The sequence below is a fragment of the Anas acuta genome, chromosome 1 (genome assembly GCF_963932015.1).
Source record: "Anas acuta chromosome 1, bAnaAcu1.1, whole genome shotgun sequence".
In the NCBI taxonomy this organism is placed as follows: domain Eukaryota; kingdom Metazoa; phylum Chordata; class Aves; order Anseriformes; family Anatidae; genus Anas; species Anas acuta.
Genome location: NC_088979.1, coordinates 129,022,846 through 129,094,934, shown reverse-complemented (window position 1 = coordinate 129,094,934; position 72,089 = coordinate 129,022,846). Strand labels below are relative to the sequence as shown.

The 72,089-nt window shown below is 39.2% G+C and overlaps 1 protein-coding gene across 1 annotated transcript; it reads left to right on the top strand.

Annotated features, from left to right (window-relative positions):
- Window positions 1-17,486: 17,486 nt before the first annotated feature.
- Window positions 17,487-52,312, top strand: ETNK1 (ethanolamine kinase 1). Its single transcript, XM_068655162.1, has 8 exons — window positions 17,487-17,792; window positions 28,071-28,330; window positions 29,132-29,272; window positions 33,803-33,945; window positions 40,006-40,089; window positions 42,328-42,488; window positions 43,803-43,876; window positions 45,433-52,312. The coding sequence occupies exons 1-8, from the start codon at window positions 17,637-17,639 to the stop codon at window positions 45,503-45,505; spliced, it is 1,092 nt and encodes a 363-aa protein (XP_068511263.1). The 5' UTR covers window positions 17,487-17,636; the 3' UTR covers window positions 45,506-52,312.
- The last annotated feature ends 19,777 nt before the right edge of the window (window positions 52,313-72,089 follow it).

Genomic DNA, 72,089 nt, shown 5'->3' with positions numbered 1-72,089 from the left:
AAGATTGTCAAGAATTTTAAACGCTGTACTACTGATAGAACAGATAGTAAGATCCAGATAAATGTGCTAAAAATATGTATGAAAAAAGCCTACCCAACAAAAACTTTTCTCCAATTCCAGTGACATTCTAAAATATTGTTCTTATACTGAGGTAGTGAATTGAGTAAAACCTGAGAGTCCTTTGAGGGAAAAACAGAAGCCTAGAGTTATTCTCAAGGCTTACATTTAGGGGATAAAAATAAGTACAATTATGTCTCAGACCTAAAACTGTATTTCTGAGTTATTTATGTACACCTGTTTCCTGGATATCAAATTAAAGTATTTCTTTTGGAAGAAAGATCTCAACATTTTATTCTTTTGAATACGACATATTTCCAACAGTCCACTTTAGTCAATAACAATCTTCTGTTGAATTTAGCAGTTTGGGATTTGGTCCATATCAAGCAGTTTGTAAGAACAGAGACCCATTAAAATATTCCATTTCATGCTATTATTGCTGCAAGAAGGTCTCAATTTCCATATAGACTTGAAATAAATTGGATAAGATAAATAGCCACTAACACAGGAATGTACGCTATTACCTACTGGGGGAATCAAACAACTGGATCTGATGTCATGTTCTCAGCTAGTAATTGGATATCATTTATCTTTCTTACAGTTCTCTAAGAGAAGTAACATTGCATACAGCTTTGTGCATTTTACGAGCAATGAGTGGCAATGGCATAATTGGGATATCAGTTCACAGAGATTGCAGCAGAATCCTGTGTACACAATGCTCTAAGAAAGATATTTAGTTACAAGCAGTACAATAATAACAGCTATTCAGAGTGCTTCAAACTTACAAAGCCTTAGTTAATTAGTCAACACCTAGTTAATAATTTAATTAAATGTAATTGTTAGCAGGAGTATTTATATCATTAGAAGATGATTAGTCCTTCAGTGACTTCCTCCTTCTAAGGGTTGAGTCAAACGAAACATTTAACTTTTGCAAGATGTATTAGATTTGCACAGTTATTAAAATGGCTATATTTGCTGGGTTTTCTTCTTCTGCATGACATTGTTGGTATTTTGTCTTCCCTTTTCCTGTACAAATATAATAAATAGATCATTTATTCAAGTCCCACCCCAAAATATAGCAATATTAATGAACATGCATATTCATACATTCAAACTGCTGTCAGGATCAAAGATGACAGTCCTGAATTTCAAGGTAAGTTAATACTTATCAAAGCTATGGTCCTTGCAGTTTGTCTTGTCAACAGCTAGGCAGCAAGAGTACATATATCCCTTGCAAATCAGTTTGTCATAGAGGAGGCTGTTTTAGGGAGAGTAAGTCTGCATAAACTATCTATGGAGTAGTCTTCAAGATCCTTCACAAGATATGCATGCTATTTCCTGGTGCATTAAAGAGATTAAAATGGATTACAAGCAAAACAATAAATCTTTGTATTCTAAAACTTGGAGTGTGTGCAGTTCTTAAAAAACATGTGATGCTTTTGCTTCTTGTGTTTCACTTGGAATAGACATAATGTTGTGAGCTATTAAATGTTCAAAGTTTTTAATGCATAAACAAAAAAAATCATGAAGCAAACTCATTGAATTTTTGTTTTCAGCAGTATGTAATATTCAGCTTCTTGCAGAAGTGGAACACTGCCTTGTGTCTACACCGTGATGATACTCATTCGCTGTGAAAACATCTGACAGGCATTCACCTTGTTTATTTTAAGAATTTAAATTTCATGCCAAGCCAGAGGAGACAGGGAGGCTACTGATTTGAGCTCTCTCTCCCCCATTAGTACAAAAGCATAAAAACTAGGTTCCCAATTCAGGCTGGTAAAGTCATAAACTGTAAGCCTAAAGTAATCATAGAATATCCCAAGTTGAAAGGGACTCATCCTAATAATTCACTTTCTATGACTATCTAGTTTGTTGTGAAAAATATGTTCTACTGCTGCAGAAATTGTCATTCAAGCTCAGTTTAACAAAGTGGTCATGACACATCATGTAAACGAAGAAGTAACTGTGACTGCAAAGAGATGAAGCACTTCACAAGACAGAAGACCTCTCACTTCAGGTTCACAGTGGCAGGGGAGAAGGATGAACAAAGAGAAGAAGCTGTCTCTTTTTTATTCAGAGCTCTCAGGGAGTGGGGGTGGGCAGGAAGCCCCAACTAGAAGTTCCAAGTTCATTTTGTATTTTCTGCTGAGCATATGCATTGTGTCTTGTGGTGTGGCAAGAGAACCATGCTGCTGGTTCAGGGAGCAGAGCTAGGTGGGTTTAATGGCAAAATGTTATGCTGTATGTTATGTTACACAGAAGTCCAAACCAGAAGGGATTGTTATCCATAGTTGATGGCTTTCTGGAGTGATCAAAAGGACTACTTCTATAAAAGCAATATTCTGATTTATGAGAGCCTTGTCATGACTCCTATATACGTTCCTGCGTGCCCTGGGGTGAGAAGGAAATCTCCCTTCACAGAGAAAGCATAGAAGTTCAAGACTTGCAGGATGATTGAGGCACCACCTTTCTCCAAAAAAAAAATCTGACATGTATATCCTTGCTGCATGTACCTGTGTTATATAGTTTGGAAAGGAGAGCAGATGGATGGTCTCAGTACTGGCTCTTTCTGTATAACTGTGAATTAATCCAGTTCATTCTCGTGATTACTAGCCATTAAAGCAAACTCTTTATATTTGCTACTTACCACCTAACTTCTTAAGTAAAAATCTCTTGTAGAGTAAAATGTGGCTAACTGATGCTCTCTGACATCTGTACTTGTTCTGAGTACTACCTTAATTCATTCCTGACAGAGTTGTGCTCATTGCTGCATTTGACCCTGTTAGCAGCAATTTATGGAGCTTTTGAACTATGAAGGCTGTATCTTGAAACTGCTTTCAAAGTACGCAAATTCACATTTATCAGGCTTGGTCTGCGCTTTTTCTACTTTTATGTATGGAAGAATTATGATCATCACCTTGAACTGTGTTGATAGCAGCTGGGGGGGGTACTGCTTTGATTTTATTAACAAAGATGATTATGAACAGCAGAAGTTAAGAAACATAAATACATAGTTATATATAATGATTTTGTAAAGCAACCAAGCATCTTCTGATACAAGCATGTTAAACACAGACCCTACTTAGGCAAGCCAGGAGTTACCATCTGGTGATGGTAACAGAGTTCAGTCTATGGCCCAATAATTAGCAGTCAAACCTCCAGTAACTCAGCAGGTCAAAAGTCAAGAAAAGCCAGCTGAGCAAGGTCATGATCTGTGTATAGCAAGCTTGGATGCAACCAACCTTCCACAGCTCAGAATAAAGGTCTAAGGGCAGGGGCCAAAGCCTAATCCCAGCTTCTAGCCCATGGGCAGAAGCTGTGGAGACACGCGCACTCACGTGTGCACACACCCCCCCCCCTCCGGTTACAAATTTTCACAGCTCTTTCTCCCCCAAACTGTTTTCAAAGAAGCCCCATCCAAGGTTACACAGCTGTGTTATATTAGTGTTCATCTTGAGGATAGGCAGCTAAAGCCTGGAGAAGATGGGAAGTAACTACTTTGTTGGAGGGAGTCTTCATAATCACCTTAGGGAGGGAGGTGGTTGCAGGATGGTGGGGGCAGCTTGGTTTGTTTTAACTGTATTAATGCATTCAGTGCTCCAGCAAGACTGTGCTACTGAAGTTGGAAAGTAAGGCAAGTAGACTTAGGTAGAACTAAGATGTTTAGCAGCTGAAGGAGCTCTGCTGAAATTAAAAGTAAGCTTGTATTTCCCATAAAATAATAAGACAGTAATATATTTCTAAAAAGTAACAAAAATTATTTTCCACATTTGCCCGGAAGGCTCTTCGTGTATGCAAGTATGTCCTTATCATCCTATAAGAACTGCATCCTACAGTTAGGGCTCTTGGAGTAAGAAAGATCTCTACTGTCTTGCCACTTCTGAATTTAAAGACTACAAAAAAACCCAAAAACCTTCCTTGGTTAATCTTTTCCCTCTGAAAGAGGCAAGGAGAAATAAAAATACTTTAGTATGCCCATCTGCAATTTTAGAAATGTTCACTAATTTTGTCTTAATCTTATATTGACAGTGCTGAGATGTCCCACAAATGACTTGTGATAGCATGAAAATCTACTGGTTTTCCTGATGTTATTATTGTGAATCTTGAATACTATATATATATATATATATATATATATATATAAAAGCCATAAGATTAATATAATAAATTTTCAAAGACAAGCATCCTCATAACTTTTGCAAAGATCAAAGAATTCAAGAGTCTTTGCCAAGTATAGCTGTGATTTGTGTGAAGGTGAGGCCTTGAGTTGTTGAAGTCCTAGTTCTAGCACAGCTTCTGAAGGCAAAGAGTTAACTGCTATCACCTTTGTATCATGTTTTATCTGTGGCCTTCCCTTCCAGTGATTTTCCACTTTTTTTCTGAGATTATCTCAATACACTATGTTTAAAGTTTCAGTGCTTTAAGTCAACAAATTAATCATTGCAGCCTTCTTCATTTTGGAGGATTGTTTTGAAATTAAGAGCTAATGTTATTTTAACCTTGTTATTGTTTGGATGTGTGGGGAAGGAGCATAATAGCATTGATCTTTCAAGTTTTAAAAAGTGCAAACTGTCTCAGATAACATTTGAAACATTTTTCTTAGGATATCTGCCCTCAAAGATCTTATGTTATAAAAATGTGTGGGTAGAGCCTTTTTTTGTTTGTTTGTTCTTTCTTTCTTTTTTTTTAGGTGTCATTGAAACAAGGCAACACACAAACTATTGCAGTAGATTAGTCACGCCACGGATCATTTATTACAGCCCTGATATGGTGTTAGAAGTTGGTGTGGGTAGACTACTTGTAGTCCAAAAGCACAGTCAGCGGCCTGGGGTGAAACTGTTAAAAGTATGCTGTTTAATCTCTGCAGGCAGCAATTCTGATGCATGCATCATTGTTTGAGAAGCACACGTGCTGTTTGATGTGCTCTGATACTCACCCGAGCAATACAGTGCTCTCGAATTCTTAGCTTGGGGTCTTGGTCTTGCATGTGGGTGAGAACTAAAAGGCTGAGGCAAAAAATTGAGTGAAGAGTGATGCTACTAAGCTAGGGGAACTAATAAAACATTGTGGGAAGGATGATGACTCCACCTGTGATTTTAGATAATTGCCAATCCTTTGTAATTCACTTCATACAAGGCTTTTGAATCACTGGTGATTCAAAAAGCATACAAAGCTTTTTATAAGCATTCAAAATTGTGCTTATTGACATCTTTTGTCATCTGCATGCAGCAAAGAAATACCAGCTGTCTTTCAGGTGCACCCTTTATAGCTATGAGCTTTTCCAACCTCAAAATGAGGCTTTGTTGTCACAGCCTGCTGTTACAGAAGTTTTATTTCAAATCTATCTGCCATATTGAATAGCTTCCAGAGGAGAGGGAGCCTTCAGCTTATAAACAAGATATGCCTCAGTTTCACTTTCTATTCTTGGTGGCAATATGCATTTTTTCCACAAGAGTCACAGAAGAGAACTTTGACTGGTAACATGCAGTCCTCACTCACAGCTTTGTTAACTGCTGAAACCTACGTTGTGATGAATGAAATCAGATGGTTGAAGTTGGTGCAGCTGAGAAGTAAGCTGGAAAAAGAATAACTTTGTTTTAGCCACCTCAGATGATGGCATGCCCCCACTTCTGCTCAGATGTGCAGAAGTAACAAAATGCATAACTAGAAGCGGGCTGGATCTAGAGTGGTTTATGCTTCTGCACATCTTTTCTCACTCCAAACTGCCACGACTGCAAACATTAGGTCATTGAATTCAAAGTACAGCTAACTAGCTGTTGTTCTCCACTTCCCTATCTGATCAGAATAAATAAGCAGCGAAGTGTCTGGTATTTCTTAGAGATAATATGCTAACCTATATTAAAGAAAAATAACTTTGATTCAGTGTTTGAGACAATAGAGGCATCAAGGTTCTTGTGATTTAACTGTGCCTATTTTTTGGGGTAGTTTTCAGATATGTAACTAGTTAACTTGTAGATTAAATACTTTTTTTTTTTTCCTTCTGGGTAAGGAAGTTACACTTAGCTGTATGTATAAAATGTACTAAAGCTTCAGAAAGCTACTGCTATGAAATATCCCTCTTGCTTAGATTCAGGGAGAAAAAACAAACAAACAAACAAAAAAAAACCATACTTTGTCTTAAGACTAAGCCTGACTTTGTTATTAACTTCAAGACATTTCTTGTCCCCATTACTCATATTTGAAGGGTGTTTCAGAGCATCAATGCATGATTAGAAATTTCTAGTTAGAATCCCAGTGGCAGTTTATGCCCATTTTGTGCACACCAATATTGTCTTCTAGCCTAAACAGAAAAGACTTCTGCCCAAAAACTTTTCTAGAGGATGATTCTATCCACACAGTTTTTCCTGTGCTAGACAGAACTAGCAAAGCTCTAGACTCCTTGTACAAGAGAGTGAGGGTCTCTATTTACTTAGTTGTGTTGTTATTTCTTATCCATACCTGTTTCATTTTTTAACATGTGAGACTATACATGGTACTTCAGATGAAGTCTGAACAGCACTTTGTACCACAATCCCTCTGATTCTGTATCCCACGCACCTCTGTATTTGTAAGCGGTCCCTGCTGGAACTGTTTTGCCTGATACACCGTAGGATTTCTTTCACCTTTTTGACAACCTTATTGTATCTGTACAACAACCATGGTTACAGAAATAAAATAATGCTCTATTAGGGTGCAATTATAAAAATAGATGTATAGGAATTCAAAGTTGGCTTTTAGTTTCTGTGTTTCACATGCTAATATGTGTTCTACACATGCAGCACTAGTTGATACACTGCTGGGCTTGTCTATGGAAAAAAAAAAAAAAAACACTGGGAATTATGCAGAACCCTCTAAGGACCTGGATTTTCTCAGCAGTCTGTGAACGGCTGGAAGGCTCATTAGGGGAGAAGAAAAGTGGGAGTTCTGCCACCGAGTCTTTCTCCCAGATCTCCGTGCTGACATGCAAAAGCATGTGGCCTGAATACTCAATGTAGAAATAGTGTCTAATTCTTGCAATGAAACAGGCTAAGAAATTCAAAACTTACTAAAGCACTTATACAAGACTGCGGATGCTTTAATACATTTGGTATATATTTCTATGTACTTTTGAACATAAACATAATTCATTGCTCTCAGTATCAATGTTAGCTTGTGTGTTTGCAGGCCCTGTGGGTTTCCACCAAGGACACAAAAAAATAATCTGATGCCAGATGATATCAGTAATCCACTCCCCTATAATCAGTGGTATTCAAGCACCAGAGGCTTCCAAAAAAAAGGTGAATGTATTTCTAATATTCCATTAAAAATGCACAGTGTTGTACATAATAAGATTTGTAAGAAAAAAAAAACACCCTCCTGACAATTTAGTTTATCCCCTACAAGAGTAAGATTTAATTACTCTTATCTTTACTATCATAATTTGCAATGTGCAGTAACTGCAGATATTATTATCAGCCATAAAATTATTCAGCCAAAAAACTTAGGTGAGGTGCCTAAAGTGCTGTTTTCCATATGTCTGTGGCAGTTAAAAATGCTTTGCTTTTAGTCTAAATTCACTGGACATAAGTTTTATGGGAGTGAATTTGATGTTTTCCCGATAAGGGACATAAAGGTTACAATTAGTTTTTCAGAAAGGCTTACATAGTCTATGTCTTACATAGTCTATGTCAATGGAAACCTTTTATCGTATTTTTGAAAAGTTTGTACTGCTTTTACTCACCTTGTGTCCAGATGGAAACATCTTTTGCTCACATAAAACTGTAATTGACTTCAGAGTTTCATAAAACAGGGTCAAAGATATAATCTCTCTCCACAGGTACTTCTGTGGCTGTTTCAGCTGGTTCTTGAACTTTGAGCTTAAGCTTCTCTATCGTGCAGCTTTTCTATTATTATTATTTTTTAATTTTAAGATTATTTCTTGATACAGTATTAAAAAAAGAAAAGAAAAAAATATTAGTTTTCTAACATTTCTGTGACTTTCAGTAACTGCACCAAAAATGTACTTTGTTCTTGTTTTGCTCTGTGATCCTGCCCTTATTAATTTCAGACTTTGCCAGACACTTTTGCCAGATACAACCTCCTATTTGTGAGCTTTTCTTTGCAAAAGAAACCTTCCTATTCTTATGAAAACATCTAGTGAATTCTTATGATCAGATTTGGACAGCTAGCTGAGGAAAGAATGCTGAGAAACACCACAGATGTTCTTTTCTGGGAGAAAAGTAAAGTTAAAATACATCCAGTGAATAGAAACACTGTATTTCTGGAAACAATTAGATTTTGCTTTATAAAAAAAGTAAGCAAAGGAGATATTACTGTAGGAAAAACTATTCTGCCAGAAGTTTGGTTTCTGGCAGAAACTTTCATGTACACATGATTCAGAAGAACTTTTCCTTAAATACTATAAAAGGTATGGTGGATGAAAAGTAAATCTCTGACTTTCAGAAAGTGCACTAAAATAAGTTGTGACCTCAGACCTCAAATTCATCAGTGTTTTAAAGGTGATTGTTTTTAATGGTTCTGAAGGTTCAGATGCCTGGGTTTATTCTACTTCTCTCATCACGGGTCCATGTGTGGTACAGGCTTTAAGGTAGGAGCTGGCTGGGGCAGAGCTGTTCTAGAGACACTTAAGGATTGCACAGAAATTGACCTTGAGTCAATGACTACGTAACTAAACTGAGCAAAGCAAGACAATCATTTACTGAACTAGAACTGACCGTCACAGAACAGCTGTCTCATAAGTTCCGCTTGTCCACTGCTAAGGATCAATAAAATAACATTGCAGGTGTTCTGATATATAATTCTGGGCTATTAATCCATGCAATTGTAGGACTGATCAACCTACCTTTCAAACATTCCTTCAGTATTTCTGCTTGTGTATACTTGTGTTTTTCTTTAGACTGAAGCTTTCTGTTCCCACAGATAGCAGGGAAACAAATGCTTATAACCAGGGACTTCAGTATTCATGGTAGAATAATATTTTAGAAATGTTTTTGTAATTTACTTATTGTTAAAATAACTCAAAGTGTTATGTTTGATTAAATGATCTATAATGACATAGTAACAGCTTTGCACTGTTTCCTTTCCAATGCAGGTAGTTCATGTTGTTGCCAGAAAGATTATTTCTCATAAAATATAGGCAGGATGATACTTAGCAGGAAAATTTTTTAGAATGCAAACTACTTCAAGAGAAACTCCCCAAATCTCTCATGTTTCCTACTTTTTTTTTTTTTTTTCGTTATCATTTACTTGTAAAAGACATCTTAAAAAGCTTCTGAATGGCTGCTTTTTTTACTGCAAGCATATTTTTAATTCTGTAGACTAAATAAATACATAGTTTAAAAACATAAGACAGTGATTTATTATTATTATTATTTTATTACAGATGAGTGAAGTTGAATCAGAAACAATCATTTCCTTGAGAGGTACATCCTCCAAAATAATCTCACAATGCAAGGGGAGGCGGCGGGGGGGGGGGAGCGGGGAGAGGACAAAATGAGTGATAATTAACAGAGCTTGCTGACATGCTGTTCTTTAAAACTTAAAGATGTGCATCAGTTGGAGACAGGATATCGAATATCAGTAGGCAAAGCAGCAGGAAACTTTTTCCACTGGATGAAAGGGATAAAAAGAAGAAAAACAAGTCTTGGCCTCTCATTGCACCAGCAGCTGACTAAGCTCCCCACGTGCTCAAACCACAGCCAATTGTATGAATACCAGGGAAAACAGTATCTTCTAAACAAAAATCGTTACAAACTTAGAAACTTTAAGTCGAGATAAAAAACGTAAGTCTCAGAATAACATCACAGCAGAAGATAGGTAGATCACAGAAATGAAACAGAATGTTGCAGCTGCAACCTGCTTGCACAAGATGCTCTGTGTTCTGGGTGAACTGAGGCCTGTACAGACAGGGGCTGGGGGGCCCGGTTGAGATAGAAATGCAAAATCCTGGCATGTGAAGGGAAACCAGAGGCACTGCTCCTCTCCAACAGTGCTTTGAAGAGAGGGGGGTGAAGCTGGAATGAATGCTCCTTCTTTTTCACATGTTAAAAGTTCTGTGGATTCAAACAGATCAGGAAAGTTGTTGCATCCCGAAGCATAAAGACTGCTGAGTTGAATTGGCTGTACAAGCCAAAATACTTTAAGGGGCAAGATGATGGGGGAAACAGGGAATTTAGGAAAGCTGATGATAATTAGGGATGTGTTTGTTTACCATGCAGTGAAGCTTCTGGCTCTCTTTCAAGGCAATTTGATAAAACTCATAATGCCACTTGAGCTGTGAGCTCCCAGTGGTATGGAATGTTCCTGTATGGCAACTTCTGTTCCTTCTTGATTTCCTCCCGCTTGCAGTCCGAGATGGCAGCAGCCAGGCAAGCCATCCTCCTCCTCTGTTGGTGTGCTTGGGCTCCACAGCCTTACGGAGGGGAACACAGACCTTGGTAAAACTTGGCCCTGTGTGTTTGCTACAGTTTTATTGTTTTTTACTTTTCCGATGTGAATATGTAGCTTTATTGTCCCTAAACATAAAACTTAATGTTCCAAGCTCTCCCTTAACAAAGGCGTAAAAGAAGCTGGCTAATTCAGTGATTTGCCATGCATAGCATCAGATGCAGATAGGAAATCTGTAAAAGATATTTACAAGCCAATGACTAAATACCAGGCTGTTCTGCGGTGCTCTTCTCTTATGCCTGTGGTACTTCTTTGGCAAGCCCTCTAAGAGGGTCTGTAGGAAAGTAGTCAAAGCACAGTCTGTAGGAAAAATAATGTAACAGATAATACAAAAATAAAATAAAATCTGCAGGACTTTCTAGTGAAAACAACAACCTACAACTTGTAGGCTTAGGATGGAAATTGGAGTGCCCTTGTGAAAGTCAGATTTGCTTTCCCAGGGGCACGAATGGCCCTTACTGGTCCCCTCTCCTAGACACCATCCCCATTAGCCTCTGCCAACTTCTGGCTGGAGGTGATGGGATAGGCCCTGGGGGCCAGGCCCCACATTGCCCCCTGCCTCGTGGCCCCAGGCAGCCCCTGCTGCACACCCCCCCCCCCCCCCCCCCCCCCCCCGGGTGGAATTTGCACCCTCACTGGTGGTGGGCTGAGAGCAGTGAGAGAGCAGAGCCTGGCTGCGAACTTTAATCCAAGCACATGTGACTGTACAGATGTAACCTGTTCCACTTCATTTGGCTCCCGGTGAGGTAAATGGTAGTTTTCCTGGTGGATGGGCACTGAAACAGGCTGTGCAAAGTTCTGTTCCTCCAGCGTAACTGATTTTAACCAGACTCTGCTAGTTAGCAATGTGCTGGCATGCAACAAAAGAAAAACACTACCAAAGAGGAGGCCAAAAGGAGACAAGAATCTAGGAAAAAACTGAGACAGTGGGGGAAAAACAAAACAAATAAAAAGAAGCATATAGATTATAGAACAAAAAGAAAAAGGAAAATGACTGTAGCACCCCAGATTGATTTGAGGTGGTTGTTTCTTGGATACAGGACTTCCAAGTCCATTAAGGATCTAGTCAAATATATACGACATACTTCTAGTCTACCAGAGTAAACTTGTAAGGGCAAAAGATCAAAATAAAGACAAAAGAGGCAAAGTTTGAGCAGGGGATACTAGATTATGCTACCTGATGTTAATCCAGATAAAGTGGAATTATGCACCTTTCAAAAGTGAAGGGACCTCTCCCTTCAACCCATTTGAAAAGTGGCAAAAAAAGAAGTGTCAAGTAAAAAGACAATAAAAAAAAAAGTTAAAAGTTCATAGGCAGCAAGAGAACAGATAAAAGCTTACTTCTCCTCTCCTTTCTTTCAGTGAAAAACAAATGATTACTTTTTATTAATCCGTTCAAGAATTTCCAGAATGATATGATGCAAAACTATCTTTGGGATTTAAAGTTCCAGTGAAATTCTGAAGCCTTTCCTCCTAAAGTCATTAAGAGAGGATAGACAAAGTCTGGTCACCTTAACCTTAATCCTGTAGGAAATACCCTATAAACCAGGTTGGAAGCGGGGCTTAGAGAAATTATACAAAGAGGGACACACAAACAAACAAACAACAGGATTGAGTCTGGTAGACAGATGCCTGGATGTGCAGGCTGCTGGAAATCTTAAAGAAAGGATGTGATCTTGTTGCCCCCAAGTCTTTCTAATTATTGTCCAACTTGATGCAAAGGGATTAGATACAATTGAGAAATCAGCACTATTTCTGCATAACTTCTATGATTCTTCAGTCTTTGATTTCTTGAAACTACCAACAAGATCACTTAGAATAACATTTTTTGTGAGGAAAACACCTATGCCAGTTTAGTAATTTCTCATTGATGTGGAATCGCAAAAACTGCCTATTATTTGCTTTCCCTTCTTTTCTACCTTTTTTTTGCCTTTCCTTCTTTATTCAAGTTACATGTGAACTGGCACTAATTTATATGTGATAACCATATTCTTGGTCTCTCAAGACTATTCTGTATGTATCTTTTAAATTTGTTTTAATTTAGTTCAGCTTACTCCTTCCCCCCTTTTTATACTATAAAAATGATTAAAGATTTCACTAGAGAAAACAGAATAGCATTCTGATAATGCCTTAAAAATAAGAAAACAAGGTATTCTAGGCTTCTTTTACAAGCTAACATAATATTTAAATGTACGTTTGACACTGTCTTTGTTCACAGGGTTTCAAATTACTGAGGTTTATAACTTTTTCCTCTAGGAGGATGTTTTATTAGTCAATAATATGTTACAAAGATATTTCTAGAAGATATAAAAGCTGTTCAAATTCTCCTTTTACATTGCTGTGTGTGAATTTATTCTTGCATGTGAGGCATACTAAAATTACCCCAGTAGACTCAATCTGGGTACTTACACAGTATGTATACTTGTTGCCCTTGAGAAAAACCTCAGGATATGGCAAACTATTGTATGCGTATACAGTTCAGATTTAGATCAATCAACTTGGAATTACTCTTTTTTTTTTTCCTATTAAAATAAATGCAGACAGTGGCCTTTTTGTGGTATTTTATTTTGTGCTGCTTTACTTAATCTATATTTTTGAGTAGCATAATTAGTATGAAGATTTTCTTTTCTTTCTTTATATGCAAGGGCTATACAAAGAGCCTTGCCTAGTTTTATAAACAGCCATTTGTACAACAAATGTACATTTTAGCCCCTCCAGCATGGAGAAATAATGGAATTTCTTGCTGAGCTGCTCGTTGTGATTTAGCACCTGCTTAAGAATGTATTTGGCCCTACTGACTTAAGCAGGCTTTGTCTCTTCATTGAACTGAGATTAATTTAAATGCATTTAAGTGTTTTGTTTAGTTGAGGCCATGTTTCCTGCAGTGTGTGTGACTGGGTAACTATCCACGGCAGTTCAACCTGTGGTTCCCAGACTTTGAGACAGGGACAGATTAGAGGGAAGACATCTGTGCATTTACCTGAAGCAGCCTTGGAGGTAAGCAAGCCTATTGCCACAATTGTCCAGACTTCCAGTAGGAGAACTGCCAAGGTTTCCAGGTGAAACCCTGAAAAACTGAAAGATGGAAACCGCTAAGCTATTTCACATGTAATCACACTTGTTATAAAGACTACATTATGCACAGCACCACTCCCATACTGGAAAAATACAGGGGTAAGATAGCTAGCAACTAGGTTATCATATGGAATGTGTCGCATGCATGTCACTAACTAGGCTACTAGAAAATGAAGTCATAAAACTGCAACGAGCATTGAAGCTTTTACTCTGTCATATGTGGCTTTCAAAATACACTTGAAAAAGCTATAATCCATTATTCTGTCAAGCAACTTGCACAAGAGTTTTTACCATATAAACAACATGCCAAGCAGTATCCATCTTAGAGAAATTTATAAATTGCCAAGATTTTTAAAAAATAATACATTTCAAGCTAGTCTTCACCAACATTAAAATGAAATCTGTTTATAGAGTACAATAAACATATGACAGAACTATCAGCTTTGTGTGTTGAGAGTTGTTGCTGGTAAATCAATATGGATGCTAGGGCACCAGGCACTTTAAAAATCAATATAATAAATAAATATAAGAGTTGAATTACAGTTTAACACTGTGTGTACAGAGATGTGATTCATCTTGACACAAATAATACATGTTGGATAATCAACAGAGATGACATTCTTTAAAGCCCTGAAGAAATGCTGTGATCAAAGGACTGGACTGAAACTCGAAAATTATTTCCAGGCCCACTGACTGACTGGTTTAATGGCAGGTTTAACCTTATGACTCAATTTTTCTATCTGTAAGATTAGGACAATATAAGAACAGTATTTTGAGACTCTCAAGTATGCAAACTATTATTAAAGTTAATTATGGCTAGAAGGGGTACATTTTCGACTCACAGTCACATTTATGTACTGAGTTCTTCTGAAGCAATTACTGAATTACTGGGTTTGGCAAGCAGCCAGGAGAACTGCATCTGGGAAGTTACAACTGGTTCTAAGCCTGATGTTTCTTCCTTTTTTTTTTTTTTTTTAGAGAGCTTATAAGGCATTCAGCACTGACCTAAAAGCAAGATAAAAAATGTAGAAATAAATGAAATGGCAAAACCTGGTTTCTGATTAGCAGAAGATAGAAAAGAGAATGGCAGAATTGTGAGGATAAGCAGTTCAAACAGGCTGTAGGTAGTTGATACCCAGACTGGCTGGTAGAGCGCAGCCTGGGAGAGAACTAAAGCACCCGGGTTTTTCCAGTTCCACATTGTGTATGTCTATAAGGTCAGCCTTAGGATGACTTTAATTTAGTATGGTGTGTCTAAAAAAGATGCATGTTGTGTTCCCAAGCCTTTATTTCATGAAACATCAGGCCTTTTTAAGAACAAGTCTGTAGCCGACCTGAATGCTTTGTAGCCTGTGAAGATTGCACTGGAGTTCCTATTAATGAATTTCACAGTTTGTAGGGTACAGGTTTCAGGAGGATTAAAAAGGGTAAAAATATTTTTTCTAAAAGGAAAAAAAATACTGTTCCTGGGAACTTTGAGTAACAGTCCCTGTCCTCAGAACATGTTTTCTGGGGTTTGATTCAAACACAGCAAGTATTTGCAGGAAACATAAGGTAAAGAGGGAACAGAACTAGTTGCTAGCTCTAACTTTTCTTCAACCATTGTAAAACAGGAATGAAGATTTACCCATGCACTTTGAGGACAAGCAAAAAGGATGTGCCTTTATACCATGACCTGAATAGATGAAGGTGCTGCTGCCTACACATCCCTAGTTCTTTTATCTATTTATATATTTATAAATATATATCTATATTTAGTAGTTTAAAAGCCTAACTGATCTTTAAGTTCAGTTTCCTTAATTACCAAACAATCTAAACACCATGATGGCTCCAACTTCCCCCCTTATGTTTAAAATAAATTCACAGCCAACTTCTGGAGATTTAGTCAGACTTTGGCAAATTAGCAAGGCTTCTCAGAGCAAACAACTGAAAGTAATATGGCTTCTGGCAGGAATAAGTATTTTCTTCTGTATTAGCATGACTGAATCTCTGTTTAGACCAGGTCATGCGGAAGTTGGAGCATTCAACTTCTGACATTTTATTTTAACAAAAATGTCACTTTGCCCTTAATCTGCAAATAAGTCTTAGCTTATCATCTACCAAACTGCCCGAGTAGAAGCAGAGGGCATTGTATCACCTGACGAGATAGGGTGCTATCATGCTATGCTACTACCATGCTATTAGCTACTATGCTAATACTAACTTAAAAGACTGAATAATGTATAAATGATGAGATCTCTGAAGAAGTATTTTTTTTAATAATAATAATAATAAAAAAAAAGAGTTTAAACTTTAAAAATGTCCTACATTTAAAGAAGAAAAGTGGAGTGGGCTAATGGAAGAAATGGGGAAGTCCAGTCAGGTGAGATGGAGAAAAAAGGTTTTAAGAGGCCTATGTATACAAAAAGACATGCAAAATCACGGGAAAGAGGATTACAGAACTTTGAATATTTTCTTTTAAAGAACAGATTTAAATAAAGGCAAGCCAAAAGTATATTACCACTAGAAATGTACTGAAGCTATAACATTTAGATCTGGAAATGTTATGACATTAGTGACACTAGAAATTTAATCCCCCCATCTTACTCTTTCAGTCCTTGACAGAAAAAGGCTATTGATATGGAAAAACATATTAACACTAATAACATCAACCCACAAACATTATATTCTCATTTAAAATACAACAGAAGGCAATTTTGTTTCCTAAACTCCCACAAAGACAGATTCCTGTCTCTAAAGATTTTAAACACTAGAGAAGGTCTGAGCCAAAGTTCAAGTGGAAGAGAATACTAATAATGAGGAATGAGAGAAAAAGAGATGTAAGATGAAAATGACCTAAAAAAATTGTTGACAGACTACTCCAAATGTTGAGCTCCATCTGAGGGGAGAGGTATACGGGTGAAGAACAACTATGGGATAAGGTTAGGTGTTCAATAGAAATAATGGGAGCAGAAGTGATGGTGTACTTACTTAGGCTATGCAAAGCCCTTCAGTGACAAGAAGACAGCCATTCTTGGTAAAAAACAAGATGTTCCCAAGTAGATTGTAGTGGATGACACGGTAGGAAGGTTACTGATGTGCCATGGTTCTGGTGAGGAGCACATATGAAACTAATAACTCAAACTGTAGAATTTGCCATTTCCCTCTCGGCATTGTTCATTTTGAATGGATGTTATGCCCTTTCTCCCTGACCTGTGTCTATTTAGAGTAAAAACTCTTCAGGGAAAAGCCTGGCCATTATTCTGTTTGCATAGTTATTGTGTCTTAGGCTACCCTAATACTTGCTTTATGGTAGAGGAACTTCCTGAGTCTTCAGTGTTGCCTACTTAGGAAGATCACAGAATGCGATGGGAGGCATGTACTTATGGGAGTATTATGGGTGATATAAACATGTCCAAAAAATTAGTATCAGTTCCTTTTAAAAAAATAAAAATAAAAATAACGTGCTTTATTTTGGTATACTCTGGACTTTTGTTTTGGCTGAAAAAAACGATCTCAAACCGCCCCATCAACGCTTGCAGGCAGCACGGTTTTCAAGATTAATTTTATTCCGCATTGCATATGGGCTGCCTGCTCTTCACGGAGATACTGAACACGGGGCAGGCGCACAGCGCGGTGCGTCCTCAGCGCCCGGAGGGAATACCGATGGCACCGGCTGCAACCGCACCAAGTATACACCCCGCAGGAAGGAAGAACGATGATTAAGAAATTAATTAAAAAAAAAAATAAAGGCGTAAAAATAAAGGCGTTACTGAGGCAGGTACCGAAAAGAAAGGCAACGCGCTGACGGCGGCAGCCGGGCCGTGCCCGCCGGTGCCGTGACGGGGCCGGGTGGGCGGGGGGGGGCGCCGCGGCGGGCAGGTGAGGGGCCGGGCGGCGGCAGGCTCCGCCCGCTGTCCCAGGCTGCTCCGCGCCGCAGCCGGGGGAGGTGGAGCCGCTTTATCGAGAGCCCCAGTGGAAATTTCCCCCTTCAGTTGCCGGCTCCAGCGCGGAGGAGACGCCAGCGAGAGCCGCCCGCCCGTGTCGCGCCCGCCGCCCCTTCGTCCCTGCCCGCCGCCATGTCCAACTACATCCACGTCCCGCCCGGCTCCCCCGAGGTGCCCAAGCTGGACATCACCGTCAGCGAGCGGGAGGGGCCCGGCTGCCGCCAGGGCGCCCTGCAGCTCCTGCGCCGCCTGCGGCCCCACTGGAGACCCGAGGAGGTGACGCTGCAGGTACGGGGGGCGCCGCGGGGCCTGCGGGCGGGATGCGGCGGGGAGGGGAAGGGATGAGGAGGGAAGGGCAGGGCGGGCGGGCGGCCATTGTGCGGGGGAGCCGCCGCCGCGCTTCCTTCCCCTCCCCCCCGCCTCCTCCCAGCGCAGCCCCCTGCGCCGAGCCCCATTTGCTCGGCAGGCTGCTGGCGGGGCGGGGCGGCGTGGCCGGGCAGCATCCCCTGCCCCCTGCCGGCCCCAGCGCTCCCTTTCCTCTTCCTCCTTCCGCGCCCTCCCCCCTGAAGCCCGGCTCCGGGCAGGGCAGGGGCGAGGAGGGGCCGTGCCGCCCCGGCGGCGAGGGGCCGAGGAGAAGGGCCCTCCCCCGTCACCCTGCCGGGCAGGGACTCTCGCAAAGCCGGGGGACCCCCCTCCCCCCTTCCCCGGGGGGCGGCGGGGAAGGAAGCCGGGGGAGGGAGGGGGCGGCCGCTGAGGTAACGGCCGCCGAGGTAACGGGAGGTGCCGCGGTGAGGTAACGGCCGCCGCCGCCCGGGGCGGGCCCGCCGCACCTTCCCCGGCGGTTGGCGGGGTGAAGGAGCCCTCGGCGCCGTGCGGATCCGCTGTGCGGGACCGGGCGCCGTGGCGCTTCTAGAACATACCGCACCGAGCCCCGCGCCGGGCGGGAGCTGCCGCTGGCAGAGCGGCGCATCGCGTGTAGCCTGCCTTCCTCTGGGCGGTTCCTGCCGTCCTCTTAACCTGTTTCTTTTCTTTTTTTTTTTCCAGCAGTTAACAATGTGCGGAGGTGTATCGTTTTCGTAAAGCTTTTTTTTTTTTCTTTTCTCCTGAGGTGAACTAGCAGTTGGAAATAATTCCTGTAGAAAAACTGAGATCGTTGTGGTAATAACGCGTAAATGGGCTTCGATTTTATGAAGTTTCTGGATAATAGAAATTTGACTTGCACAACTCAGTTAGCATGAAAACAAAGCTAATGCTTTTTTTTTTTCCTGAAATAATTTCTTTGAGGACCGCAGTTGTAAGTGAGGCACAGTCCCAGTGTAGGTAGGATATTTTTCCTCGAGTATTAAACAGGGTTCCTGTTTGTGGGTTTGTTTTAGTTTGATGATACGTTACTTCTCAACATCACTTTTTCATTCATGCAGGCATTCTAATAAACTGAAATATTTTCATTTTAAAGTGGGATGTTCCTGACCTTTTGGGAAAGTTCTAGCATGTTTAAAATGAAACGCCACAAGAACACACAAAAAAAACAAACCCACTTCCTTCCTTCACCACTCAGTTTGGAAGAAAAAGCAATTAGAATAAAAAGCACCACTGCCATTGGTGTGGAACTGGGACTTACTTGACTAGCCACGCAATATGAAAGTAATAGGCTACTGTCTGGTTAGGTGCTTGCGTATAAAAAACTGTCTCAATCTTGTTTGAACCAAATTACTTTAAAATCAAACAATTTTCTACTCTTTTTTTTATATTTTCTTTGTTTGCAACAGCAAAAAATCCTATTTGTGAAGCTCTTTAGGAGCCCTTTATTTTTACTCTTTAGTCTGTTTTTAAATGTTATGTCTATACATAACAACAAAGAATTCATGTGGTTACACATGCATCGCATACGGTAAGATGCTGAAATTGAAGATGACTGCTTTTGTTCAGAGGATGGAGCAAACAAGGTCTGCCCTGGATTCTTCTCATTGGATAGGCATACATGTATATTTAGGAGGGAGGAAAAAATGAGAATCATGTATCACGTGGAAAATATGCTTGTCTAATGTGAAACAGCAGCATGATAGCAAAGTAGACAAAGAACATTGGTAGGTGGAAGGAACTGCTTCCTCTGTTGAACTCTGCTGCTATCTACCTTTGCTCTCAAGTAATTCTTGGCTCAAAACAATGAGTAAGAAGTTGGAAGAGTCCAGGGCTTGACTTATAAAAGTTAATCAACTTCTCTTGCAAAAAAATGTTCTGTGTGCCAAACTGATTAGTCAGTGAAACAGTTCTGGAGTGTATTTAGAACATCTTAATATTTAATCCTTACTTCTTGTAAGATCTGTAAGTTTAAGGTATACTCATGACTTTTGATTTTTTTTTTTGTATCAGTATAGGAAACAAATGTAGGACAGGATGAAAATAATTAGTCATTGTTTAAAGTATCCTTTTAATGCAGAATTTGTAGAAATTCTAGAATCTGTAAGCATTGCCAACCATTTGCTGAATCACAGGCAGTTCATTTTAATGCATCTCCTGTCTCCAGTTATATGTGAATGTTACCAGTGTACAAGAACATAAATATGTTGTTTTGTAGTGATAAGGAGAAGCAAAATTTTCCTGTCTAAATATGAACTTCACATACTTCAGTTGTGCAGTTGTCATCTAAGGATGCACTGGAAGCTGTGTAGAACTGGGTATTGTATTTTCTAAATCTTAAATTCTCGAGGTTTGCGTTCTCTGCTTTACACTTTCAGAAAGCTATGTCATTATCACAAAAAGCACGTATTTGTTTTAGTAGCTTCTGATTCTGTAACATGATCAAAGTAATAAAATAGAGTAGTTCAGGTTGGACAGAATCTCTATGGAGGCTTCAACCTCCTGGTGAAAGCTTACAGCTTTCTTAATCCAGAAGTTTGTTGAAGCGAATATAGGGAACAGTGCCTGGGGATTTCATGAGGTAAAATGCCCTTCAAAATTCAAACCCTGTTTTGATTAGTGAACAGCTTAAATTGTGACAGTGGACATTACTAATGAGTTGGCCTGAATATAAAAATTGTAATGAAAAAGAAAACTTTATCTATATTTAACTCTTTCATGCCATAAAAAGGTTTTATCACCTTCCTAATGTAAAAATTTCTTAAGTTTTCTCATCTTAATTTTTTTTCCCTTCTTTTATGGGGTGAAACTTTGTTTTTGAAGGAGGATCAGTGTTTGGTTATGGTACAGGAAGGCCAGTGACCACTCCAAGTGTAGACTTGGGATTCTTTCATTCCATGACCTACTGAACATCTATAGGTCTGTTCCTAACAAAGGATTCAGTTGGTTAATATATAATCGCCTCTCTACAGCATAATGTTAAGCAGCAGGGAATACAATCTGTATTTGTTTTCATTCTGAAGTGTTCTTTAATGTTAAAAATAAAGGTTGCTTGCTCTTACTGGTGAAGAGACTTAAAGAGTGTTAATTTACACATTTATTATTTGCATAGTGTGATATGTATCCAAAAGTCAGCTGCAGGATCACTTGGGAATCTGGGATAAAATTGCATGCTACCACTGTTCTTGTCCTTGCACAAACCTAAAGGGGAAGAAAAGAATTTTTTTTTAAGGAGATTCAATTATTGAATGAAATTTACTTTTTTTAGAATCTGCAAGCTTCTCTGTAGAACTTTGTTCCATATCATTTCCAAAAAGGTTTCACAAATGTTTCTCGTTCACACTCACATTATGGAATATTGTGGTATAGTGCTGTCTTTGTTCAGGATGTACACGTCTTAGCGTTTGTCAGTGCTTTGCATGACTTTACTACTGTGGCTTACTATTCTTCGTAAGGACTTAGTTGTGCTTAGAAAGACTTGTACTTCAGCCAACAAAATACTTAACTTAAACCTTACTTCCTTATATATCCGGTTAGCTTTTTCTCTCTCCCTTCCCCCCATCTATCTGCTTTTTTTCCTTCCTGACTTGTGCTCAATAGCTTTTCTTTAATTAATATTTTCTGGCTGCTGCTCAGAGTTCTGTTCTTGTCTGCATGTTTGTATTTATTACAAAAAGCCTGGCTTCAGGTTTCTGAACTACTTAAGATACTCTGTTTATTTAAACAGAGACTGTATATGGAATTTAAAGCAATGAGATAATTGAATGGGAACAAAACATAAATCTCATGGGGAACAAATCAAACTAATATTTTCTGAATCTGAATGCTATTACATTTTTTTTCAAGAGTGGTATTTTTTAACACCTAGCTGTTCTAGGATATGATCTTCAACAGTTGTGGAAGTAGTTACTTAGAGGAAGATTGAGTGAAGGAAAATAACATGAAATTGTTTCAGAATGGGCTACACTGATGGTGGTGTATTGTGGAAAAACTGTAATTTGAGGTGTACCTTGAACACAGTGTTGCAGCAATTGAGAACTTTAGGTAGTAGATGTCACTTGATGCTGATTGATTTCTCTGTTCTCATGTGTTTGATGCTAGATAATCTCTTGTTGTAAAGGAATTTTTATGGTATCAGTGGGTGGAGCAGCAATCATGTTCACGGGGTGAATTGATGTGCCACATCACAGTATGATGTAATCCAGCTGTGCATGGTATAGGTGTGTTTGTACTGATGAGTCTCATTCTAGGTAATTAAATAAAAGTCAATTTTTGCTAAGACACAGCCTGTTAGTTACCTGGCTATGTATGGACATAACTTCTAGGAAAGGCTTGTGATGTCAGAAAAGACAGCTTCCTAAAGGTGTTCCTCTTTAGTCTGTGGCTTTTTCACTTTTAGATGCTGATTCATGTCAGAAGTCTCCAGAGTAGGAACAGCAAATCCATTGTTGGAATTAAAATCTTGACTCCTTTTATACATTACATTAGTCTATTTTTACATGTATGTCTATAACTTTTAATCAGTATTGTGTAGTCTGTAGAAGGTTCTAAAACAATTTGCTGCTACACAAGTCTCTCAACTGGTTATCAGATGTTGACTGTCTCCTTGGGTAGGAGAATAGTCTTCAGAAAGAAGACGAAATATTTTTATTTATGCTAGAATAAGTCTCCAAAGAAAAATTAACTCATCGTAACACATTTAGATCAGAACTGGTCCTTGCAAACAGTGATGTATCTGTAGTATTTTAGATTTCTGCATGTAATTTTAAATGGTCTTCATATTGAGGATATGAAAGACATGGGATTTCACATCTTAAAAAAAAAAAAGTGTTCTTTGAAGCTGCAGGCTTGATTGGTAGCCAAAAAGTGTTTGTTTCCCATGCCATATAGTAATAACAGTAGTAGTAGTATTGGTTTTTCTCCATGCTGCTGTCATGGCTGGGTGCCCCAAGTGTTCGCTGGAGAACTGGTAGTTCAGCCTCTGGCCAAACTTAGCATAGAATGGCACCATTTATTTACTGGCTTCCTGCTAGCTCCTGCTTCTCACAACAAATGGTGCTTGTTTGTGGCCAGCTCATAGCTCAAGTCATGTAGGCACTGGCTTCCAACTGCAAAGTGTGGTGGCCTGGGGGTGTTGTGGCTCCAGAGCCTGGGGACCTTTGGATGATGTTTCTCTGACATATGAGACCTGCATTTTCCAGTAACCAACCAGTACTTTGTCTTCTCTTATGAGTAGCTGAAAAAAAGAAAAAAGATGGAGAAATGATGAACCTCTTTTCAAGGTATGGAATTCTTGGCAGAGGTATGCTTGTGGATGTGCTTGCATAGACTGTATTCTCCCAGAAAAAAAAATAAGTTGCATCTTACAATAGAAACTTCAATGCTGAGAAGATTTCAAGAAGCATATATTACAAATTATGCCTTTCTGGAGATCTCCCCTGTCATTTTCGGGTTCAGAAGCAGAACCAGGGAGAGCCCTCCTTATCAATGCAGAAACATCACATTCCTGTTTGTTTCTGCAGCAGTACAGTACTACTACTACTACTGTTTCTCCTTCAGTGGATGTAAGGACAAAAAAATTGGAAAAAAGTTGTGGAAAATTTGCTGGGTAAGTGCTTTCTACTTTTCCCCCTGTGACACTTAATTTCTGCCTTTTCATGCATGTTCCATGTGATCAGAACTTGGTTCTCATTCTTTTGAGCACCTGGAACAATAGGATCATATACAAGCTTTTTTGAAGCACTTATTATGAGATAGGAATATATCCAGCGCATGCCTTTATCAGAAATCTAATAACCTGATCATTATGAGATTTTTAAAGTATAATTGCTTTTAAAGTAAGCTGTCTCAAAAAAGACATGTTTCTGCTCTTCCTGGACCTACTTGACCTGTCCTATTTCTATCTACTGCTTTCTGTGACTGCACTTGAATAACTCATTTGTAGATTTCTAACCTTCACTTTGTATTTGAGTAAACAATTTGTTTGTTCCCAAGAGCTGGAGAGCCTTGACAGTCTGGACTTCCAGCTAAATCTCCTCCTGTATTTCTTGCCTAGATCATGGGCCAGTATAAATATCATTTCCAGGAATGTTGTCAGAATTCAGCTGTAGCTTAGCATTGTATCACCTGAAAGTAGGTACCACAAGGTGATAAGTACATATCACAATATTTAATTTTTTCAGACTACTAGAGTACCAGAGTTGTGCTTCTTTTTGTTTTGTTTTACTCACTCAGTTGTGTTTTTTGCTTCCATTTGCTCTCTGTATGTCTAGATATATTTCAAGAATTTCCTACCTGGTATATGTAACACTGTAGATTTTTCCATCTTCTACGTGACCTTGAGAGCTTACTGAATTTTTTTTTCTTGCCTCCATAATAGGGGTCTGTTCTGATCATGCTTTTGTTACAGAACTGATATTTTGCTCTGCTGCATCTCAGTTTGTTTCAGGGAAGACCTTCCAAGCAGATTGTTTAAATCTTGCATTAATTGTGTACTGAATAAAGTATTAAATTCTTTTATTGGTAGACAACATTAAGTGTTTTTTCATGTCGGAGTATGGAAATTATCTGCTATGTTATTAGAAAAGTAAGCAAACTCTTCTGCCTTCTTATTTATTTATTAATCAATAAATAAAATGCTCCTGGGTGTAAATAATTACCTATAGCAGCATGTTACAAATAGATGCTAATAAGAACTAGAGTTCCTAAATTATAAGTCAAGGGAGTCCAATTTCCTTGCTGTGGAGTTGTTTTTTATTAATGCTAATGAGGCTTATTCTGAGGGATAATAGACCTATGCAGTGTGACAAAAGCTGTGAGGTGGCCAGAAGTTTCTGTTTAACCATCAGAAGCAAACCTCAAGTTCTTACTGTTCCTTGCATCAGTACTACTTAGGTCTCTGTTATTTGTGCTGTTGCCGTTTCTTGGGACCTTCGAACCTGCTCTTCTTGTCCATAGTACCATCCTGCACAGAGAGAAGGGCAAGCTAGATTAGAGTTATTTTTATAGACATAGGAAGGGGTAGCAGAAGTTCCAGTGACTTGAAGCTGACTTGATTTTGTAGGAACTTTCAGCCAGCATATGGTTGTGAAGAGATTGCGTTTCGAGGTACATAATGGAACAGATCAGGAGCTACCTGTGTGCTGGGTGCTCATATCTTGAAAACATCAGTGCTTTTAGACTAAAGGTTTTCACCCTAAACCTTAATGTAGCACAACTGTTGTATATGTGGATGTCATTAAGCAAGTTAGTTCTTTCTAAGAACTGCTAAGAACATAAAAGCATATCCTTCCGACATGTTTCAGGAGCAGATAACTCTGGTGGTGAATTCCTTGAACTTTTTTGAGTTTATTCTATTTGTATACTGAGAAGTATGAGAATCAGTGATCACAGGGGAGGTCCCTTCTGTGACTATACACTTACCGGGGTGGGGGGCAGATGATGACCTTACAGAGGTGTCACTTATGATTTACAAGCCACACTTGAAATGAAGAAATGCTCTGCTTGGTCAAATTAGATAACATTGCTCCATTGCTCAGGCATGTGATCCTTATCTTAGAGAGAACTTGTAATATCCATGTGAGTGTCAAACAAAAATATAGTAGTGTTAAGAGTATAAATGTATCTTACTGTGGAAACCAGTAGGTATGTTAAACTGTACAGTTTTTAAGTTGTACTAACAGTGTAACATTATTTTAGTGCTTTGAGGACTGTTTAAGGCAAAGACTTCATTACTTGTCTCCTATTTTGGATTATTAATAGCTAGTAATAAGTGTCTGTAAAGCCCTAATTCTGGGTGAATCATGTAATAGGATAATTCGGCTTTATGGCATGACTTGCTGAACCTATTTGCATGAGACTGACTGTCCATAACTTTTATGCAGAGTACTTTCTGTATTCTCTGCCACTTTTTTCTGCTTTTTTTGAGTTTGTTGGCTAAATCACATAAGAAATCTGAGCAAAGCAAGATGCGATAGTTAAAACACATCTTTGTGAATTCTTCCCTTTCTAAAACAGGGAGACTCAATTTTGGGGCTGGGAGTGGGGGGGCCTTTAGGGTTTAAAAAGCTCCTGGTGATGCTTGATTTCTCCATATCCATGAGACTTGAAAAATAAACTAACTTGTGTTTGAATGGTACTACTTAGCGTTTCAAAATTAGACCCACTTAACCTTAGAGGGGGGGGGGAAAAGTTTGCGACTTTTTTTGCTTTCAAAAAAAAAAAAAAACCAACACCTCCAAGGCTTTCAGGGACAGTGATGCAAGTAGAGAAGTTGCCTGTTGTTGACGTGTAATTTAAAAGGGGGGAAATTTTTTTTTTAAATGTTAAGCTTTCCTAAAAGGTCTGAAATGCAGCAGGACTGTTCCTTGGTCAGTAGTTTTGTTCTGAGTCTGACTTATGTCAGTTGTGAAAGAAAATTTCCCCAGTGTTTGTAGGTTGCCTTAGGCAAAAGTGCTCGCAGCTTCCAGTACCTGCATAGTTGGAAAATGTTCAAATGCAGGTGTTCAGGCCGTCTCCACCTGCCTCGTGTCATGTGCCAGAAGTTTACTAAATGAGAATTGATGATAAATGTGCCTCGTATAGAAAGGTGGTGAGTTAATTAAAAGGTGCCCACCAAACGGAAAACTGTGTATATTTAAATGCATATGTGAACCAACTTGCAGTTGCCTTCTGTTGGTTGCTTATTTTAGTGGAAGGTCCTGAAAGGACGCTTTGTGTAATGTTTGATTCTTCTATAAGCTAATCAGGGCTTGGGTGTGCAACAGTGTGAGAAAGGGCATAAATTTAAACAAATAAATACACATGAATGCAATTTACGGTTGTAAGTATTGTACCTGTAATTTGTTTACTTGCGTTTAGAACAGCAGGAGCCTGTTAAGTACTCAGAAAAATGTTGGTGTTCTTGCATGTGATGTTGGCTGTCTGAAAGTGTGCTTGTCACCTGAAAATATTCATCTATTGCCCTTGAGACACTTAGTAGGAGCTGGAGTTAGGATGGGTAAGTCTCTTCTGGCAAGTTTGTAAGTGTTCACTCTGGATTGACTGGGCACAAAGTTCTACAGCACTGAGCTGTAGAACTGTCACAGATAGTAGAAGATAGAGAACTGCTGTATTATTCTTGATTTGCTTTCAAATGCTTGACTGCCTGCAATTATGTATACATGGCCTAGTAACTCTGGATTTAGCCTGCTAATCTGGTAGCATCTACAAGACCTTTTAATCACTAGTTTAGTCCCATGAAAGGAGAAGCAACAGTTGTTGGTGGTATTTGTTTCTCCCCCCATAGCTAAGAACTTCTAGCAATCATACCCCCACTGTTGTCTGAAAGGCAATGATTAAGTTGCCATTAGATGTAAGTAAAAAGATGATGAATGCTCTTCTTTTTGTGGAAAATTACTTGCTTCACGTTCTGTACTTTCAGGCATTGGTGACTACACTGGTCACTGAAGCAAAAGTAAATTGCAGGGCTTTAAAACTGCTTTTGTATAGCTCCTAAGTCTTAAAATGCTTGTTTGTCTTTTGAGTGGTGTGTACTAGTTATGAAGTAGAATGATGGAAGAGTGAGTCTTGTCAGAAGTTCTCTAAATTTGGAGTGGTACCTGACGTTGAAGACTGGGGTCTTGAATTTGAAGTACTCCATCAAATTTGTACAGTAGCCAAAGTGACTTTGCAAATTGTTCTCAAGCAGCAATACCCCAAGACTAGTGGGAAGGTAAGACTCAGGTCAGAAGGTAAAACTCAGGTCAGAAGCAGTTCACCATTACTTTCTTTTTAAAGGAGTAGCTTAGGACTCCAAGAATATCTTTGTAGTGTTTGTGCGCTGTTCAGCAAATAATGAAATTCTGAAGTGCGTCAGAATGGTTTCTGTGCTGCCCTGTGTTTATGATCACTTTCATTGCAGTTTTAGGATGGCCACCTTGTTTGGGCTTTGATTTCAGCCATCAGTTTTCAGCATGGTTATGTGAGAATTTGTTTCATAATATTGAGCTTTCAGTTACTGCCTTTTACATGTAGTGTTTCGGTAGTTCACTGTGGCATGTTTTCATGGTTTTCTCTTGATGTGTTAAATGAAAAACCTCTGTAGATCTTTTTTTAATGTTTAGTCTAGTGAAGATTGTCTTCTGAGCCAAGGAATGACCCTGTATTCTCTTCTTGCAATTTAGAAATACAGATCTAAGTCACTTACAGTTTGTTTTTACTTTTCAGCTGTTCACTGATGGAATCACCAATAAACTAATTGGCTGCTACGTGGGTGACACAACAGATGATGTGGTTCTAGTTAGAATCTATGGAAATAAGACTGAGCTCTTAGTTGATCGAGATGAGGAAGTGAAGAGTTTCCGTGTGTTGCAGGCCCATGGCTGTGCACCTCAACTATACTGTACTTTCAATAATGGCCTGTGCTATGAGTTCATGCAGGGAGAAGCACTGGATCCAGAGCATGTGTGCAATCCTGATATTTTCAGGTAAACTTTTAAATTTCTCTAAATTCTGTGATACATATATGATGTTCTGTCAGGCCCAAAGGATCTCGGGCTTAGTTTATGAGTAGACAAAAAATAAATATTTTTATAAACCTGCACAAAACTGATGCTCACAGTTGTGACTGCTTGCTTTCCTATGTCTTAGTTAATCATATTTCAGTTTTGAGCAAGTGACCCTTGTTGCTCCCATGGAGGACTGGATATACTTGTTAAGAGTTCTGCTTACTGTGAGTGTTTAATACTTCAATGCTACTGCTAGTCAAGTTTTTTGATGTGGTGTAGCTCTACAAGGCTGGGCTTCATTAAATCAAGTCGTCCTAGCCCAGTTTCTGGTCTTCTTCATTTGTGAATAGGCTCAATATCTTTATCTGAGACATAATTTTCATACTTTTAGCAGAGAAAAGAAGATGCTGATGTTTTTAAGATTGTAGACTTTCATGTGTTTGCTGAAATGTATCTGTTGCCTAAAAACCTGTAGCTAATTTAAGTCAACTCTTCTAAAGATAAGCAAGTTGAAGACTGAAAATAGAGGTCCATAATGCATGCTATAGCTGAACTCCGATTCCTCTCCCCACTAGTGTTCCCCCCTACCCTTAGTGCTGTTGAAGGCCTTTTGGCTCTTGAAAGATGCTACCTTGTAGCTGTGCTGCTCTTTTTTATGCTCTTTTGATATTTTTGCTGGATTTCCTATGATGTTTCTGTGAAATCTATTCTTGCTAGGAAAGGTAGGATAAAGGCTGTCTAATTTATTGCAAATATAACATTACATATTTTTCTTTTAAGACTCATTGCCAAACAGCTTGCTAAAATCCATACTATCCATGCGCACAACGGTTGGATCCCTAAATCAAACCTCTGGTTGAAGATGGGAAAATACTTCTCTCTTATACCCACAGAATTTGCGGATGAAGAAGTAAATAAAAGGTAGTTATTTAATTATGTGTTTTCCTGACTTCCCATTCTTTCAGAATGATGGTTGGAAGAATATTAAAAAAAAAAAAGTTTGGGTTGCCATCCAATCTAGGAAGTATAGAAGATCTTATGTTTTGTCATACTCTTGCATACCAGTGTAGCTATATATAAACTATCAGGATAGTTTTCTAATTTGTTTAGTATATTCTATGTATTCATATATTTCTTGTTATGATTGAACACTTCATCACAGAATCATCTAGGTTGGAAGAGACCTCCAAGGTCACCTACTCCACCCTCTGACCTAACACTAACCAGTCCCCACTAAACCATATCACTAAGCTCTACATCTAAACATCTTCTGAAGACCTCCAGGGATGGGTGACTCAACCACTTCCCTGGGCAGCCCATTCCAGTGCCTAACAACCCTTTTGGTAAAGAAGTTCTTCCTAACATCCAACCTCAACCTCCCTTCATGCAACTTCAGCCCATTCCCCCTTGTCCTGTCACCAGGCACATGGGAGAGTAGACCAACCCCCACCTCGCTACAGCCTCCTTTAAGGTACCTGTAGAGAGCGATGAGGTCACCCCTGAGCCTCCTCTTCTCCAGGCTGAACAAGCCCAGCTCCCTCAGCCGCTCCTCGTAAGACTTGTTCTCCAGACCCTCACCAGCTTCATCATCCTTCTCTGGACTCTCTTGAGCACCTCCATGTCCTTCTTGTAGCGAGGGGCCCAAAGCTGAACACAGTACTCGAGGTGCTGCCTCACCAGAGCCAAGTACAGGGGGACAATCACTTCCCTAGACCTGCTGGCCACACTGCTTCTTATGCAAGCCAGGATGCTGTTGGCCTTCTTGGCCACCTGAGCACACTGCTGGCTCATGTTCAGCTAACTATCAACCAATACTCCCAGGTCCTTCTTTGCCAGGCAGCTTTCCAACCACTCATCTCCCAGCCTGTAGCTCTGCTTGGGGTTGTTGTGCCCCAGGTGCAGGACCCGGCACTTGGCCTTGTTGAACTTCATGCAGTTGACCTCAGCCTATCCAGATCCTCCTGCAGAGCCTTCCTACCCTTGAGCAGATCGACACATGCACCTAACTTGGTGTTGTCTGCAAACTTACTGAGGGTGCACTCTATCCCCTCATCCAGATCATTGATGAAGATATTAAAGAGGACTGGCCCCAGTACTGAGCCCTGGGGGATGCCACTAGTGACCGGCCTCCAGCTGGATTTGACTCTGTGCACCATGACTCTATGGGCCTGGCTACCCAGCCAGGTTTTAACCTAATGAAGCGTACTCCAGTCCAAGCCTCGAGCAGACAGTTTCCTGAGGAGAATGTTGTGGGAGTTTCCTGAGGAGAATGTTGTGGGAAATGGTGTTAAAAGCCTTTAGGTCAAGGTAGACCACATCCATCGATGCATCGAGCATGTTATTTTGTCACAGAAGGAGATCAGGTTCATCAAGCAGGACCTGCCTTTCATAAACCCATGCTGACTGGGCCTGATCACCTGGTTGCCCTGCAAGTACCATGTGATGACAGTCAAGATAATCTGCTCCATGAGCTTCCCTGTCACTGAGGTCAAACTGACAGGCCTATAGTTCTCTAGGTCTGCCCTCCGGCCTGTCTTGTAGATAGGCGTCACGTTTGCTAGCTGCCAGTTGGTTGGGACCTCCCCTCATAGCCAGGACTGACCATAAATGATGGAAAGCCGCTTGGCCAGCTCTTCTGCCAGTTCTCTCAGTACCCTCGGGTGGATCCCATCCGGCCCAATTGACTTGCATACGTCCAAGTGCTGTAGCAGATTGCCAGCCATTTCCTGGTGGATAATGAGGGCCACATTCTGTTCCACATCCCCTTCTACCAGCTCAGGGTACTGGCTATCCAGAGAACAACTGGTTTTGCTGCTGAAGACTGAAGCAAAGAAGGCATTAAGCACTTCCGCCTTTTCCTCATCTTTTGTGACTAAGTTTCCCCCTTCATCCAGTAAAGGATGGAGATTCTCCTTAGTCCTCCTTTTTGTGTTGATGTATTTATAAAAACATTTTTTGTTATCTTTAACGGCAGTAGCCAGATTGAGCTCCAGATGAGCTTTGGCCTTCCTAATTTTGTCCCTGTACTGTCTCACAACATCCTTATAATCCTCCTGAGTGGCCCACCCTCTTTTCCAAAGGTTATAAACCCTCTTTTTTCTCTTAAGCTCAAGCCACTACTCTCTGTTCAGCCAGGCCGGTCTTCTTCCACACCAGCTTGTCTTTGGGCACGTGGGGACAGACCGTTCCTGCGCCATTAAGATTTCCTTCTTGAAGAGCGCCCAGCCTTCCTGGACTCCTCTGCCCTTCAGAACCGCCTCCCAAGGGACTCTACCAACCAGTGTCCTGAGCAGCTCAAAGTCAGCCCTCCGAAAGTCCAATACAGCGGTTTTACTGGTCTCCTTCCTGGCTTCTCCAAGAATGGAGAACTCTACCATTTCATGGTCACTGTGCCCATGAGAGCTTCCAACCACCGCTTCTCCCACCAGTCCTTCTCTGTTTGTGAAGAGAAGATCTAGCGAGGCACCTCCCCTGGTAGGCTCACTAACCAGCTGTGTCAGGAAGCTATCTTCCACACTCTCCAGAAACCTCCTAGACTGCTTTGGGCTGTGTTGTGTTCCCAGGATATGTCTGGGAAGTTGAAGTCCTCCACAAGAACAAGTGCTGATGATTTCACAACTTCTGCCAGCTGACTGTAGAACTCCTCATCTGTCTCCTCATCCTGGTTCGGCGGTCTATAACAGACCCTGTACTGGGTCTGGCTGGAATGTTAACTTTCCTGGCAGCAGCCCATACAGTGCCGTACTCCACCAGGATGCTAGCCTTGTTGTCCTCCCCGCCGATCCTAACCCACAGGGACTCAACCTTATTCCCAGCCTCAAGTTCCATGACATCAAAACACTCTCTGATATAGAGAGCCACACCACCACACCTTCTGTGCTGCCTGTCCCTTCTGAAGAGCTTATAGCTAGACACTGCAGCACTCCAGTCATGAGAGTGGTCCCACCACGTCTCCATGATGGCAACCAAGTCGTAGCCTGCCTGCTGCACGATGGCTTCCAGCTCCTCGTGTTTGTTACCCATGCTGCGTGCGTTAGTGTAGATGCACTTCAGTTGGGCCATTGCCTTCTTCCCTGGCCTTGCCGTTGTTCCCCCTGGCACACCTCCAACAAGCCTTATTTCAGCCCTGTCCCCCTTCTTACCTAGTTTAAAGCCCTCTCAATGAGCCCTGCCAGCTCCTGGCCCAGGATCTGTTTTCCCCTTAGAGATAGGTGGGACCCGTCTGCGGCCACAACATTATTGTCAATATTATGCATATTAACAGTAGTTGTATACCTTATTTAAGGAATGAAGATTAAGTATTGAATCAAGGTTAAATAAAGTATTTCTTCAGGTAGTTGGATCTCAACAGCTTTAAAAGATAGCCATCAGTCTCACAGAGGCACGTGTTCTGGAGTGAATGCAGAAAGCATGGTGTTTCTTTCCTGGGGTTATAGGAGTACTGTTCTTGCTCATTCTAACCTGCCAATCTTAGCTATTTCCTACATTTGTTCGGTTTAAGGACTTGTCTAAAACTGAGTGTCATAAAAGTAAAGGTAACAAAAGGCTGTTTTAGATGATGGGATAAGTTGAAAAAGGGTTTCCAGAGAAGTAAAAAGAAAAAGGCATCTGCTGCACAGTCATTCTAGACTTGAGTTGTCATGGAGTATGAACAGCAGTTTCTCCTGTTTTTTTTTTTTTTTTTTTTTTAAAGTATTCCCAATTAGAACTCTAGACTTGGAAATCAGGCTGTTTTTCCTAGGAGCTTAACAAAATAAGAATCCAGAAGATTCTAGAGTCAGTCACTGAAAAATTGGGAAGAAAGTAACGAAAACTGGTAGAAAAGCTAGCCTAAATAAAATTAGTGCTGTAACTTGAAGCAGGAATTGAAGGCCGTGTTTCTCAGGGAAGGGAGATCAACCTTCAAAACCATAATTTGGAGGCGTCTGTACTATATCAAGCTTCCTATTAACTTGGTTAAAAGATTCCAGCTTAAACATTCTTTATAGAATTTCTTTGAAATCACTGATGTCAGCTGCTTCTCTTGTGTTGTAATTAAAGAATACTCTAGCAAAGTTTTTTCCTACAACATAAAATTATAAAGAGAACTGGAAAAAGAGTAATTGAGAATCTAAAAGATAAAATGACTGCCTCAAAGTATTTTTACTGTGTCTAAAGGAATAAAAGATGAATCTATACTTACTGCATATTGTACTTGAAGGAAGTAATGTAATGTGAGTAACAAGTGAATGAAATTCATGCTATAAATCTTTTAATCTATACTCCTATAGAAATGTTCAGGACTGTGTTCAAGTTCTGTACCTAACTGCTGGTCTGCCACTATGTTTACCACACAAATAACCTTTATAGAGTTGCTTTTGGGGAGGACTGAGCAGAGTAACTGTCATTACAGATGCTTGGTATGGAACACACTACTAAAAATTAACTCTCAAACTTCTTACACCTGAAAAGGTTTTTAAGTGAAATTCCAAGTCCTCAAGTTCTTCAGGAAGAGATGGCCTGGATGAAGGAAAGACTGTCAAATTTAGGATCACCAGTGGTACTCTGTCACAATGACCTGTTGTGTAAGAATATTATTTACAACAAGAAACGAGGTAGGTATTGAACTAAGCAGTAAGTAGTGGCTTAGTTTGTTTATTCTGTAGCTGTATTTCCTACATCAGTGGTGTCCTTTTAGTGATGGTAACAACTGAACTCAGCTTGAGCTTTTAGCAGTCAAGGTAATGGTAGTGATATCTGTGTAACTACTACGTTGTTTAATTAGCTGATTCTCATTTAAATGTTACTGTACAGAGGACAATGTTGTTCCTTGCTTTTCTTTAACTAATTTTGTTAATCCACAGCCTGCCTGTATGACTAGGTTTCAAAGTATGGAATTGTTTATGGTAATTCTGTTTGAATCACATAAAGCTTTGTTTTGGGGGCAGAGGAGGGGGGGATCATACAAGCATAGAAAATAACCGAAAGACATCTCCTGTAATTTGTGTGTTGTTCTGATTTGTGATTGTGTTGCTGCAAGGGAAGACAGCTTTGTGATTATGTATTTTAGTGATACTTAGCACCACATTCAGTTGCTCAGTTTGTTTTATGTGAAGTACATAGGCATCTTAAAGATTTCTTTCTCTAATTACATACTTTATTTAAGCAGCTGTAGGCAATACACATCTTGGTGAAGATGAATTGCTTTTGTTTTTATTATAAAATAACTCCAAATAATTTTATTAAAGAATGCCTCAACTAGAATCTGTAAGACTTTTATATAAACCCACACTTTCTTTTATTACTTGATTTTCAGTGGTTTGAGGTTCGGTTACTAAATGAATCAATTAAACAAGATATTAAGATGCTAAAATGAAGAAAACGGAAACTTAAGATGTTAAAATGGCCGTAGTGCAGTAAAAATGTTTACCTTTGCACAACTTGCCTTACTTTTCAAATATCTGAGCTCAGCTAAGTGCAACAAATTCATCAGGTTAGATATTTAAGACTCTTTTGTAATGAGGATGACCTCTTCCTTTCAGTAGCTTCGTATCTTTACTACAGTTCGGTGGTAAATCGTTGGTATTTCAGCCAAAAGTGTGTGAAATAAGTAAATAGGAATAAAAAATTGGCTTGTGGTCTCACACACATTGGAGCTGTGGTATTACAGTACCAAAAATAAATCTGTTGTTATTGTGTGGGTATTTTCAATGCTGAAACTACCTTGAGTTTTAGTATTCCTCAATTACCTATTAATGTAAAAAGTAACTTTTAGTCACTTTTTATAGTAGAACCATGATTCAATGTAAAATAAAACAGAGGAATTCCTTTAAAAGGCTCATTGTCACGGTCAATAGGCGTGAAGTTCCTACTTTTAAAACAAATGCTATATGCTTTTCTTTTTGTAAACAGAATGGAGGAAAAAACAATGCCAGCAGTGCATCACTTATGAGCAATCCTACAATAACCAGTGTGTGAGTGTTTAGTGTTTGGGGAGAGGGTGGGAAGGAGGGGGGAGTATGTAAAGCACTTTGGCTTCAAGCTACCTATAAACAACGTGGGGGGAAAGAAAGACTTGAAGTACAAAATAGGTAGGTTGATTGTTCAACTTGTTTGAATGTTGCACATATACTGTGTTATAAGACTTTCGTAATCTGGATACAAATGGTACTATTTTATAGTAATCAAACCTCAATGCAAGCTGTAGAATATTTGTACCTCTCTTCTGAAAGATTTTTTCTAATTGTGTACTTTTTACAGAGCAAAAACTGTCTAATCTGTCTATTAGAAAAATCTAAAAATTAGGAATATGATTTTAGAAGTTGAATTGCAACATTAACTCCATGTGTATTGCTGGAATTCTGTTCAGTACAGCAAAAGCTTGTATAGATTGATATACAGATTACTTTGTAAGAGCACAAAATAGACTCATTAGGAATGATGAAGCTACTGTATGAAGGTAGCTAACAAATACTGATCATGCTGAGATTTTTTATGAAATTTACTCAGTTATCTAGAAAAGCTCTTGTGTATCAAAAAGATGTTGGCTGATCCTAAACTGGAACTGAGGGGAGAGAATCATTCATCTAGAAGAACTACTTACCTTTTTTTTTCCTCCCCATTAAAGATTGATTGGAGCTGGTAATGTTGATCTAGCTTTTCAGAAGCTGGCACAAAACAATTTAGCTATGGATTTTAATGATACTGTATTTGTTATGTTTGTGAATGCTTAAGATGCATCTACTCAGCACGTTTTTGTTTAAGCTACAAGCTATCAGCAGATACTAAGACTTTTGTCCAATGCAGGTAGAACAATTGCAGCTTATCTCAATACTTTGCTTTAGACTTCTCCTCTGGATTAAATTAATGTTAAATTTTCAGACTTGAAAGAAAAATCGTAGCTGTCATATACAGCTTTTAAGAAGAATCAGTCTCATGTCCTCACACTTTATTTATGAGACTGGAATAGCATGTTGAGTGCTAGCTTCCTGTAATGAAGTGTCAGTCATCTGATATGAATTTGTTCATGCTGTGGCTGAGAGAACTTGGCCTCTTGCTGCTTTGCTAATGTCCGTTTTTAGTCACTCAGGATATGAAAATTAACAAGTGTCATTTTACATAACATATAATTATTATCAGTGTGAACTCTTCTTTGAAGGATGTAACTCAGAGCTTCATGTTGCTCTTAATTACAATTTGGACAGCAAGATAGCACCAAGCATATTTTGGCTTGGTACTGCTTATTTATAGACCTGTTCTTATCCTGTTCAAGTTTTCTTTTTTAACATGAGTTGGGAATTTCCAAAATACATGATCTTTTAAGAGTATTCAAATACTTGCTGTTTAAGAAGATCAAGTATCAATATTCTTTTGTCTATATCTGTGTTTTTTTTTTTTGAATGTATTAAATTCATCTGCCAGGAAGTTAAGTGTGTAGGTAGATGGCTGGTTTTGTTCTGTTTATTCCCTCTGCCTACCCAATGTTTTCTATGATCTTTGGTAGGAGTCTGTGGGTGCTCAGTGCTTCTGAAGACTGAGGTATGTTTAAGGCTTCTGGTTTTGCTCTAAAAACCTGTTTTAATTTTGCAAAGGTATTTTGGGTATGTATAGCTAAAATTGGTGGGTGTAGATAATGTCTTTACTGAAGCTGTCTTGTGGGGCCTCTGTGGCTCACCTGATGAGCAGGATAGGATACATCATTTTGCTGTGGTAACTACAGCTAGGGCTTGCTTGTTGAGTGTTTACCTTACCAAACCACTGAAAGTGAAGGGCAGCTATAGAGCGATATCATCACCCCTTCTACCTTTCTGTTCCCTGAGGAGATCTAACAGATGCCCTCTTGACTACTTCTTGATCTATTTAAAAGGAATCTATTTCTGATGTATACAACACAATTTCCATTTTGGAATTTTATGTGGTGTTCATAGATTAGATTGTTGCCTATAGTACTAGCTCCCTTGATGAAAGGGATGTCTTAATTTGAAATGCAAATTTCTTGACATCTTTATTCCTGTTGATAACAGTAGCTGCTCCAGAAAGATGATAGAGCTTAGTTTTAAATAATGGCTCACTTCAATAAAATCCAAGTGCACTTAGACCATCCTGTTTTTGGTCTCCCTGCTCCCAGTAGTAACAGTGGAATGTAAAAATATTGTGTTTATTTAAAACCTCAGAACAAAAGCTAACTGATCAACTGCTAGTGTAACCCACGTCTTTCTAGCAGTGCCTTTGTGGTATGAGCTGCAGTAAATCTTAAAAGTAGCTTCTGATGCTGTGGATATTTAAACAGTAAATGTAAAGGTTCTTCTGCTTCTTCTAAATGAAGGTAGCTGAGATGTGTCACTTCATAAATGCATAATGCATATGAACATTAAGCTTTTGCTTTCTTTATAGAAGAAAGTTGCACCCTTGAGTATTTTATGCCAAAATCAAATTTAAGGTTGAGTTCCACAGTAGCATGAGTCAGAAAGAGACATTTTCACTTTGAAGTTTCATCTTACCAAATATGGGCATGCCAAATTTTCTTCATCTGCTTCAGTTTACATATGCCGTTGTTGCTGCCTTGAGGTGGTATTCTCTGTGCTACTTAAATGCACTGACCAAAGGCTTCACATCACTTGTTCACATGCACTTCCCCATGGGAGAGTGCCTGGTAACAGCGTCATCCGTATCCAGTTAGATTCAATTTCTGACTTTGTAATACTGTTATTTATAACTGGAAGTAAAATTTAAATGTTAGCTGAATTAAAAAACCATAGTGGCACATACAGGTATGTTCAAGATGAAATTTGTACATTAAAGAAATTTAAAGTATATTCCTTTGATATTCTGCAAGCAGGCTTTTACGTACCATGTTTGTATCATCTATGGGGGGGAGGGAAACTCAGAATACAATCAACATTTAATAACGGAAGGGTGGGGGGTGTCAAGACGTCAGTTGTGTAGCAGAATATTAACCAGGGTTGGGCTGTGCATTTTGACTGGCTTGTAACTTACAGGTGTTTGTTTTAAAAGAAGTACTAAAGAACCAATGAGAAGCACAAGTGTATGAGTCTGCCAGTCAAGCAGTGGCAGAAGTTGATCTGTGACAGTATCATAAGATCTTGGCTGCAGCTGCTGTAAAACTTCTTGTCCCTTCAGACCCTTCAATTTTCCATTGCCAACAAGATTTTCCTGGGAGGAGCTTGCCACTTTGCATTCTCATGTTGGTTTGTCAGAGCCTAAAAGGTTTAACCTCATAACCTTGGTAAGCAATCCTCTTTTTCTGTGGAAGCAAGGGTAAACCTGACTTGGAGGATTGTGATTAAGTGATTTTGTTGGTGTTGTGGGGTTTAACTTCAATTATAAGTACTTAGATGGATGAATTTGGAAAATGTTGATGTGTTTCAAATGTGGTAATGATGAACTGCATAGATATAAGGAACACTTCTAACAGTTATTCTGTCTTATCTTGCTTGGGACATACATCTGGCAAAGCTATTGTATTTGATACGTGCAGTATTCATAAATCCTAAGGAGGCAGTATATTAGACACTTAAAGTCCTTAGCCTAGGAAATATATGAGTAGTATTCTTAATCTGCTTTTTTTTTTTTTTTTATATATATCTAGAGATCTGGTAGTTAGTATCTATAAGTGTATTCTAGGTCAGGCTAACAGGATTGTTCATTGTAATATTTTGTTGAGTAAATATGCAGCTAGTCTTTGAAAGAGTGGCCACAGAAAAGGAAAAAGTGCAACTGTGAAAGTTACCTATTTCGGCACAGTAGCTCATAACTTGTACATTTTAAGCTCTTGTGAACAGAAGTTAAGTTAACCCATCGCTTCTATTTCTGCTGTCTCTTCTGATTTCCCTTAAAATACAAGAGCTGTAGTTTTACCTAATTATTCCAGGTTATTGATATCTTGACTGCTTGCTGTCGTGTAAACATTCTTGAGCAGGTTCAGTGCTTTACCATCTTGAGTGAAGCACTTTTCCCAGCTTACCTATAGGTAAAAACACTGTGTAGTATGAAAGTTAGCAAGTAAGTTGGAAACAGTTGGGACTGTTGCCACCTTATCATCCCTTATCGTCAGTCCTTGTCTATATAACACTACATAGTCTCACTGTTTTGAAGAGTGGTCTCTCAGTGTCTTGAGACTAGTTTAAGCCAATTTAAAAAATGCAACAATTTGAGAGTAGTCCTTTTTGTAAGTGAGGTTGGGCAAAGGGGAAATACTAATGTACAAAAAGAAAATACCAACACGTTGCAACCTGTTAATCTACCATGGTTGCACACTTTTCTGAGAGTAAATAGGGAAAAATTGGTCTGCAATTTCCTCATAAAGCTTAAACAAAGGATTTTCTGCCATATATTTTATTTGGAAGGTAATGGATGCCCTCGTGTGGTAGAAGTTAAAATTAAAATTCTGCTATTCAGAGTAAAAGTAGAGAGCTGTAAACTGTAGGTAATTATTGAAGAGCTTTCTTGAATCAATATTCAAAGAAGTCTTATACCACAAAAATCACAGCCTTACCCTGTGAAGTCTGAGTGCACACAACTGGGTACAAATAAGGTGGGTGTGTGAGGGTTTTTTTGTGGGTTTTTTTCCACTGAAACTTCAGAGGACACCAAAGGATTAGGGCCGTGAATTTGTTAAATGTGGATTCTGATGTTGCTGCTGTTGTCTCACATAGGTGATGTGCAGTTCATAGACTATGAGTACTCTGGATACAACTACCTGGCTTATGACATTGGCAATCACTTCAATGAATTTGCAGGTAAAAATTGGATTTTTGAGGTGAAGGTAAACTTGACTGAAAAAAACACTGATTTCTCATTCTTGTAGCATGTTCTGTTTTTCTCTTTTCTCCGTAGATACTTATATAGCTGTTAAGACAATGGTATCAAAACATGTGTACTGGTCTCTATTTGCAAGCCACAGTTATACCCTTCCTTTACAGCTCTGGTAGCCCAGAAATGGAACATAATGTCTTAAGTCTTTGCAGTTAACTGTCATTCTGTGAAATCGCCCAGCAGAGACTCAGCACGCCAGAACGAAATACTGCACATATATCTTCTACAGCATACATGTGTTTGTGTGTGTGTGTGTGTGTATGTGTATGTGTGTATATATATTACCAAATGTAGAATATATTGTATGATTCCACAGTTCCAAATAGCAGACTTCTACGGTTTCTTGTTGATTTTGTGTGTTTGTTAAGTACTTGCCCTTGAGTCATGCTAAACTGGAGTGGTAAAGGCTTAAGATTATGTGATAGAATAAAAAGCCAGGTTTTAGCAGTAAGTTGCAGATAGATTCCTGCATTAAGTCGTTCAATTTCTTTCAGTGAATGCCTGTTCCCTTCACTCCGTAAGACAAATAGCCTTGAGCGTGTGCTGTGTTATTTCACAGTATGGGGCTATAGGCAAAACCTAGGTAATGTTTGGTATAGATGGAAAGTGCAGTATGGTGAAAATGGGAGCCTTAACTTACCTGTCATTGTTTCTCAAAATAAATCTTAAGTCCAGGTAACTTTTTAAATTTCAGAGTATATGCTTGATAATTTTAAGTATCTAGGAAATAAGTTCTTTACAAAATATATTTGAAAACTTTCAACTTATTTTGTCTGGGACCTCTGAGAGTCTGAGTACATCTTTGAAGAGCTAACTATGCTAAGAATACTCTACAAGCCTTTTTTTTGCCACTGAAGAAGAGTTGTTTCACCTTTCATATTCTCTATCCATCCAGTACAAATCTGAACTTTTTTTAAAGCTGTGTTTGAGTATATCTGACATGAGAAGGAGTTCTAAGTGCTAGGGGATTGCAGTGCCTGTAGGATTGCAGTGCTTGTAGAATAGAACTTAAGGTGACTTAGGTATGGAAATGTCATTGTAATGGCCACCAACAGCAGTAGCAGGTATGGCCATAACCATGTGACCATAAAGAATAACACTTATTTGTGGCATGCAATCTTCCAGTGAGGTTAAGCAACTTTCCCTGTGCAAGAGAGTGCTGCATACTTATGACCTCTTTACTGATACACCTGTACAGAAGATCTAATACTTCCTTAGTGCATTCTGCATGCTATCTCAAATTCAGTGCTTTCAGGATAGAGTGCTTCTATTGCATGTGCCTCATAATGGCATGTTTCGTGGCAAACATGCTTACTTTCTCAGGAGTATGTTTAGTATCTATTTTACTACATATACATGCAACTTAATCCTCTGGAAAGTAATACAGAGAGGAAAGGAGACCAAGAAGGTGTCTCAAAGGAAGAAGAAGCATGGCTAAGAATGGCTCTTCAAACGCAACGTGTTTTTAATCCTGCTTTGTGGATAGAATATATTTCCATGTCCTATGGCAATCGATAGTCAGTAAGAGTCAACTGTGATCTGGGTCTCAGAACTCCTGGCAGACTCTGAATGTGGTTGAGCATCTCCAGTATAGGTAGATTTGGAGCCACATGCCATGAAGAAGAACAGGAAAAAAGAGCGGTTATGAAGATAAGATTCGTAATTCTACCAACTCCCTGTAGAAGGGGAGGGGTAGACTTCTAATGAAGTTTTAGCCTTAAAAGCTTTTTTGTCAGCTTTATTGCTGACAATGTGTATGTATCTGGATTCAGCTTTAGATAATGTTGCATATAAGACCCTGGTTGACATGCATGGGAGGGTTTTGCTTTGCAGTGCAAACTTTTTTTCCAGAGGCTTCTCTCAAAGCCAAACTTGTTGAATTTCAAAACACTTTACAAGTGTAGAGTATGTTTGTGGCTGAGAACAGAGCATAAAACTTTCTTCTATGCTGAATGCTTTGTAATTCTTATGTGACAAACTCTTGCTGACTTGTAACTGATAAAATCAGGCCAAAGCAAAAGTAATGATGTTTGTCCGCATCAGTCTGTGTTTGTGCTGGCAGGGGGAGGGGATCGAGGGTGAGGGATGAGTAGTCCAGTTATGTGATTCTGATGTTCCTTTTTAGATACCTTAAGATTCTAATACTCGTTTTCTTTTTCTAGGAGTAAACGAAGTAGACTACAGCCTTTATCCCAACAGAGAATTACAGGAACAATGGCTGAGATCTTACCTTGAGGCCTACAAAGAATATAAAGGATTTGGCACAGAAGTTAGTGAAAAGGAAGTTGAAGTTCTATATGTTCAAGTCAATCAGTTTGCACTGGTAAATAACAGTCTTTGTGCTTGAATATATTCACTGCTGTAGAGAAGCTTACCTACTCTGTGGGAAATGTAATTGCTAATTTCTTAATGTGAGTGCTGTGGTATGTGCATGTATATATATATATATATATATATATATATAATATAAACACCTTCCTTAATCTGTTCTATGGAAGTTTGAGGCAGTGAGTATTAGAAAAGGAGATGAGATTTTAAGCAAGGATCGCTCTTGGCTGTTAATTGAACTGAGTCCCTGAGTTGGCAAGAGATTCCAGGGGGTCTGAGGCGATCTTTTCTTTGTAGCAGTAAGATGACAAAAAAAATCGTTAAGGGAACATATAAACTGAAATTGATAGTTGCTGGTGTAAAGCTCCAAACTGCTCACTATCAGACAAAGTTATCAAAACTTAGAGGTACAGGAAAGATCCACGCTTACCTATAATGATTGCTGTTTTGAGGTTTTTTCAGGCATGCATGCATCTTCTGTGCTTATAGTAAAGTGTTATATGCAAGCTCTAGGAAGTGGTTTAGGTTATTATTGTAGACAGTTATTAACTGAACAGAATTCTGAAGCATATCGCTTGTAACCTGGGTGGTCCAAAAATGTCTTCTACAAGGAGATTATCAAGCTCATGTCTGCTACATATATTTCAGATGAACTGTAGAACAAATATTTTAGCAGTTATATCTATTACCTATCATTCATGTAATCCATACTTCCAATCAGAAATTGAGCATAGGTCTCCAAGACTATGCATCTGGAGTAGTAAAGGAAGTATGGTTGGAGCAGATGACAAATTTGTGTAAATTCTGAGGAATTTAAGATCATGTCTTTGTCCAAGTTGGTATTGAAAGTGAGTTGTAGTTAAAATGGTTTAAGGGGGTAATCAGATTCAAAAGGAATTCTTTATATATGTTAGGTTGAGTAAATGTAGGATAGTAACTGCCGTAAGATGTTTAGTAAGCAACAAAAGAAGTAGTTCTATTTCTGTTTTTTAACATGAGGTATACAATTGCACAACAGTTTACTTAATAGATGACCTGTTGACCTGTCTCACAAATGCAGCATTAATTTTCTTGGAAAAGAAACATGGAGGAGAGTTGGGAGGCCAATGGATTTCCCTTGCCATTAATTTTATAATACTTGTTTACCAGTCTCTTTGGTAATGAGAGATCAACTAAGTTAACAAAAAGATTGGGATTTTTTTTGGAGTGTTCTTCTGTGGATAATTGTGTCTCAATGGGAGAATGCGCTTAAATACTTTTTATACTTTTTTATATAATAATAATCTTTACCTACTCTCTTTTCCTTTAGGCTTCCCACTTCTTTTGGGGATTGTGGGCTCTAATTCAAGCCAAGTATTCCACCATTGACTTTGATTTTTTAGGGTAAGTGTACTTGCTATATATATAATGGAATAAGTGGGATTGGAAGGGACTTGTGGGACCATCTAGTTCAGTATCCCAGCTATCAGAAACTGATGCGTGAGCAACAAAGCTGGTCTCTGTGATCATACTATCTCTTTTTAAAGAGAAAACAAGACAGTAAAAGCTGTTTGTCCTCCCCCCGCCTTCCCCCCCGTCTTGAACTTTTTACTTGTACCCCTCCAAGTTCTTGAACTTAATCATAGAATGGCTTAGTTGGAAGGGACCTCAAAGATCATCTAGTTCTAGGCAGGGGTGCCATCCACTAGACCAGGTTGTCCAAGGCCTCATCTAACCTGATCTTTAACACCTCCAGGGATGGGGCATCCACAACTTCTCTGGGCAACCTGTTTCAGTGTCTCACTGGCCTCATCTAATTTAAGTCTCCCTTCTTTTAGTTTAATACCATTCCCCCTCGTCCTGCCATTATCTGATTGAGCAAAAAATTCTCTGTATTTTTTATTATCCCCATTTAAGTATTGGCAATCTGTGATGAAGTCACCTCAGAGCTGTCTCTTAGGCTGAACATCCCCAGTTCTCTCAGCCTTTCTTCAGCCCTCTGATCAACGCGCCTTTGGGCTAAAATACATAGTATAACAGAGCAAGGAACTTACTCGAGGAGTAAATGTTTTTAAGCATTAACAGTTTTTATTGACAAGAGAAAAGCACAGAAACAGAGTTGGTCAATGTGGTACACTGTCTGTCAGGAGACCTACATTTCTAACTGCAGAAAATGAGAAATGGGGCTCTTGTACAGGAGAGCTTTTTACCATATGAAGTATTGATCATAGAAATTCCAAATTTTTTGAAAGAATCTACATAATGTCAATGAATCTTAAGTTCCATCTCCTGAGATACTGACTAATTGACTAATAGTTCTGTTTCAGGTAGATGTTGGCACTTTTTTTTAATGCTTACAGTGAGCAGAGGAATTTGAGTCTTTTGGAGACTCGGAGAAGTGATAAAGTTAATCACTTTGCTTGGCATGAGAGACTGCTTCGGTTTAGAATTTTTTTCTGTTAATGACTAAGACAGCTTACTATGCTTAGTTGTGCTATTGTAAATGATACAAATATGAATCTCTTCTGTGGCTTTGTGATTAGTTATTCCCAAGTAGAAGTACTTGTTAATAACCGCTAGATGGCACAAAAAATACAAGTAAAAAGCGCAGGTGATAGAACTCAAAAATGTTGCAGTTTTGAATAAAATGGCATTCTTGCAATGAACAAGATTAATCTTAGAATTGTAGCTGTCAATTGTTGGACAGTCTGTTAAGCATGAAAACACCACATCTGCAACCAAACCAGCATCTGTTTTGCAAACTTTAGCAAGCTGGGAGGGGTGGTGATAGAAGTACCATAATAAGGGTGCTCTATTCTTAATTTCTTCCTTTGGCAGCGGCTATGGGTTAGCATTGGGAATGGGTCTGGAATAGGTACACTTCTGAGTAGCCCTAGCGTTCCTGTTTCTGTGTGAGAAATTGTCTGCTCTTAACTTCAGATCTTTCTCCATTTGAATAGGTATGCAATTGTTCGTTTTAACCAGTATTTCAAAATGAAGCTGGAAGTCACGGCATTAACTCTTCCTGAGTAAAGAGGAATAAAGTTACCAAGTGGATAGACAACCCCTGAATCTTTTCTGAGAATGGATACTGGAAAAAAAGCTAAACATTTGTTGAAGTTCTGTAATGCTCACTTGGTGGTTCTTGCTTTATAAATAATGCCTCTAAACAGTCCTTCAATGTTAAATTTAATATGAAGAACATACGTACTGCTGTTGATATAAAAATGGATTAGAAACTTGCTAAATCTATAAAAAGTTGTAGAAATGGCAATTTAATCCTTTTTCGTAATTTAACATGTTGTATGTGAATTATTTATTATAAGTTTAACATGATTCCATTGCTGCTTTCATCAGTTTTTGTAAAAGTTGGGTGCAGACAGTGAAGTTGTTCCAAAGGATTTGTTTAACAGCTTATTTTATTGAGTTGCATTAACTTATATTAGAGATCTACACAGTCGGAGGATATTAACCTTTTAGATCTATACAGGCAAAATGTGACTGAGATACTGGTCCACTAGTATGTAGTAACTAGGGGAAAAGGTTAGGATGATTTTTTTTTTTTTTTTTTTTTAAAAAAAAAGTTAGCTTTCCATATTATGGTACTTATCTTTTGTATAAGAATCAACCTGGTTGCTGAAATGATAAAAAAAAAAAAAAAAAAAAAAATTTTTTTGGCTTTCCTTTCTGTGTGTTAAGCTGTAGAAATGTGAAAGTTCTGTGGCCATCAGATTATCTGAGACTCTGTACCATCAGTGTTAGATGGGAATGCACCATCTCTAACTTCTGTAGGAAAGCTGCTTGTTAAGTGTATTTTTTAAACAAAAGACCACTATTCCAAAATCTGTATTCCTTTTTGAAACTTGATTCAAAATTTGAACACTATTCTGGTCTCTGATGTGCTTCAGCAGTGTCTAATGGAATGGACTATTGAACTGAAGATCAGTGAACAGAGATCCTGTTGCACTGGGGAGCAAGACACTTAGGTTTACAGTTTGTGTATTGTTGATGTCTTTTCCTTCTGCTCTGTCACCTTCTAACCTCGGATTCTAGTCTTAAATGCTTGGTCCTGTAGTTGAAAATTCTGTATGTCTGTTTTTCTTCTGTGGCAGCAAATTATTTTTCAAAGTCTCCAGTCTGAAGGATAACATGAAAAAGTATGACTTGAACAATGGGGCTTTGATCATCACACACATCTCCTTATAGCTATTATACCAAGAATGGTCTGGATCACAAAATGTGAATAGAAAAGAAAATGTTTACTGAAGAAAACCGTATGTAAGTTTGAGTGGAAAAGAGGCTTTAAATCTGAAGCGGGGGGGGGAAAAAGAAACCCACAACAAAAATAAAACCCAACAAGGCGGTTTGGAGTTGGGCAGGCATATACTCAACTCTGGAAAAACTTTGCACTTTGGTCGCTTAAGTGCCCACATGTACAAAGTCTGTGTGTGTACATATACACATGCAAACACAAACTTACCTGAAGAGTAAATATTATGGGGGGTCTTTTGTAGAGACTCTGGCAAAGATATTTATTCAAAATTGCTTTATGACATGCTGTTATGTGTATGTGCATACACATTTAAATAACATATACATACACAGTGCTTTACAAAATTTTTGATTCAGGACAAAGTTAATGTGAATGAAAAATTTTCACCTTGAAAGACCATCTTGAATGGCATTCTGTTATTTTACAAAAGCTGTTTGTTTGTTTGTTTGTTTTCTCTTGTTTATATTCACCCCCGAATGTTTCCATTTTTTTATTTCCTTCAGTCAAAACCTTAAACTGCAGTACAAATGGGATAACTGGGATTTTTTTTGTAACTTGAAGTTGGGTAAACCTTTCTGTTAGCATTTTTTAGCTGAAGGCTACTATGCTGGACAAATTTTCTCGGTAGTGAAATAGAAGCATAGCTAAAATTAATGTATTTTCATTTATAGCAGATACTGAGGATGTTGCTAGAGCTCATAAAAGCACTGAAGACTCTCTTGTGTTCCATACTTTCTCCCTCTAGGCATGATTGAGATACTTCAAATAATACCCCGCTGTCTTGGTGTGTAGTCCCTTTAAGTTCAGCAAAATGTCTTTGGAAGTAAGGTTGATAAAAAAAAATTTAGGACTTGATTACTATTCTTCAGATGCTGGCTTTGTTTCTGGTGATGTTGCTTTGTGTTTGTAAATTACGTGAAAGAGGCTGTGAAGTTCACTTGCTCTTGGGAAATCCACCACTTGACAGATCCTGTCTAACTTTCCCAACAGCTGGCAATCCACATTCCCTTTTCAAGTACCAGCTCTATTTAAGTTTGGAGTTAATGTATCTTTTTTTTTCAGTAATATTTTGTTTATATAGCTCAAGTAGCAATAACTGTAGGAGTGGAAACTTGCTTCTGCAGAACCAAAGCTCTTCATGAGTGCAGCTCAATCTCATTATTGTGGAGCTGTCAAGTTCCACTGAATCCCATGAAAGCACTTTCAAGCAGATAGTAAATACTGCATGCTTTTTCTGAGCCACTTTGAAGAAGCACAAGGATTATCGCAGGTTAGTGGTCAACTTTGCAGTACTGATAGAGGCTTTCATTTTGCATGTTGAAGTTCATTTTATACACTTAAATACTGCTTTGCATCAGCTTTCTCTCAAGACAAGTACAGATTAAAACAATTCCTGGTAAAAGTTCTGAGAAAATACTGTAAACTATTTCTGAAAATGAAATGCCAGTTACCTTGATTCTTGTTCCACATCATATTTAGCCAGTAGCACTCAGATATTCTCACTTGCAAAGGAATATTTACAGACTCGTTAAGTTTGAAGCAGTAGTTTGCAAAAGTATTGCAAATTATAAGGTAGCTTGAAACTGTGAATACAGGACATTCTGAATGTAAGTTAGGTACTAAAGCACCAAACTAGAGAACATGTACTTGTTTCAATTAGTTTTTCTAGTTTTTCTCAGTCTCTTAATAGCAATTTAAGATGTTTGAAGGAGGACAAAAAAAAAAAAGAAAGATAAAAAGACTGAGCTCTAGAAACATCCTGTAAGTAGTTTTGACTGTGACTTGCCAAGAAGATATTCTGTTGCCTTTATGTTAAGCTAAGGGCATGAATGCCAAAATCAATAATTCTTACTGTAGTTAGACCTACATTGTAAATATAAAGAGGATTATTAATAATGGCATTCTTGCATAAATAGCATCAAGTCAATAGACCATAGTGGCCTGGTTGCTTTTGTAAAGCAGAATAGTGTGAATTTTTTTCTTCTCATTTCTGCAGTCAGATCTGGCTAATCAGTGCTTAATTTCTTAGGTCATTAAAGATTTATGAATAACTAATCTGTTCTCTTATAATTTTAAATTCCTTCATTTACACTTGATTTGCATTTAAAAAGGAATTACCAAATTTGCATTAACCTGGTCTGACTGTATATGTATATACAACAGTGTAAATAACCATTTGTAAATTAGTGTGAATTGTACTGTACCTTGCTTTTATGGACTTGTGAATTGCATTGTATTCTCTCCTATTTTGTAGAAATTTTGATGTAAAGAAGAAATCTAACTGTGTGCTGACTTCTTTTGTTAAAATGACCTGTAACAGAGCATAATACTTTTTTGTTCGCGTATAGCCTTGGGCACCCAGTGTCTTTTGTTTTTCCCCTGTTGGCTTTTTAACATCTTGCTCTTGGGAATGATTCTGGGAATAAAGTAATTGATACTAAAATAAAAAGAAAGTCTAATAGCGCAAACAATATCAGAGGTACATGTAAGTACCTATGGTATACAGAAGGCTGTTCAAATGTTTACTTAAAATTCCAAAAATTTCTTATACATTCTTGAATGCTGGTGACTTCTAAACATAAGCATGTTGAATTGAAGTACTCCTAAGTGTGCGCTCCTGTGGTGACAGCGATTGAGTTAGTTGTGATAGAAGTCTCCTAACTTAAATGTTTTTGGTGGATATAGACTTATAGGATTAGTTGCTAACTTGTAAATGCTTATAATAACCCTCCAGATCACTCAGATAGTTCTGCCAGTCATTTTTCTCCACGCTAGAACTATTGGTAGTCCCTTTAGACTATTTGAAACTTATCTGAGGAGGTATTCTTCCTGTGTGCACTGCGCTCCCTCCACAACCCCCAAACCGTAGTTTGTTGGGGGAAATGTGAATATAAAAGCTTCCTTTCCATACTTAATCATTAATACTTACTTTTTGACTACAATTGTTCTACTTTATCGGTATATGACTTCTCATCAGAATTATTTTGTGTAAAGTCCCTTGCTGAAGAGGCCTTTGATCTTGAAGTGAGGCATAGTCTAATTGTCCTCAAATACCCAATTGTATTTTGTTACTGTTGCCTTTCACTGTCAGTTTTGAACTACATAGTGTGCTTCAAGATGTTAGTCTGTTCTTGTCACTGTTGTATTTTAAAAATTCTGCTGGAAAACGCCAGTGTGCAAATCTCATTGTCCATCTGACAAATCGATTTTGATACGGTTTGTACATTGTCAGCTCTACCTGCACCAGATGTAAGGTACACATGCTTATCGGTGTTGACATTTACCATTACTGAGGTCCTTGGAACTGAGTTTGTCATAGAAGCGTTAGTTGAGAGGCAGGGTGGGCTCAGTAAGTACAAGTAAAAAGAAAGTTCACATGGGAATTAGAGCTTCAGCTTTTCATGTGGCAAAGTATTGAGTATGTTTATTGCATGGTTTAAGGACAAGAACAAACTGGGAAAGTTTGTTTCACAGTTCAGATTTTTTCTAAAATATTTGCTAGCTAGCAAAAGCTTACACTTTTTTTTTTTTTTTAATTCCTGCCAAAAGGAGTCTTATAATAGGGTAATTGCTTTTCTAATTGAAGAAAACTTTTCTATAACCAATGAGAATATAATCTCTGGCTTGGGGTAGTCTTCCTGTAGTTTATAGAGGAGGCTGGCCACATCCTATCTGTTTATTTTAGGTAGCTGTCTATTCTTGACATGTTTTAACGTTCTTGTTCTTAAATGCCTTTTGAGGTGTGCTTATATGATTACTCAACTACTGGAATTACCTACTGGCTCTTATCTCTTCCACACCTGCCAGGTTGTAACTATTGTAGCAGAACCAGAAGGCTTTTGATCAAATCTACAGGTAATGTCAGGCTGGTGCTGAGCAGTGTTGTAGCTGACTCCCCCCTTTTTTATTACTGTAGGTTACATGCTGATTGTTTTCATTAGATATAAAAGATAAAAAGCCATGACCTTTGGTCTTGTGCAAGGCAGGTCTTTTGTTAGCCAGCCACATAAGTTAAAGGAACTCTTGGCAGTGAGAAACCATGCAAACCTAGATAGGCATGTCAGAATAAACCAACTTCTTTGTGGCCTTTAGATCCCTGGACTGGAAAGGAAGACATGCAAATTGTATGTGCCATTTGCATGGAGTTGCGTTAAGTGATGTGAAACATTGCAAAAAGCATTGATTAATTTTTATAGTGACTTTTCCAAGCGATCTGTACAGTTTGTTGCCTTGACTAGAAACCAGTCAATTTAGGGGATGGAAAGGGAAGAGACATTGTAAAAGATAACCTCTATCTTAAGATCTGTGTGCAGCTCATTAATTTGCAACACTTCAAGTGTGTTTTGGGTTGGGCTTTTTCACTTATTTAACAGTGTATGTGGTTTTCTGTATGAGATTCTTTAATAATCAGTATCCTCCTTAAATAGATTATAAAAACTGACTGGAATAGGCCTGAAGTCTGACCTTAGACCACGTGGCCAGACTTTACCAGGTTAACAAATTTCTGATACAAGATTTTATACAAGTTGTTTCTGTAGCATCTGAAAAATTGTTGAACACCTGTCTCAGGTTCCCTATTGTGTGGAATTTTAATATGCGCAGCTCCCAAAAATGTTTGATTTTTATGCTCATGGACCTAGGGAAAATCTAGTGGGAATTAAAAGCTGTGCAAACGGTTAGAAAGCACATGTTACTGGAAATCTAACGAAGTTTAAAAATAAATGTTGAAATACATTCAGGTACTGCACTAGCCTATTGTTGTTGAATTAAAACAGCATTTTTCTGTTAAGTATTTTTTTCTATATAGCATAGATCTGTGCAAAACACAAGGTGAAAGACCATGGAAGAGAGACATTAAAGTGTAACATAAAATGCCATAAAATGCAGAGGAAATTGGTAAAAATATTTCTTAGCTTTTGGTGAAAGTAACTTTTAATTTATCAAGAAAAGGTAGGTATCAAGTGTGACAGACTTTTTTCCTTTTTTTTTTTTTTTTTTGGTACAAATGTTGTTCCTAACATGTTGTATCTCAAATACAATCTGCAGTAGTCAGTAACGCTGCTTTGTACACAAGTGCTTTGAATAGTCTCAGCACCGAGAATGTATCCAATCTTTAATATGACTTAAAAGCTAGATTCATTGGTTCTGTCTCAAGCCTCTTAATCCAGCTATCTAAAACCCTTTAAATACTTGCAGAAACAGGGCCATAGCATATTAGGGATATATTCCTTTGTGTCTTTTTTCACTGCATATTTTCCAGTGTTCTTTTAAACATGAATCAATTTATGTGCTGTGAATAAAATAAGTTCAGTTTAAAAAGCAACCTTTGATCATCTTCCAGCACTGTCAAACTCCCTGTAAGCCCCCATGACCCTTCTTGTATGTTGTGGAGTTTAGATGCATCATTTATCCATTGGAGTGAACTGTATTTCTTTTGAACTAAATGTTACTGAAGCTATATTATAAGGCCTTCTACCACTGATTAAATGAAGTAATGTACCTTTCAAAGAGATTTATATTGTGTAAATAATTTCAAACTGCAACAATAAAGTTTGTTTCTAACTGCACTGTTAGCATATTCTGTGATGCTTTTGCTTTCCACAGATTTGAAAACACTTTCTTTGGAATACTTCAGAGTTCTTAAAGGCTTTTGACTTCTGTTAAGATGCATACTTCTTTCTGGGATTAACAATGAATCTGAAAGTGAAGTGCTTTGAGCAGCCAGTAGTTGGCTTGCATGGAGTTGACTCCTGACACTTTTGCATATTAAATAGTCATGGTCACTTACTAAGTTCTCATATCTGGAAGGCAGGAAGTAGATGGAACATGACTGTCAGTGGGGGTCACTACTGAGGAATTGGGAGAGGAGAAAAAAAAAAGTTGGGGCTGCTACAGAGTTATATTTGTGCACAATAAGGGCTTTATTCTCTACATGGAACCTGCCTTCTAAGCTCTGTGTCCAGTGCTAGGGGCACGATATTAGCTGCATGGGTGTTAACTAGAATGTAACAGGTATTAGTAAAACTCTGCTTCTTCCATCTTGTTTGTACAACTGAAGACAATGATTTCACCAAGATACTCATCCGACTTGGGCTTGAGTTACCTTGAGTGAGTTGATAGAGGATTCTTTGAGTCAGCCCTCCATGATGTTTCAGTCCTTATCACTGAAAACAGGTCTTTGCTGCATACACTACAAAATAGTGTGTTTTTTGTTCATCATGGGCACAACTTGAGTTACTGGAGCATATGTGTATATACTCTGTGTGTATCTGAAGGGATGAATGGAACAATCAAGTTTTGCTGATGTGAAAGTACATCAGTCTTCAGGCTTGAGGGAAAGCGTTGACCCAGCATTTTATGAGACTCAAGCTCTATGCATTTTTCCTTTAAATAGGTGTTATATATAGTAATTCTTAATTTGCAAGGCCTCCACCTTCTAACTAACTGATTGTGACTATTTCAGCAACAGAAAACACAGCAATTGTCTGTATGCACAACCGCAGTCTGAGATTCTCATGTACTCTAACTGTTGCTGGCTATCACTGACCTAAACATGTGGTTTATTCACATTTGGCTTAATATGTGAAGTACTAATTATGCTACAGGATGGGTAAAACTGTGAATTGTTTTTCAGTTTAGAAGAAAATACGCATACAGTGACAGGAGATCTAGGGCTACTTGCTGCTTAGAATCAAGAGCCAATGTTTCTTTGGTGTCTCTGCCTTGTTTTTACAGAAAATGCAGAGCAAGCTCTTGCTGAGCTAGAAGTCGTTAGGAAGTAATAAAGAGTTTTTTGAAGGTCAGTCAAGAATATACAGTCTTGAGCAGGGCATTTTCCTCAAGATACAAGATCAAACTACAGATGTGTTAGGGAGAAAGCAATGGTGTATGTAGTGGACTTCAATACATTATGTATTGAAGTGTTATCTATATAAAATCTGCACCCATAGGAACAAAAATATTCCTTGAGTGAATTCAAAACAGCCCACTTACTATTAAATTTTAGGTTTATAATGGATTTATTAAATAGAAGCCCTTACTCCCATTAACACAGCAGAGTCAAGCTGCACAAGAGCTCACTGGAATCTTTTATGCATGTCAACGTGTGAATCCTACTGACAGGCTCCATTCAGAACCTGCACTTGTTACTGAATGGGCAGGGATAGCTCTTTTCTCTTTTAAGTCCCATAGTGTGCTTTTATTGCTTGCAAGTAAGGGCAAAAACATTTATTTCATCAGAAACTAGCTTTGAGATGGGAAGTGTGACCCTTTTCTTGTATACTTTTGAAAGTCTTCCTTGAGGCTCTGTACTTAGGCTACTAACCATGACTTGTTTCCTTCCCATCTCCTGCTAACGTTCCCTACAATTAGTCTGCAGTTCATCCTTATCCTCGTCTCTTGCAATGCAATTTAGAATAAAGCTACTTGTCAGTTTTTTAAATTTTTAGGAGTATGAAAAGAGCAGTGCATGGAAGTGTTCAAATGCTAGCAGTTATTTAAGAGGCCAAAGGTGGTGTCTACTTAAAATAACTTCAAAACTAACTGGGGCAAGTCAGAAGCACAGCTCTTTTTTGCAGTTATTTTCTGTTGATACTTTTATTTCTTTGTGCCCTGTGAAATGGAACTGGATGACAGACTCCAGCACTTACCCGCAGGTGGCAATGGAGCTGCAGACTGTCTCATTGTTCAAGAAGCTTTTCGAGACAGCTTATTTTTGTAGTACAGCATGTCATACATTGAGTTAAACAGGAAAAAGGGTATTCTTTTATCTCTCAATGAGTTGCAGCCAAGATCTGTAATTGCCTTGCTCTTAATGTTGCGTAACTGTTAGCAAGACTCAAGCCAAGCATTAATGAATTTCATCAGAACTTCATTTTTTAATGAGCATCATTAATCGTTAGTCATGCGTGCTGCAACCTACACTTCTCTAAAGTGGGGGTTTGCCAATCATGTTGCATTATAAAAACAGCAGCATATTTTCCCCAGATTTTGTCAGTAAAATAGCAACATGAAAAGACTACAAAGGGAGGGAGACAAAAAACAAACAAACAAACAAACAAAACAAAACAAAGACAAATAAACAAACAAAAAACCCAACAACAAAACTACAACTCATTTATTTGAACTTTTAAATACTTGAGATGCTCTCTGCAAGTTGGCCTGCAGTTCCAGTTTGTGAGCAGCTGGTGCTGCCCTGCTTTCTTCTATCTGGGTGGTGATAATACCTCGTCAGCTCTTGTGAGAGCCGGTAGGGGTCTCACATTCCAAACTTAAGAGTAGTACCAAATCCTGATGTTGATCTGGCCTCTTGGATGGATTCATGGGGCCTCCTCTGGCCCTTGTTATAAACTTCCGTAAGTTTTTAAGGCAAAACTTCTTTTTCAGGCTTGGAAAAATGACGACTAGCAATCCACTGTCCAGTGTTTATTCCTTCGGATTACACAACTGGAAGTGCCTAAAGGATACAGAAGGATTGTGTGCTTCCTGACTGCCCGGAGCACTTGTCCAGATTTAGCAATTCATATAACCTGTTGGTGGCGATGCTTTATCTGCACCGAACAATCTTGCAGTTTCATACTTCCTCTATAACCAAGTGGAACTGACTAGCTTGTAGAAGTGGGTGAATTAAGTCATCATGCCGATGTCACTGTTAGAGCTTTATGAGTTACAAAAGTTTTTCCCTGTTGCATATACTAGAGGGAGTATGTGTGATTGTAGCTCTAGCTCATATAGTACAATATCGCACCACAGGTGCTGTTTAGCACCAAGATTTCAGAAGCAGGTTAAAGCAAACAAAAGTAATCAAATTGTCTAATAATTCCCCACAATAAGGGAAAAGTTTTTTCTGCATCTTGTGTCTTAGACCAAGAAAATGTATTACTCTAACCTTAATCAGTCTGAATACAAACATTGAATACAAACATATTCATTCTCTGATGAATAAATCAGAGATTTGCTGCAGATAATCAGTTTGCAGCAGAGAAGAAAAAAAAAAAAGACATCCTTATGAAGCTGTCATATTCACTTTATTGTTTTCCTGTCATATGTTATCAAAAGCAGTTGTGATTTTGCATGTTTTTGTCTGGATGTGCCACTGGAGATACAGCGGTGTTCAACGTAGCATTCCATGGTTTCTCAAAACCACGTCTACTTGCAAGATCTGAGCTTCATGTTTGGGAAGGAAATTTATTCTTTAGATGGTAGGGTTCATTTCAACTGCTTAGGATCTTTTAGGTAAAAAAAAAAAAAAAAAAGTGTGGATATATGTGTGCAATAGAAATGCACACATGAGACTCCAGGGTGGGTGCCCATTTAATGCTACAACTACTCCTCAAATAAAACTCAACAACTGCTATTTATGTTATGGTAACTTGAACCAGAAAATTTGTACCCAACCTTTACCTAGCCCAGCTGATTATGCAAAAGTTTGATGAGGAAGTATTAAGGTACCTCAAAAAGTCAGAAGCAAAAGAAGAATATTTGGGATAAAAAGGTTTAGCTCAGTGGTCTCGAGGTGAGGAGCATTGCAGAATTCCTCCTGGCCTATTTTCTATGGCTAAGATTAGCAAAACCTGCTGCACTAGACTTAACAGGCTGTGAATCAGAAAGACTGGAATTTTAATAAGGTGGTGGTTATTGCCTATTCTATGTGTGTGTGCACAGTGAGGGTGCTGTAAATATTACTCCTTGCTTTGTATAACCTGGTTGTTAGCAAGAGAGTCCAGAGAAAAATGGCAGAGAGAGATGGCTGAGAAATTCATCTTGCAAGAAATGATATATGGATTGCATCAATGAATTGGTGAGACAGGCTACTGAGATCACTTTTCCATGCCAAGTTTTTAAAGTCATGTCATTCAATATCCTGATTTATAGCCGTTTCACTGGATAAGTACATACTTGTGTTAGGATATTGCAAGTGGAGAATTACTTTGAGTGCCAAAAATAAGTGATATTTTAAACTTCACCACTGAGTAATATTATTGTTGCCATATTATGTTTCATAATGCTGGACCAAATAGGGTATTACTGCTGCTTCAAATCTTCCCTTGGGCTGTGAACAAATATACATCAGGTGGATTCACTAGGAGGAATGTGACTGTCTGAGCAGCTGGTTCAGTTTAATACCTTGCTCTGCCTCGTAACCTGTTAGTTAACCTGATTTGGGCCATCTACCTGTGTTCTCAATTTCTTTTTTCCTGACATATTTTATATATTTAGATTGCCCAGGTCTTGAATTTAACCTAGATACTGATAAATAATGGCAGGAATCCCTGGTGTAAGAGAAATGGCAATGACTATCACAAAACAAGCAAATCCCTTTCTGTATATACAATTCTGTATATCATATAATACACACAAGTAATGCAAACAATACAAATGTAAATAAATCAATTTAAAGAGGTCCTACTCTAAAAGCAAAACAGGGGCTTCTAAAACTGACAAGCGTGATGAGATTTTGAGAGCTGAAAATTCCAGGAGCTGGTAGATGGTGTTCTCTCATTGAATTGGTTACTACACCTAGTTGTGAGCAACATTCTACCAAAACCATCGGTTGTCCTAACTGGTATCAATCATACATACATTAAACAGAGAAAAAAAAAAAAAAAAAAAAAAGATAAAAAAGAGCTGGCTAGTGAATATAATTTCCTTGCCAAGGGAAATTATCTGAAATTGCAAAATGTTATTTTACTGTCATATTGTTCTACCAAAAAACACATGGCATAAAATAATTTAATTTCTTCAAATAATTCAATATTTTATTTACATATATAATATTCAAGTCATGGATGGCAGATAATATCTCTGAATGGCAGTTTCTAAATGTTGACTATATATTTTAAATAGAGTAGGAGAAGAACAAATATTATCTGTGCTACAAATGAGCCAAAACCTGTCTTGCTTTTTATTTTGTTTGTAAACACACACACACACACAATCTTCCACCCAAGGACCTTGTAATGGAAGTAAAAGTAGGTCATTTTCCCATTTGACATGTAGAAAAGAACATAATAGAAATATAAATTACAAACCCAGCTTCACAAAATGAGTTTTGTAGCATGAGCAGAAATTAAACACAGATATTGAATTGATCAAGCTTTTAAAATATATATTTTTTTTTTGCCTGGTGAAAAACAGTACTCACTGAGACTGACTTTTCCCTACACTTGAGTTCTGTTTGCTGAAAATTTCCTGAGATCCAGGGCAATGTATAAAGCAGCAATGAAACCCTCTCTTTGGAATCAGTAAGGAAAGCAAGCGTCTAGCATGCATCTGCATGAGTCTCTTCACCCATAAGGGCAGTTATTCTGGAACGGCTCTCTTTGTCATCTCCCCTTTCCCCCAAAAAATAAAGGTTAAAATGCCAGTCTCTTTAGTGTTGGTACAACAGTTCTGAAAGTTTGAGAAACTTTTGTGAAATCATTTACAGGACACCTGGAAAATTGTAAAATTTCCAAACATCCACCTTCAACAATTGTTGAGAACACTGATAACAAATTAACAATTTTAAGCATAATTTAAGATCTGCTGACAATTTCCTGGCTATCCTCAGATTATCTGCCATGTACAGATAATTAGTTGGTAGATCTGCATGGATGTTAAATGTAGTCGGTATTAATAGAATACTTACTCTGATCATTTCCGTAATTCAGGCCATATCATTTTTTTACCTTCTAGTGCTAGGCTGAATGAAAACAACTTGTGGCTCCAGCAAAGCAGCCAGTCTTGATTTGAAGGGAACCTGAAATGGAGAGTTCACTGCTTTGGCAGTGTACAGGGTCTGGCTGGAATGGAGTTAACTTTCTCTGCAGCAGCCCATACAGTGCTGGGCTCTGCACATGTAGCTAGAACAGCAGTGGTATCACACCAATGTTGTGTCTGATGCTGAGCAGTGCTGGCACAGCATCAGGACTCCCTCTAACAACCCCAGAGTCAGCAGGCTGGGGGTGAGCAAGAGGTGAGAAGGGAACATCACCAGGGCAGCTGACCTAAACCAACCAAAGGGATATTCCATGCCATGTGGTGTCACACTCAGCAATAAAAGGTGGGAAAGGGGGAGGAGACGGGGGGCTCTCGTTATGAAAATGTCTGTCCTCCTCCTGAAAAACAGCTATGTGTGTTGAGGCCCTGTTTCAAGGACAAGGTCAAGCATCGCTTGTTGATGGGAAGTTGTGGTGGTTTTACTCAGGTGGGCAGCCAAGCTCCACCACAGCCGCTCTCTCACTCCCCCTCCTCAAAGAGGAATGGGGAGAAAATATGTGAAAGGGGCTCAAGGATTGAGATAAGGACGAGAAAATCACGCAATAATTAGTGTAACGGGCAAACCAGACTCAGCATAAGAAGACAGATAGTAAGATTTATTGCTCATTACTAACAAGCTAGAGAAGTGAGAAACAAAGGAAAGAAACCAAAAGCACCTCCCCCCCCATCCACCCTCTTCCATCTCCTCCCCCCAAGCGGCGCAGGGGAACGGGGGAATGGGGGTTATGGTCAGTCTACAGCACTTCTTCTCTGCCGCTCCTTCTCAGTCACTCTCGTCCCCTGTGCTGTGGGGTCCCACCCACGGGATGCAGTCCTTGACGAACTGATCCGGCGTGGGCTTCCCACAGGCAGCAGCTCTTCCAGAACTGCTCCAGATATGGGTCCGTACCACGGGGTCCATCCCTCAGGAGAAAACTGCTCCAACCTGGCTCCCCTACGGGCAGCAGCTCCTGCCAGATCACCTGCTCCTGCGTGGTCTCCTCTCCACGGGCTACAGGTCCGGCCCGGAATCTGCTCCGGCAGGGGTCTTCCACAGGCGGCAGCCTCCATCGGTGCAGGGCCACCTGCTCCACCGTGGTCTCCTCCACGGGCTGCAGCGTGAAACCCTGCTCCACCGTGGTACTCCATGGGCTGCAGGGGGACATCCTGCTTCACCATGGTCCTCACCACAGGCTGCAGGGGACTTCTGCTCCGGCGCCTGGAGCACCTCTCCCCCTCCTTCTACACTGACCTTGGCACCTGCAAGGCTGTTTCTCACTCCCTTGACTCTCCCGGCTGCTGTGTGGCGCAGCATTTTTTTCCTTGTCTTAAATACGCTCTCACAGAGGCGCAAAACAACATCGCTTATTGGCTCAGATCTGGAAAACAACGGGGCCCTTCCCAAACATGGGGCGGCTTCTAGATCTTTCTCACAGAAACCACCCCTATGGCCCCCTGCTACCAAAACCTTGCCACGTAAACCCACTACAGAAGTAGAGAGTAATTTCTTTCCTCTGCACTTCCACACAGCCTTTGCTTTTTTTTTTTTTTCTTCCCTTTTCCCTTTAGTTAAATTATTTAATTAATAGTAATTTTCCTTTAATAATTATTTTTCCTTTAATTAAATTGTCCTTATCTCAATCTGTGAGTTGGTTCTTTCCTTTTTCTTCTTCCCCTCCTCTTCTGAGGAGGGAGAATGAGAGAGCAGTTGTGGTGGAGTTCAGCTGCCTAGTGAGGTAAAACCACCACAGGCAGGTACCTTGTTCCCATGGTCAGTCAGACTCACTATAAAAACGGTTGTGTTGCTTTGCTTTTCCTCTAAATCTGTCTGCCTTAAATTCCATGTTATAATTTTCTTTGCTTTAAAAAGCAAAGCAAAGCAAACCAAAAAATTTCACTTTTTTTTTTTTTTCCTGTCACCTTTCAGTCTTTCTAACAGGCAAAACCAAGTGAAACTCATTAGTTCAGCTTTCTTCCTTAGACTTTTCTGAACACACAATTTTACATCACTGATCCCACAATTGGGTGCTGTCCTCCACAGCTGGTCACCTCTCTGTGTCCTCCTGTGGTCACCTCTTGCTTCTCCCCTGCATTTATTCACAGCTAGGCCATTTGTCTTGTTGACTAAAAATCACCAATCCCTTCCTGCCAGGGCAGAGTTCCTGTCAGATGGCATCTTTGTGCATGAGGTCAAGGTCTGTATTTCCTTGCACTGAAACCCATGATGCTCAGGTCACTGGATTCCCGAGGTGATCCTGATTGCACTGTGATGGCCCTGGCTGCTCTGCCAAACTCCTCATTTCCTAGAAATTTGTCAAAAGCATTTCAGGATCACAGATGGCAATATTAAATAGCACTGGGCCATGAACAGATCCCTTTTACCATATATATGACACACAGTAATAATTCACCACTGACAACTACTTTTTGAGATCTGTGAGTTAGCCAGTTTTTAATTAGAGCTCACTAAAACAATTCTTCTGTAAAAAGAGTTCTGTTTGTCAAAATCCAAATGTTTTGCAAGAACGTGTCAATTCTGACAAATATTTTTAACAAGAAAAAGTCAAAACATTTCATTTTTACTTTCTTGATTTATTTTAATAATATCAAAACATTTTGTTTTGATATAAGATAAAATTGTTTTGACTTTATCATGTTTTCATTTCATTTTCTTTCTATATAAAAGTATCTTTAACATGCTTCATATTAAATATACCAGCTAACACATCATATTTAACATAAAGGCTCAAATGAGATGGATAAACATTATCCAAATGAAATATTGGAAATATGTTGGCTGTTCTAAGTCAGCCTGGAGGCAATTTTTAAGCTGCTGGTGATTTTTGAAGTTATGAGATTTTGCTCCGATTTGGAAACCATCTCGACCCCTCTCTACCATCAGGCACAGTGTGTGGCTGGCACCCACGAGGAGACCAAGGCTGTGTTTTTGAGCAGCAGCCCATAGCTGGGTTGGGCTGTATGTCTTGGCAATGGCTACTGTGATGCAGGGGCTTTCTGACCGCCTAAATATGCAACCCTGAGGGGTTTGCAACTAAATAATTAGAGATTTATTAAACAAGGGAGAGCATCTGTGGTGACCTGACCATCAGGTACATTTAATGTAAGAAAATGTGCAGCCCTGGGGCTTCTGGGAAGTGCTTGTGTGGCCAGGGATGCAATAAAGTCGAGATGTTCTAAGTGACACCATGCCTGGGGACTACTGAGGCTTATTTTGCAAAATATTCATGCATTCCAGGTAACACCTCTGTTTGCACAGTAAGCAGATAGAAATGCTGCCACCACCTCTCAGCTCGTCAGCCTGGATGTATGGCTGCGGGGAGGATACAGAAATACCAATGTGTCATCAACATCTCACCATACCTCACCTATCTGAATGTATGTGTACATCCCAAAGGACCAAATGAAAGACTTCCAAATCAGCAGGGACACTGAAAGCTATGGGCTTACCTTGACCTGGAGGTTAGATAGCATTTATCGTCTTACGGTTCATATATGGGTAAGGTGAGGCACGGATGGTGGGAAGTTGGCTGTTCTCCCAGCCCCACGACTGCTTCTGCAGTGTCCTTACCCAAACACCACAGCAGATTCATGTCAGCCAATGTGAGAATAGACCACCAGGCTGGGGCAGGCCTTTTTCTGCAGGTTTTAGCTCAGGTGTAGGTTCTTCCTTTCCACCTACCAAAGGCACCTGTTCACTAATAAACATGTGAAGGAAGCAGTCACTGTTGTGCTGTGGTGAAGAGAGCTTGCTGTAAAACTTGCTTGTTTCAAGGCCAGGCTGGATGGGGCCTTGGCCAGCCTGATCTAGTGGGTGGCATCCCTGCACATGGCAGGGGCTTGGAACTGGGTGATCTTTAAGGTCTCTTCCAACCCAAACCATTCTTTCATTCTATGACTCTAAAGCCAGTGACTCATAAATAAGCTCTGAGCAAAGCCACTGTGGTCCCAGCAGTGCCTGCACCAACTGGAACAGTGGCAGCCGGGGCTGCAACTCAGCCCTGTGGGCACCATGTAAAGAGCAAGAAACAATAACTGAGCTAATAGAAACATGGCCATAAAACTCCTTTCCCCCTCCTTGCTTGTAGAAAAACACTGCTTGGTCAAAATGGAAAAATTGATGAAATGGGCATTCCTATGGGAAATGTCTGTTTTCAATTCTGTATCCTGCACAAAGACTTAAATCTGATACTGTTTTGGTTTTCTCAACAAAAATATTTGCTTAAGAAAGGTTTTTTTTTTTTTTTTTTAAGCAATTTCTTTCCAAATTACATATAAACTTTAAAACTTTTATAATGGCCAGCAAGTCTCTAAGCTGGTGAAATATTTGGCTGAAAATTATAAATGCTATTTTCAGCTGCAGTGTTTCAGTTTGTCCATGTCCAAAACTTTACTTTGAGATTCTGGAAAAAAAAAGCAAAAGTATGAAGAAAAGTTGAAACAAAATGGTCTTCCTGATCAAAATTCTTTGTTAAAAAAATAATTTCTTCATATCTGTGCAACAGCAGTCCCCATGTAGCAGGAAGTACTATGATACCCAGCAATATACATCCCCTACTGCACAGTGTGGATGTTGCTGGCAATGACTAATCTCATTAGAACTCAAAGTCCCTTTCTCCATCTCTAAAATCGGGATGTCACCTCCCAAGGAAAAACAATCTTAATGCAGGCTACTTTGGAAATACAAGCACTTACAGTGTTCCAAACTCTTTGCAGGCTTAGATCTAAAGTGCCATCTTACTTCATTAAGTAAGTACTTAATTAAATGAACAAAAAGCCCTTTCCTAATCAGTAGATCTTCTGGCTCTTACTGAATCATATTCTGAGTGACAAAAAATTATTTTTATTGCATTCACTCTCATTAACACTGCAGAGAAATAGTAGCAATGACTGATCTAGATGTTCTTCTGCATCAGGAAGAGATTTTTTACTGAACTTTGTTCTATTTCTCCCATGCAAAGTCATTAAAGCACATTTTTAATAGAGAACCTAATTTTGCTTTAAGAACACGTAATGCCAGTGATGCATAAGGGAAGTTGCGTTGCTTTACAGCATTCTGGCCATTAACAACACTGACAGGACAGATAAGTGGTTAGATTTTGATTTGGGTTGAGATAGCTGCCTAAATTCTTGGTCCTTTGTATTTAGAATATATCTTTAGGGTTGGTAGCAGTATGCATGAGTTTATTGACAGACATAGTACAGTTTATAAACACAAAATACTATTTCTTTCTTTGATTGCTTTAAACAACAGAAATAGATTTTTAGTACAGTTATAGAAAAAAAGACAAAATCAAAAACATTTTGCCAAAATGCTCATGTGACTTAAATATTTGGAAAAAGATGTGGTATGGTGTCGTGGTTTAACCCGGCCGGCAGCTAAACACCACGCAGCCGTTCGCTCACCCTCCCCCCTCCCTCTCTGGGATGGGGGAGAGAAATGGAAAGTGAAGCCCGTGAGTTGAGATAAAGACAGTTTAATAAGACAGGAAAATAATAATAACAAAAATAATAATAACAATAATAATAATAATAATACAATGGTGATAATAGGAAAGTAATAATAATATGTACAAACAAGTGATGCACAATGCAATTGCTCACCACTCGCTGACCGATGCCCAGCCTATGGATGGATGTATGGAAAAAGTGGTATATATACTTTTATGTATATGTACTGTACTATTGTAGTATGGATATTATGCAGATCGGATGATTAGTCTCTATAAATCTTCATAAACTGTCTCTATTTTTGATTCTTCTGGTAGATAGATATTTTATATCATCTGGAAAATCTGTAAGTATTTTTCTTCTTGTAGTCATCTTCTGTAAAATGTTGACTGAGAGTTTCTCATTCCTCTGATTAAATGAAATTTGTATCCAGAACTCTCCATATCTTTTTTTTTTTTTTTAATAAGTAACTTCTATAGCAGAAGAGGATACAAGTACTACTTTCACACTACATTTTACAGAAATAGGTAAGAAGATACCTTAGAATACTGCCCGCTTAATTTGTGTCCTCTAAAGCAACACCTGTTCTAAATAATAATAATCGCAGAATCACAGAAAAGCTGAGGTTGGAAGGGACCTCTGAAGATAATCTAGTCCAATGATAACAACAACAGCAACAACAACAAAAGGTAATTAAAAAACAAACAAACTAACAAAAACTGAAAACAAGCACCTCAGGTAATGATCAATACCAAAGGAATATATAAGAAACAAACATTAAACAGCAAGATGACATCCACATCTGGAAGCATTACATGTGTGAAATGCTTGTCTATTACCCACTTTGTGCTTTACCCTTACTGTAATGTGAACACATAGATACCCTTCTATTTATTACTCAGGAAAAGCATCTAAAAAGGGTGTTTTACTATAGAGTAGCCTTCACAGGTGGCCATAATACCATCCAGTTCCTTACTCTGTTGGAGAAGACTCAACAGGTAGCCTGTGGGGTCTACCATTTTTGGAAACAATGCTTCTGCTGACTTGAACCTGTGCTAAAACAAACAAACAAACAAAATCTATATTAAATTAATTCTAAGCTGCTAAGCAGAAACTCTGCCAGATGCTCTCTAAGGTCTCTGGGCAGTTCTGGAGCAGAGCCTGTATTTGCAGGTGGACACAGAAAAGAGGAGTTACAAAGCAGAGACATTTTCAGTTTAATTAAGCTGAGATGTTGACTACATTTGTATACAGGACCTTGTGACTGTATCAAATGTGAATGGAGTGCAGTTGCATATGCTGAGGATGACACCCAAGAACTGGGAATGTTCAGCTTGGGAACCATGTTTTTTTTTGTGCTGAATAACCACCATTGGGATGACCTCATGCGGTTCCCACCAGGTGTAAGAGACATCAGTTGCACTGAAAATTTCCATGTTTGCTGTGTGTCTGAAGGTGATTCTATTTGTTTTTTTTAAAGATTGTTGCAATCAAATAATGGAATTTGTTTGCTTGTTTTTGTTTCCAGAAAGACGAGATTACTTTTACTTTTAGAATGGAGAACGTAGCATTTTCCCCCTCTCCATGCAGAATTTTCTGGGGTTCTATTTTTCATAGCTGCTCACTGCTAAAACTTTTTCAATGAGATGATCAGCTCATTGTGCTCCATGAGGAAACAGGACTAAAACCTGAGGAGGATTGGCTGCCACCCCCCAAGTTCTGCAACATTTAGATAGGAATCTTACTTTATACCTAATTTAGGATTTGCCTCTGAACGTGCTTTTCAAACTAATCCTTTATTCTACTCCACATATAATCTAATAATGGTTTGTGTCCTGCCGTGGCTTGAACAGCATGCAGGAGGACTGTGCTGGGCTAATACTTCACCGTATTCATTTGCTCATGTGGCTTATTCACACTTCTTACCCATCAACCACAGGTCTTTTAACTGGAAGCCTCTGGGACAAGCTGAGCTCATGTACGTATAGTAAGCTAAACAGCAAGGTCCCATTCCGATTATTTCTCTGAATCCTAGCACTTGTGGTTAAAGTTACACACAGACGCAACTGGAAATACAAAGGTCTGATGACCTTCTGTAATAGCTTGTGAGAGGTTCTCACTAACTGCTTTAGTCTTATAAGTTTTAAAATACAAATTATAAATCTTTTTCCTCTAGGAGTTTTTCTGTGGCCATCTCAGTGGCTTTTTGTCCACTGTCAAAATATTGGTGGTCGTTTCTTTCATGACAAAGACATCAAATGCATGGTCCCTTCTCTTCAGTTAGTATGTTTTTAAATAGATATTATTCTTCAAAACTATCAAGCTCTGTGCTAAGTTCCTTCAGAGGGGAGCCTTTTTTTCTTTAGCTCTCTCAATATCTATAGCAAATATCTATTTGTTTAGATTATTGAACTAAAAAATAACTGCCTAAGTCTAATAATTAACATTTGTTGTGAATTTTTGGGAAAATTAAATTCTGATGGAAAATAGAATCTTAAAAAAAAAAAAAAAAAAAAAAAAGGAAAATATTAATATTGCAAAAGAGCTTGTAAAAAAATGAAAATATGGTTTTAGCTGATTTGATCCAAATGGAAATAATTAATGCAAAACACTGTACTAGGCTTACAAAGAACATTTAATTTTTCATTCTGCAATAAAACACTAAGCTACATTTCTCTTCCAGCATGTTGTTTCATTGAGGCTCTCTTCTATTCCATGAGCAAGGCTCCCTGGAGGACCACATCTCCCACAGAATAATGAGTACTTTCCTGTGACTCAGCCAGCTGGTACGTTACAGGAAGGTGAATCCCTTGAGGATAGAGGGGACACTGGGCTCTTGATTGACTCTTCATAAAGCCAGAGTCCCAAAGAAGGCAAGTACTGGATACCTTTGCTCTGTTTCAGAATGAAACACTGCAAGTGAATTTAGTATGCTGACAATAAACAATTGATTTGGAAAATATCAAACCAACTAAGATTTATTCTGAAGACATAGAAATACTGGAATATTCTCAGGTATTCATTTTACTTGACCATCAGCTCTGTTCCAACACCTTTGGACTCAGGTCCTACCTAAGCAGTGCAACTCACCCAGCACTGTTTGATCAATTTTCCCAGTTCCTTTGCTCTGACAGACATGTTCCCAGTAGCCTTTATTGTTGAAATTCAGGTAGCTGCTTCCATGGGCTTGACAGACCTGATTTTTCCCATGCTTTCCCTTGTGCTACTTCAGACCTGGAATTAGAGATTTCAATAGGGATTTTAATTTGTTTTATTGTAGAGTAATTTTTCTCACAGTAATTTATTGTTTGCTACTCCCTGCAATGGTGTTAGCAACCTTGCTTATGAAAGCCTGGTGGCTTTGTGTTCAATGGCCCTTGACAGATTTTTTCCTTTCTGAATTTGTCAGATTATGTTTTAAACCAACTTGTACTTTTGGCATCCAGAGTTATCTTTACTTGAGCTTAATTATGTGCAACATGGAAAAGCGCTTCCTCTGCTCATTCCAGTTCAGTTGCAAGATAAATTCATTTTATGTCTTTAAGTTTTAGATGCTGAGAAGCAGCCACAAATCTTCCCCTACTGCCCTTCTCTGCAGCCAGCAGCATTTTGGAGATAGCTGTTGTCTTCTCCAGACTGGAGAGTCACAGGGTGCCTTGCCGTCCACCATACAGATGTTGGTCTCTAATTCTCGTCGTGGCTGTTGCCCTACCCCTTCTATATTGTTGTATCATTTCTGAGAGGCATGACAAGAACGTGAAGCAGATGCAGGCACATGGTGTGGTTCTGCTCTCTGCTCTGTTGGCCCTTCCTTCCCTCTTAGTTCCTGGTGCTCTATTTGCTTTTTCCATCATTGTGGATCACAGACCTCATGTTCCCATGGCATTATCTACAGTGACACCCAGCTCTTTCCTGAGTGATAATTAGCGAATCCATGCCCAAATGCAGTTCTTTGCTTTTCTTGGTGTTTATTTGCTTTTCCTGGCTACCTTATCACCTCCTCACCCAATAACTTTCTCCCACAGATGGACCTTTGGATTTCTGAGAAGCTGCATGTGCCAAATACTTCTGCTGCTGGCTTGTGTCACAATCCCAGTGTGGGAGCCGCTCTTGAGAAGTTTGGGAGTTCAGCTTGGCTACTGCTGCCCTGCAAGAAGCTTCCACTCTGTTTTCACCCTGTTCTGAGTTTTGAAATGAACTACACTGATTCTTAAGTGCTTCTTAAAAACTATTGGTACCAAGTGAATTCTTGCATGTGCTTCCGTGCTGTCTTCTCCTAGCACTCCTTGGTGAGAAGACACTTTCACCAGCTTTGGTATTGTCCCTTTGAAAGAGCATAAGTGTTTCTGTGTAGTATTTTCTTAGGCCTGAGATTTTTCTTTTTCATGGCACAAACCAGAAAGCTGACTTACATTCCTTGCTTGCCTAGTCAATCTTCACCAAGATACAAAATCCAGTCCTGAACACAACTGAACTTTGACATTTTCTCTTCCTACTTTATGAGTTCAAAATTCCATGCTACCAGGGAGCAAATCCCAGAACAGAGTTGTTTTCTTCTAACACCCAATGAAAGACTTTATTAACACAGGAAAAACTGCACTACTCTTAAAATTCCCCTTTCCACCATCCAGGACAAAATGCCCTGCAGATGCCTCTGCTCAGCCCAGGGCTGCACTTCCAGACAAGCAGTGCATACATCCTGGGACTGCTTGAGCACGGGGAGCAAAAGTCATTTTGTCTATGTGGGAAAGAGCATGTCTGAGCTCTCTGTGTTTGTTAGTCTTCCCAAATACACAGAATCAGTCCTACTGTGAAGTCACAGTAACATATACTCCATTTATCTCCCCCTGTGACATGATTGCTGAAAGGAAGGTGCTGGGGCACTGCTATGCCTGGATCCAGTGATGAAGAAGTCTCCTCCAGGATACTTGATGTTACTACCTGCCATCACATCTCATTGAGACATATGGAAAGGACAATGACAATTTCATGCTGTGGCCTCCTTTTCTTTTAAAAAAGAAAAAGCAGTACCTATAGAGTTGTGTTGTGATCAACAAAAACTTAACTGCACTGTACTTTTTCTGTATGCCTGCTACCACAGGCACAGTGTACATGTTACCAGGGATCTCACACTGTTTATTTTAACCTATGTGCAAAACCAGACTCCCTGAAAGAATGAGAAAGTCATGACAATTAATTTACTGCAGCCAGTAGTGTTAAAAATCCTACTTTGTGCGTTAAGCTCATGATGTGCCTCAGCTATTGCTGGTTTCCCACATTCAAAAAACAGTCAGTATAGCAGTCTTTCTTCATGTTAAGCACAATAACAGTGCGACATTGCCATGACTAGGAGCAATTGTTAAACAGATCTCCTTATTATATATAATTACCTCACTGTCTAAGCAAGCAGCCATACAGAGCAGCTTAATTTTTCTTAAATTTAATTGAAATCTGACAGTATTGCAAACTGTCAGAATACTGTAACAAAAGGGCTCAGTATTCATAAAGTAATTTGTTGCTAATTTTGTTCAGTGCTTTGAAAGGTTGCTGGAAGTAGGGGACCACAAAAGAGAATATACTGCTCTAAGCTGGGATTTTTATCACTTTCTAAATGACATAGTGAATGACAGGGAAAAGCTGCACGATAGTGGCTGAGTGGGTATTGATGGCTGCTGCCGCGCTAAATGGTGCATTGGCACTGAAATATAGTGAAAGAACAAATCATCAGTGACTTTTCTATTTCATTCTTTCAGGAAGAAAAGCCTACATCAAGAATTCCAAAACCTGAATTAGATTTGTTAAGAAAAAAAAAAAAAAATAACCAAAAGGAGCCCACAGCAGACCGTCCTGGTTGTGTGCCCACGCTCTCTGGCCCATAGCTGGAGCGGCATAATAGGCGGGGGGCTCTGAAAAGCACAAAAGCAGTTTTGAGGAGATCCAGGTTGTGCTTTTCAAAAAAATCTCATGAGTTCTGGAGCATGGAAAACTGATGGAAGGGGAAAACAAAACCTGGGTGGGAAGAGGATGGGTATTCCTTCAGCCCACCATGGTGCACCCAGCTCTGGTGCCTGTAGTGAAAAGCTGTTTTCCCTCAGTGACGGATTGGGAAAAGTTCCTCCAGCTGCATAGGCAGAACAGGCAGGAAAAACGGCTCACTGTGAACTCTGCTGTCCATGCCAGACTGAATGCGATGCATGATATGTAATAAGCACAATACCTGCTGCTTTCTCTTGTTGTAGGGCAGTGAACTGAGTACCTCCCAGAACAAGCTTCAGGTATTTCTCCATTTCAAGTCAGTACACCCTGGGTCTGAGAAGTGGGACCAATTTACTCACTCTGTGGATTGGGCATGCAGAGACACTTAGCCCATGCCAAGCGGGTGCCGCCACGCATGCACACTGGTGTTTGTAGTTTGGGCCCCTGGGCCTGCCTAGTTCAGCCGTATGATACATCATCAACATGAAATGCGTACAAAGTAGGTGGATCTTGATGGTCACAGATTTCTTTCTGTTGAAGCAGAGAGGGTCCAGAGACTTACAAACAACCTCAGCTGGGGGGTGGGCTGGGCCATGGAGCAGGCTGGAAATTCCTGACAACCCGCACCCTTTGGCTGGCAGGGCTGAGCTCACTTCCTGCTGAAACCGCAGCAGTCGCACTCCAGAAGTATGAAAAGTGTAGGATTAGAGAGGAGATGACCTCAGTGATGGGAGCTGGACTCCACCCTCCTTTCTCCATGGGGGGTGATAGCTGCCATGCAAATGAGTGCAAGTTTCCCGCATCCTGACACGGTCTGGATATGATCAGTGACCTCACAGGCTTATTATTGCTTCTTACTTCAGTCAATTTTTTTCATTTGTATTTCTCATTTACCCATCCAATATTTTAATTCTCTCAGTATTTCTTAAGCCACCCTTGGGTCCTATTATTAGCCAAAAAAATCAGGGAACTAAGAATAATCTTGCTTACACTGCTAGAGTAGAGGTCAGCTTTTGGCAGCAAAGATGTTTTTAGTTCTATTAATACAAAAATTACTAGAAGAGAGAAAGAGGGAAGAAAAGAAAGAGAGAAAGATGAAGAGGAAGAGAGTAAGGAAGAGAGGAAGAGAGGAAGGGAGGAAGGGAGGAAGGGAGGAAGGGAGGAAGAAAGAGGAAGGAAGGGAGGAAGGAAGGGAGAGAGAAAGAGACAGAGAGAAAGAGAGAGAAAGAGAGAAAGAGAGAAAGAAAGAGAGAGAGAAAGAGAGAGAGAGAAAGGAAGAAAGAGAGAGAGAGAGAGAAAGAGAGAAGGAAAGAGAGAAGGAAAGAGAGAAAGAGAAGGAAAGAGAAAGAGAGAAAGAAAGAGAGAGAGAGAGAGAGAGAGAGAGAAAGAAAGAAAGAAAGAAAGAAAGAAAGAAAGAAAGAAAGAAAGAAAGAAAGAAAGAAAGAAAGAAAGAAAGAAAGAAAGAAAGAAAGAGAAAGAAAGAAAGAAAGAAAGAAAGAAAGAAAGAAAGAAAGAAAGAAAGAAAGAAAGAACGAACGAACGGACAATTGGAGTTCACATGACCTAAACAAAGAGAGCTCATCTGCAACATCCCCTGTCCAAACAGGTCTGTATCCTGGCAGACCTTTGAGGGGACATCACAGCTCACTGAGATAATGGTCAGAGGCCCAACATGAGGAAGGCAAGAGCCAAAACCATCCAGCAGTCTCTAAATACCGGACCATTCCTTGGGGCAACTAGAGTAGTGCTCCTGATGGAGTCCAAGGAACAACACTCATGTAATGCCTACACTGTTAGAAGCAGCAGGCTGAGGGAAGGAAATGAGTATGTGCAAGCAGAGCTGGAGCTGCTGCCCATGCTCTGTGGAGTAGAGCATGGACTCAGACAAGCTCAGGGCATGCTGAGCCATCAGGAAAGCATGGAAACAGTGTGTAGAGACAAAGGGAACCTTTGTGGCACAACTCTGACCAGAGAAAGTGATTTTAGAAATAGCTTACTTCTATGGGGTATCCTGCTTTAATTTGGCCCAGGTAACCAATGGCCTCACATGAGGAATTAAGAGTACATGTCAGTAAAAGTGAATGGGCATCTAGGGCTTCAGTAGTTTAAATAAACTTTTCATAAATAAATCATTAGAGTGGCTTCAGTGCCATGTAGCAC

What these genes read in the sequence shown, in the direction of transcription:
- ETNK1 (XM_068655162.1), top strand. Translation starts at nt 17,637, where the DNA reads ATGTCCAACTACATCCACGTCCCGCCCGGCTCCCCCGAGGTGCCCAAG. An exon ending in TGCAATCCTGATATTTTCAG is followed by an intron (nt 28,331 to 29,131) that starts GTAAACTTTTAA and finishes TTTTCTTTTAAG; the next exon opens with ACTCATTGCCAAACAGCTTG. An exon ending in TATTTACAACAAGAAACGAG is followed by an intron (nt 33,946 to 40,005) that starts GTAGGTATTGAA and finishes TGTCTCACATAG; the next exon opens with GTGATGTGCAGTTCATAGAC.